The following is a 63,033-nucleotide window of genomic DNA, read 5'->3' as shown; positions in this document are numbered from 1 at the left end:
CCCACCATTGCATACTTGTGCTCACACCTACGAGTTACTACTCATCCTCTGATGCTAAGCAGGCTCTTAATTGCTTCAGCTGGGTCTCCCTTTCCTCACCACCAGCCAGGTCTCAGTGTGAGAGTCTCCCTTCACTCCCTCCTTTCCTGCACTGTGGTAGCTGGTGCTGGGTCTCCCTTCCCAGCAAGCTGAGGCAGCAGCCCTGTGTCTCTGTTCCTACAGGGTGCATTGACATGCTGAGTATAGAGGGACAGTTCACCTTCACTGCAGACCAACCGCAGCTGCACTGTGCGACCTTCTTCATTGGGGAGCCTGAGGATCTTATCACAATAGGCTATGACTTCGTAAACATTGACTGCCAAGGGGGTGACTTCCTAAAGGTAAGAAGCTGACAAGTTCTGGTGCGCTACCCCTTCCCTGGTCTCATCTTATATGTGAGACATTTGCTATGTGTGGAAGGGGCAGGCGAATGTGTGTGTGTTTGTGTGTGCAAAATAGGCTTCTGGGATGACTGTTCCTCCTCCCTGAGGCGATTTGGGTATGTCCCCCCCAGTACTATCTCCCTAAAGCAAAGCTGGATGCAGGCTGATGTTCACTGTCCAGACTGCAGTACTGGCTCTACTGAACTTTTCCAAGAGCACATCTACTGAGTGTCCATACCTCAGGGACTGACTGAAAAATGTGGTCAGTACAAACTGAGACCCTCAGTCCCATTAGGAGGGTTTTCTCATTGCACCATGAATTGCATGAGCCCTGCAGATGATGATACAGCTCTCCGAACAGCTGTTACTGCTCCAGGACCTCTGCTTGCAGGTCACTTAGCATCAGTTTATTAATGAGTGGGTTGTTTGCAGGCTTTCTTTCAAATGGCCCGCTAGAGCTTTTCAGGACGTTGGCTCTGAACAGAAGGAGGTTCATGACTCATAGCCATTTATATTCCAGTACCAAAAAAACTTTACCAGCACATTTTGCTGGCAGGCAGAAGAGCTGACCAAGACCTGAACTCAGTTCAGAAGAGAAGGGGAGGTTCAATGGCCCCTGGCTGCTCCCCTCGCCTTGCACTCTGCCAGTTGTGCTGAGGTGGCCATGCACAGCACAGACCCCCTCCTGTCTGGTGGTGAGCTGGGTAGGAGGAAGAGGAAAGTTGCCCTTCAGACTTCTCCTTGTCTCCCTCTCCTGAAATGATGATGTCCCTCTACCACTTTACCTTGGGGAACCCTGTCCCTCCACCTCATATCCCTGGCTGGGATCTCTCCCCATATCTCTGCAGGGAGGCTGATTTCATCCTCTTGTGGGATTTTGTACTTAGACTTACAGCCCCTTATGGAGGCTAGAAAAATGGCAAGAGATCTCTGAGGCTTTACAGAGGTTTCCTTCCCTTGATCATGGGGTCCCCAGTTTCTGTATTTTATTTATACAAGTAGCTTTTCCCTGGCACAATTTGAGCACTCACATCTCATTACTTCAGAAAATCCACAGTTCTGGCAAATCCAGAGACTGATCCTGCAGCTTTTCTGTGAGGAGTTCCTACACATACATTAGGAAAACTCGCTGAAGCAGTAACAGGATTTGGCCTTGGATTTTTGAACTATTGACAAGCAGAGAAAGAATTGCTAGGTGAGAGCAGCTAGAAGGCAATTGAAAGAGCAAGGCAGGCAACTGCCCAGCTGTGCTAGAATTAATACAGATTTCTAGTTCTGACACATTTCCCTGAAGACAGTGAGGGCAAATTGTTGCTATTTTTGTTGTGAAGGAAAGATTGCTGCTCAAGGCCCAGCCAAGTAGGGAGCATTTGTTCTGCTTTCTAGTGGTTAGGATGAACTGAAAAAGCAGGCACAGGTTAGAGCAATGCCTCTGCCAATAATTCCTCCCCCAAGCTTTATTGTATTGCAGTACCTCTGGAAGGTCCTCAGGCTCATTCATGACAAGCTGCAAAACATGGGTGGCGGAAAATTGCAGGCCAGATCAATGGACTTAATGCCCAGAGTTTGAGAGGGTGACCTGTGTTTCATGTGGCTTCCAAATCAAGCTGGTCAAAAATCTCTCTCAGAAACAATGAAATTACAATAGTAAGAAATTTTGAAAATATATGCGTATGTGATGATGCTGAAGCAAAAAAAGCTGCTTCCCTCAAAAAAAAAAAAGTCACCAAAATTGTCACCTGAACAAAACACAGACATTAAAATATAGACTGAAGCCTGAATAATTAGCTAAATGCTAGGAAATCAATAAATACAAAGAATTGTTTTTAATTGGTGGCTTTAAATAGGCCATCTGGTGTCAAAATAAAACAAGCCTGTAATACTTCCTGTTTCTGTTCTCTTCTAATAGAGTGATAAGCAAAGGCCTTGTTTTCAATTGTTGAACCCTTGTAGGTATTTGATGGCTGGATACTCAAAGGAGAGAAATTTCCCAGTTCCTTGGACCATCCCCTCCCCACTTCCCAAAGATACGTAGACTTTTGTGACAGTGGCAATATTCAGAGGAGCATCAGGTCGTCACAGAATGTGGCAATGATCTTCTTTAGGATTCACCAGCCAGGCAATGGATTTACCGTCACAGTTAAGAAAAACACCAACCTCTTCCGTAAGTCTGTGTTTTATACCATCAAATGGGCTTGCATTTGTAGCAGGAAGCAAAATGAATATATTGGTTTGCTTTGAATCCTCTTGCTGGTGTTATCTGCACTGGCACAACTCCAGTAATGCCAGCAGAGCCACGCATACCTACATGCCTGAGGATCTGACTTGGGCTTAGTGTGTGTCTCAAGGAAAAAAGGTGAATTGTAAGAGATAATTTAGGTATGGCTTCAATGTTCAGGATCAGAAGGTTCTTTATTTCAAAGAACATCTCTTCCAACCTAAAACTGTCATGTTTCAACAAATTTGACTAGAACAAATAGTATTAATTTAGGGAGTTTAATCTCAGCAGTTTCTAGATCTGGATAAACAATGAGGAAAAAATATTTGAAAAAGTTCAACAGCAAAACCACTTTCTTGAATATTTATGTAGTAGTTATGAGTGATATATGCTCCTAAGGGCCTATTTGCAAATTATTTCCTTAAGCCTGAGAGCTGGCAAAACACAAATAATGGTCACTTGCATTGTTTTTCCAAGAGGGGAGAGGACATTTAACAATTATTGTTCAGGCCAGTCTGATTCATCTGCCTTGCCATGCAAAGGATGAAGATGACAGCATGTCTGACCTGCCCTTGCTCTGAGTTGTTCAGATGCAAGCCTGCAAGCTGGGTCTCCACTCTGGTGTGGCTTCATTATTGTGTGCAGCTGCTGGAGATGGCTTGTGCCCTTCTCAGCTGAAGCAGCTACAGGCCTCCAGGTCTGCATGGAGGATCCTTTGGGTTGCATGTAGAGATGATAATCTGCTCCCTTTTCTGAACTGTTAAGTTTGAACTTTTAAGATAAAATCAGCATGTATTTGCTCTAGTTCCAATGAGATACTTTGCAGGGTAAGGAACTCCAGATAAGAGGAGTAGAATAAGACTTAGTGGTTCGCTGGCAGTATCAGGCGATAACTAGTCAAAACTAAACAAAAGCCTCACATCCATATTCAACCTCCTTCAAACCTGCAGACAGTATGAGACCCTGATGTATGGATTTGGGGTATGAGCTCTCCTGTCGACAGTTTCACCCTCAAGTTCTGCCAGTCCTCATGCTACATGGTAAGCAACAGGCAGTGAATTTTTAGGGCACATATGCTCTGCAAGAACCCCAGAAAATACCGTATGTGTGCATTTCAGCATTTGGTTGTAACTCTCAGCAGTTAAATCATCTGTTCTTTGTTAGTACTGAAAGTATATAATTTTGCTACATGCAGTGATGACTGCATAAGTAACTCTTGTACCTTGTCTCATGCCCCAGCTTGCAACGTCATCTCTCAGACTCCCTCAGGTAGGTTCACCATGGTCAGTCCTCATCAGCACAGAAACTGCAGCTTCTCCATAATCTACCCAGTAGTGATAAAGATATCTGATCTTATCCTGGGACATTTAAATGGCCTCCTTTTAAAGGTGAGTTGTTTGTCTCCTAAGAAATTAGTATCATCTGCAGGTTTTTGGGGCATGGAAGAGGGTGAAATGGGGATAGTCTGTGGCACTGCCTGCTGTGCCACTGCCTGTGGCACGCTCCCAACCACACGTGTTCATGCTGAGGGCTCTGGTTTTCCTCCAGAGATGAGAGTTGGGTCTGTCTCTGTCACTATTGTTTCTGCAATGTTGCACAGGCAATCAAATTATGCAAAGTACCATTAATGCATGTAAATATTGCTTGCCATAACAAAGGGTAAGAATTTGATTAGAAAGAAAGGGGTGCTCTCTTGGAGAGCTGTCTGTCTGTATTTAAACTAATGAAAGCAGCAGCTGCTCTGAACAGAGAAAGGAGACACAGGTTAGACAGCGCGGTATCAGCATGGAGAAAATACAAATGAGCTCACAACTGATTCTGTGCTCAGCATGCTGAGCATCCTCTGCTCTATCTGCTCTGATGCACAGCACAATGGTCGGGCTTGGCCACAGCACTTGGTGCTTGGTGATGACGAGACAGGAGCAGACAAGAGCTCTTGATGGCACCCTGTGCCTGGGAGGTCTAAGAAGGTGCAAATTCAAAAATATCCAGAAAGACAGGAGCATGAAAGTTACTTTTTGTTTTGTTTTCTACTGCCGGTGAGACTGGTAGCCTAGGTCCTTCATGGGGACTGCCGGTGTCTGAGCAAACCAGGCTTTGAGAGACGGGCAAGTGAGTTGACTTATTCAGCAGCAGGCAGAAAAGAAACAAAAGGAGGAGGGCAATAAAGAAATTTGGCCCTGAAATAGATCATATGGGTGACAGCCCAAAGGTGCACAAGTTGTCCGTGCAAGATGTTTTTGGCAAACAGCATTAATTTTCAGGAAAAGAACACTTGTGGGTCTAAAATATAGTGAGCCATTGTCATCACACAAAACTACTCTTTTTGTTAATTCCTACTGTAATTAAACTTTGCCAGAATAGCGCATTTTAGCAGAACTCATTGCTTAGGAATAAGTGTGGTATAATGGAACTGAAGTTCCTGCCTGCCAGCTGAGTGTGGGCACGTGTGCAGCCCATGCCTGTGTTAATTTGATTATATGCCTAAGCATCCAGAATCAGATTGCTTATCTGCACTAAAAGCAGTTGAATCAACACCTTAACTACTTGTCAGTAATTTTCAGAGCCTACTTAGGTCTTTCTTTGGAATTCCTTAAGGAAATTAACTGACTAATATAAAATTGAAGTAGTGCTGCTTAGGATGAGAACAGCCTGATTTCACAGAGCTTTGAGCACAGAGGACTTCTAAAACTTACTATTGGCTGCAGTCATGTCTAGAAAACTGCTGCCTTTTGAAGACAAATGATAAACAACTGTTAATTTCTGCCTCTTTAGAAACCATCAGCTGGCTGTGCCGGAGTGGGAGATTTTGTAGAGCTTCTAGGAGGAAATGGCTTGGACCCATCCAAGATGTTTCCACTAGCTGATCTCTGTCACTCCTTTCATGGGTCTGGTAAGAATTCCTTCTTACACTTACCTCCACAAGATAAAATAACTAACCAGAGGGAGTCGTGTAGCCCCCCTCAAACCCTGGTTTCCTGCTAGACTAGCGAACTTCACATGTAGCAGAACATGACAGCTAGAGCTATGCAAGCCTACAGCTGGGCTGTGTGGTTCAGCACACCCACGACCACCTTCACTTGCCTCTGCAGTAATTATTATTACAAGGTTAAGTTATACATATGTTTAAATGCTTTTCCTATGAGACATATGATTATTACAGTCTCAGCAGATAAATAACCCTGGAACTTGATAACAAATGAAGGCAGAGTATTTACATTTTCAGTTAAGGAGTATTTTCTCACTTACTCAGTGTTTCCAAAGCCTCCTTTTTTTTTTTTGCTGCTGCAGGAGTGACACACACCCCAAAACCCCAAAGCTCCCATTTTCTGGTTTGAATGCCGGAGGAGCTCTGAACTTGTGTCACTATCATGGCGGGCTGGTCACCTCTTTCTCTCCATAGAAATAAGAATTCCCTGTTTCCCCAATGTTCAGTACAGCAGACTATGAAGTGCTGCAGCGATGTGACAGACTAGCCCCTGAGCCACATGTGTTGTACCTTGGGAGTATGAAAGGGTGCACCAGAGAACCAGCATTTCTGCAGGCCTTGAGAGCAGGAACATTCCTGGCACTGCACCTCTGTGGTCTCCCTTTGCTGTTCATCATACCACAAGTTAATCCAGGCACTGTTCAAAGCTTTAACTGGCAAGTACTGGTGCTGAGTGAATACTGAACACTGCAATGAGATTAAAATGTGCTTTCCTGGTGGTGTGAATGAAGGGAAATCCCATCTCAGCAGCCTCCGCTCTCCCAATGACCACCAGTAAGGAAAGTGCTTCAGGTTCCCCAAATGAAACAGGCTATGCCAAAGCCCCACTCAGATGGTTCATCTGAAGCAGATGTTAGTGAAATACTAGATTTCCCCCAGAGTGAGTCCATTTTCTGCGCACTGCCATTTGATTTTTGTCTTGGTGGGAGTCTCTCATGCCTTTGTTATTGTGAGAAATCTCTTTATGTACAATACCACTCATCCCCCTAACAGAACACATTTCACTATTGTTAGTTTTGGATATCTCCAGGATAGGGTGCCATTACCATCACCCATCACTCCTGGCATCTAACAGTAGCATGCCTTCCCAAGTGCAGACATGTACAGCCCTCTGCCATGTCTATCTATGTGTAGATGAGACTGCAGGTGGAAGGCAACTGAGTGGCATTTGCATGAGTTGAGCAAAGGTTACAATACCTGATTACATGCCCAAGCCATTGTAAGGTTACACTAACAAATACAAAAGAGGGTATTTAGTCAGCAACACCACTATCAGGCCAGTCATTACTACAGAGAAATTAGCGGCTTTTCCAAAATTGCATGTATCAGTGCTTTGTAATTCACAACACTACAAAACTCTTCTCCCTCTTTCTGATAAAAGTGTATCATAATATCTCCTCTATATCTCTTTCCCTAACTAGCCCAAATGAAGATTGGCTGTGACAATACTGTGCTGCGAATGGTCTCCAGCGGCAAACACATCAACCGCGTGACATTTGAGTATCATCAGCTCAATCTGCAGGAAACAGAAAACAGAAAGGAGAACAGCATTGAGGAATTCTGCTTTCCTAGTATCTGAGAAACCAGATCACACATTTTCACACAGATAATGAAAAAAAACCTTCTAGTGAATTAAAAATTGTATTTTTTCCATTAACTAGCTGATATTATCAAGCCTTTCTATGGTACAGGAGTATTTCTGTTGTCATACAAATCAGTCATTCCCATAAGCAAGCAGGAAAAAGCAACAAATGTATTAATCTTTGTTATTTTATTTTTTTTTTTTGCAGTATTTAAGCTCATTTACCATATCCAAAATCAATAGCAAGAACAGAAGGCTAAGTTTCCCATATAAATATTATTAGGAAGACACATGCCTTCTGTGTATCTAGCCTGGGGATATATCAAATCCAAAATAAGTATAAACTTCATGTAGCGACTTTATCCTTTTATATCAGATACAAACAAAAAAAAGTAGATGGTGGAATCCGCTTCCAATTTTGTAAGAGGGAACTCAACATTAGTGTGTGTAAAAACTACTGGTTTGTTTAAGACTGTAAATGTACCATTTATTTCTAATGACATGTTTTTAATAAAAATTTATAGCATGGAAACTTCCTTACACAAATCCAAACATAAATAAATACATTCAAAGAGTTGGCAAAATGTTATTATGTTCTATTTTTCTGAAGAGCTCTTTTAACATTCTGGTTAAACTTCCTAAGTCTTGTGCAGTTTTCTGGAGATGATAATTTTGAACATATGTTGCTGTAAAACTGTGGACTATTAAAGTAACATTATAGGCAGAAATTTGGTTTGCCAATGTTGCATGCACCTTCATATGGAGTATGATCCGGCTGTACACTTACTGACACCTCACCTGTTTGAGGCTTTCGGTCAGGTGTCCTCCTGATGAAGGGAGGCAGGAATACACAACTAAAGATTAAATTTTTCCAGACCTTTGGCAATGCAGAAGAGGAGTGTAAGCCTTGAGAGCTGTAGGAAGCACAGTGCATTAGAGGACCAGAGTTGTGTCCTAAATCAAAGGGAGCACGTGGACTGATTTGTACATTTTCTGGGTATGCTACCTGGTAATGACAAGAGCGAACTGTTCTTCCTTTGATGTTCAATTAACAGTAAACACTGATTATTCCAGCCACATGCCTGAGATTTTCAGCACTGATTTCTGGCTCTTAGTCACCAAAGGTCAAGTATCAAGTATTCAGCAGCTCTGAAGTTAAGTCCCCCCAATGCCTTAGACTCTTCCTCTGTAGGGTTTTGGGAGCTCAGTTTGGGTGATTGACTCACAACCAGAGGGATGTGTTTGGCAGCCTAGTCAGAGTGTGTCTACTCTTTGGGGTTGTATTTATGGAAAGGGGGGCATTGTGGGAATGTTTTGCTCTGTTCCCCCAAAAAATCAGGCAAAACTGCCATTGGCTGCCCTTGAAGCATGGAGCAGTCCTGGCTTAGGGCTCTGAGTGGGGGGTCCTTGGCGACCACATCCCTGCTCCAGCCCATCCAACCCACTGTGGGCTTTCTGGACCCTGGTGCAGTGCTGGCAGTGCTGGTATGGCTATCCAGCACCAGAAATTGAATCAGAGGAAAAAAAAAAAAAACAGGGCTCCATTAATTAGCTTTTTTCCTGAGGAAACTTGCAGTGACAGAGGACCTCTGTCCCCCAACATCACACTCAGCTCATTCTTTCTGGGTGCCTGTCACTACCAGTGTGGCCCTAATCATGTCCAGCGCCACCAGCCTTTCCTGGGCACCTTTTGGTGAACCAGGGCAGGTTTCTGGGCTGGGCAGTTTGGGAAAAAGCTCGGGGGCTCCCGTATCAGACGATACATATCCACATACCTACCTTCAAACTGAAGAGGTGTAGAGGTCTTTAAAATACTCCTCCTTGGTCACTGAGAAACACAAGAGGAGTTTAAATATCAACAACAGTTTTCAAGTCCTACAGCTCAAGACTAGATCACCAATAAACTCATAATATCTTGCTCAGTTCTGTTTCATAGTGGGATTTCACACATCTTGGCTTTATATGGTACTTTTTTTTTTTTATCCTAGCAATACTTAATTAGGCACCAAACACCAGACTTTAGAGAAAAGATACTTAATGTTCAGAGATATGGGATTTCTCCCTCCATATTATACAGAAATGGACTCTCTTCCTAAGAAAATTTACTGTTATAGTCAGAGAATAAAAAACACTCTGCGTAGGATAGCATCATCTATTGTTATTGCTTCATGCGTAATACTCAAGTACATGGTGATTTTCCCAGAACCAGTAGTCACTTCAGCTGCTCCTTTTAACCAACATAAATTTAGGCAGCACCACGAATGACATCACTCCACTCTGTTGGCTGTCTTGGAAAAACATGAACCCCAGCCAGCTAGCCATTCTCTCTGGTCTGTGCTTTAAACCCTACTTCATACATAAAATCAATAGTCACTTCAATCTTTGTACCTGAATTTATGAAAGCCTTAGTTATTCCAGGAGTTGCAGAACCTTAGTCACAAAAAGTCAGCTCATAGATGTCAAATGTCGCAACCCCAGGGTTTAGTTCTAGAGAAGCAAGGAAATGGATATCCTCATGAATTAAAAGAAAGGAAACCAAGGTAATAAAAGCACTGGGGGTGGGGTGCGCGAGGAAGGAAGGAAACTGAAAGCTTGTAAAAGAAGGGAAAAAAAAGCAGGATAAGAAATATGTGAATATTGTTTATCTGTTGAAAGAAGAAGAAAACTTATAAATTTACAAGGTTGTAGCCTGAATGTTTGTAAGAGTTGGAAAGCCTCCTAGGAATTAAAAAAGCTATACTCCTAATAATAGAAATGGAACAAATGTCTTTGAAGAGGCACTTTAAAGAAATGTTAGCTTTAAGAAGAAATTGTATGTCCAGGATTTAGACATCCTGACATCTGTCATTGTAGGCAAAATCACCAAAATTCATAATTAATGTCAAAACCCACAAAATTGTCAGAGTGACAGGCTTAGTGCAGGCTTCGATGCTTGAGAATGAACCACTTTTCTTCATCTTTTTTATTTGGCATCATCACTGACATTCCTCTGGAGAAGTAATGTAAAAAGGTGGTATGATACCACAGCAGCACTACACAGGACAGGATCATCATGCTAGATTTAGAAAGAAAACCACTGACTGAAAAACTCTTCAGCACCACAAAAACTAGAAAGGAACCTACGGTTAAGAACTGTTGTTTGCAAGCAAAGGTAAAAATCAGCAACTCTTACTGGAATCTCAAACTTGGAAGGCAGTGGGATACAGGACATGAATCAATTCCTGCATTTCTGTACTGACATGAAATCCGGGGTGGCTGCCCAGGAAAAATAATGTAGTGAGTTGCCCAGAGGGAGGCTGAATTTCCCACCTTAATTAAGATTTAACGATTAAAAGTCTTCTACTTAAAGACCATGCAATAAATCTTCAGCTTAAGTTATTTCCATCTTTACCAGATATACATGAAATAAATTAATAGCAATTTCAGAGATTTATTGCAGAGTGGTAAGTCTTTGTTGTTGAAATTACCCAGAAAGGAAGATGGAAATACTCTGGAAGTAGTGGGAAAAAGCTGGAGTAACTGTCCCTATAGAAGTACCTCCAGGAATTTGAAAAAATCCATCTGTTGAAATAATGTTTGTCAAGATTTTTATGGCAATGCAAAGGGGATGTAAAATACATGTTGATACAGAAATAAGCACAGAGTTATTCAAGCTCTTCGGGATTTTTAAGAGCAAAACAACTGTTCAGAAATTAAAGATTATTTTCAAAAAAATGAAGTTGCAGTAGAAAAGTTTTATTACAGTTCGAATTGGTGCATTTGGAGGTTGAAACTCAGCAGAAAAATTTTAACTTAGCAAGTCTGCTGATAGTGAGATACTACAACAATTTCTTGCTTTGTGAGGTGACTGTTTCAAAAATTTGATTCTTCATTCTTAAAGCAGTGACAATAAAACCACAGACTTCTTGGCAGTAATGTACATCTCCCTGTAATAATACATAATATTTTTTTAAAGCTGTTCTGCTAAAGTAATGTTGATTTTTATCTTTCATGACTGAAAATGGATACAAATGCTCAGACCAAGTCAAGTGTGGCCGTTCTGAATGGTGATCTTAACAGCTTTTAAAACATCTTCTAAATATGTGCTCTGATAACACTGATTCTGCGAAATCACACCATGCCTTTCTCTGGGGTGGAGTTTTGATTAACAGTTGGGAAGGAGTTGCCCAGATGCTGAATAATAAGGAAAGATTTGTGGAACACGGTAGGTGCTTGATCATATAACCTGCATCCCACTGAGTACCTACTCCTGCATATTTAAAATACATTTCCAGGGCCATCACACTGCACTGACTTTGCATGCCAAGTGTGTATTATGCTAACTAAAGGAACCACATTTTGTGCACACAGGGTACAAAAGGCTCTGAACTCTGTTATCCCACACTGGAATACATGCAGCACCAATTATGTAACAGGGACCAAATTAATTTTTAAGAGCTTGAAGAAATTTCACTTGCCTTCATAAAACACACACTTCTCAGGACCTCAGAGCTGTACTTACTCAGTTCTAAACACAAGCTAAATTATACTTCAAGGAAGTGATTCATTATAGTAATTTTTATTCAGAGCCTCATTACTTCTAGTATCTGAGTAACTTTCTTGTTGATAAATTGACACAGTTTTCACTTTTTTTCCCCCACTTCACTTATTTTCTTTAAAGATCAGCAACAACTAATCATAGCAACTATGGATTTTGTACGCACATCATTTCCTATTAAAGGAAATGCAGTGTATTACACGTGAGTCACTACAAAATGAAAAGTTTTCATTATCTGTTCTTTTGAATAAAATTGATATTCATGATACCGTGCTGCTGCAAATTACCATCAAACCATCAATTACAGTGTTGACTAATAGTTTTTTTATAACTTTGCCCCTCAACAGGAAAGCAAGCAGTTTTATAACCAAAATTTGCCTTTCAGCTCTACACTGGAACCCAGTGCCACTCATCAGGACACACACAGCATTTTGAAGGACCCAAGTATGTCTTTCAGTTCAAGCACATAATGCCTGTTTCATGCAGGACATGCTGCTCACGGATGTCCCACCACTCACAGTCACACCTTGGGGCTACTGGTTAGAAGGTTTCCCAATGCACCATGTTGCTCAGTGGCACCACCTCCTGCCAGGAGCTGAGACCACCAGAGGAAGAAACATCATCTGGCCTTCAAGTTCACAGGCACAGCCCTCTAGCTCTCCTTCCCTGCTGTCATATCCCTGGCTCTGCCTTGCCCAGGTTCCTGCAGCCCCATGGCAGAAGACCACACCGTCACAGCCTGACACTCCTCAGTGCTCCTGGTGAGTTTGACCAAACTATTGTCAAGCAAGGGCAATCTCAGCTCCTCTCCCAAGGAAGATGTCCAGGCTGAGCCTCTCCCTGCCCTGGAACACTTTGCACTGCTGGTGATGAGAGTTGCTTGGGAAAGGCTCATCTACATGTATGTGAGCAGCAGAAGCTGCCCTGTCATCCAGTCTGGCCATCAGGGTCTGCTAGCCTCTGCACATAGAGCTTGGACACATGCAGATACAGTCAGGCACTGAAATATACGTGAAGAAAATATTAATTAAAGCTCAGTTAATAAAACAATCTGAGGCAATAGTAAAGGGTATGACTGAGTATTTATTACACAACAAAAATTAAAATTATAGAATCATCACAATTAAAAAAGATCATAATAATTTGTGTGAAGAACAATTATTCTGTCTTTGGAAAACTCAGCTTCAATTAACTGACAGATATTGGCAAACGCCTCCAGCACAGTAGAGCTGGTTGAACTCAGACAAAAAATGTGGGTGATAATGACTTCTTCTAAAATCTTGTTCAGATGTCAGAGCTTCAATTAGGCTGATGGGGGAACCTGCTGAGACTATCAGCTGATTCTACCCTGTTGCCCGTGGTCCCAAACCACTCCTAGTGGTAAGAAATTGCACAAGGTGCCTGGTCCAACAGGAGCTGGAGACTCGCAGCTGCCACCAACTGCAAGACAAACCAGGGACCACCTGACATCACAAGTAGCTGTACATGAATTTTGCAGATCTCAAAAAGCCCTTCAGTATGGAGCTGGGCGTGTGGAGGAAACAATTAAACCTATCCTCTCTGGGAAGGTTTCACAAGCTTTTGAAATACGAAGTCTATATTTATGAGGAAAATATACTTTTCTGATGAGTTCTGTGGGCTTCAGGACTACATTCAGCAGACAACACAACAAGCAGGTTCAAAGCACTTTGTTGTAGCTTCTGTGAGGATACTATAAGACATAACAAAATATGTGACATCTCTAAATAGCTTTTTGCTTTATTTCCCCTCAAATTTAGGTGCTGAAGGAAACTGAGCTTTAAACTGGGCACCTCTTGGAAGAGGTCTGAACACAGACTCAGATTTCTGGTTTCGCTTAATATTATTTTGGTTTGGAAATCTGCCTCTTTTGCAAGGCCAAGGAGACCAATAGCACATCACAGAATCACAGAATGTTAGGGATTGGAAGGGACCTCAAAAGATCATCCAGTCCAATCCGCCCTGCTGGAGCAGGAACACTTAGATAAGGTTACACAGGAATGTGTCCAGGTGGGTTTTGAATGTCTCCAGAGAAGTAGACTCCACAACCTCCCTGGGCAGCCTGTTCCAGTGTCTGTTACCTTCACTGAGAGGAAGTTTATTCTCAAATTTAAGTGGAACCTCTTGTGTTCCAGTTTGTGCCCATTACCCCTTGTCCTATCATTGGTTGTCACCAAGAAAAGCCTGGCTCCATCCTCCTGACACTCATCCTTTATATATTTGTAAACATTAATAAGGTCACATGCTTCTAACTCTGCCACAATTTAATTGGAGTTACAGTAAATTCTCCTTCAGTCCCACTAGATACCACAATTAATTGGAAGCCAAAATTAAGTGTCCCAAATGAAGAGATAACCAAATGGCATCTCTGACTCAAGCTCTAGCCCCACTTTTGGGAATGTGTAGGCAGTTTCTTATCATAAAAAAGATCCTGTGTCTTCTGCTGCTGCAAGCTCCTGGGTTGAGCTAACACTTGGAGAAGAAGAAATGTTACTGGCCTTACTGGTGAAAAAAGACTCCTGTTAAAGTACACTGAGTTCCTTTAAGTAGGGAGAATTATGAAAACTAGAAAAGACCAGCTTAGAGGTAGGAAGAGTTGGATCCTCAAAATAAGAGGCAGAGAAGTAAATCTGGGAAGCTTTACAGAGCGATGCCTGAATAATAAAGTCCGTTGTTAATGCAGCTGGTGCACACATTTGTCATCTCATTCCATCAAGCATGTAGCTATCTTTGAAAGGAGATGGGTTTTGGCTGATCCAATTGTCACTACAGCAGTATCAGCCCTACCTGTCTGAATATAAGACTTTTTTGTGTTAGAAATAGATTCTTCACCAAACATAGCCATTGCTGTGTGTTGACTATCATAATTTGGTTGGTTTGAACACAGATAATGAGGATCATAAAAATAAGAAACCTGCTCATTCTCAGCCCATCTTAGCTGTCAATCCGCACAGTCAGTGGATGGTTCAATTTTCTGGGTAGCTGAGGATGCAGTGGAAATGCTGCTTAGACGATCCATTCTAAAATGAAGAACAGGCTAGACCGAATCCTGAGGGATTTGCCCAAGTGGTTTCTGCTTGTTCCTATTGCAAGCCACCTTAGATAAGGAACATGATCCATCAGAGTTTGTTCCCACCTCTTAGCTTTTTTGGACAGTTGTTCTTACTGTCTTGGCAGGGAAAAGTGGAGCAGGAGGAGAAAGTTCTGGCAAGTATGTATTTGCACACTTTACAAAGGACACATCAAAGTCAAGTAGACTTTGGAGTCTGCATTGCATTAAACACAAAGGGAAAATCAATTGGAAAAGGCCAGGCTAGTTCATCATAACCCAGGGGTATGATTATATTACTTCACAGGTGCAGGAGACCCCACCAGTGATAACCCAGCAGTTCTCCCACTGAGTTTAAAAGAAATGTCACAAAAACTGGAGCACCACTTAACTTTGGATATTAAGATCACACAGATAGATCACACGTATGGTCATCTTTCTTGTAGAACTGATTGTGATCCATAATTACTTATTCATTACTAGTGGACGAACTATTAATTCCTATACAGCTTACTATTAATTGCTGTTATTTTTCATATTGGGATATAGTTTCTTTGATGTTTTCTAATTCACAGAGGTGTAGTATAGTATACAGTAAGCTTGCAAAACTCAAAACTGGAGTAAAACTAAAATCAAAGTAACTAAAAAACAAACAAACAAAAACAACAACCAATAGAGCAAACCAAACCAAACAACAACAACAACAACAACAACAACAACCACCACAGACATGGAGCAGCGCATGTGCAGGTTGCATAGTGGTTTTCAAACTCCAGCCGAGGAAACTAGTGGGAAGGTTCATCATGGTGGTGCAGGGAAAGAAGGAATCACAGGCATGGAGAAATCCTGGTTCTTCATTTGAGAGAAAGGGAAGCCTTTACCTCCAGTGAGATGGGGTCAGGTGCAAATTCCAGCCCCTTGCTGGCAGCCTTGCAGGAGGGCCTGGGCACACAGACAACAGCTGTGTGCTCACTGCAGTTCCCAGTCTCACATAATTGTTCTGTTTGGAGAGGACCTCAGCAGATCATCTGGGTGCTTGCTTCATAGCTGCACCAAGTTGATCAGGGCCTTGGCCAGTGGCAGCTAGAGTAAAGCATAGACAGAAAGGCCACAACCTGGCTGCTCAGCATTTTCTGGGCCCTCCAGTTGTTTCCTGGGTCTAAAACACCATCTCCATTACAGAGGCACTGGCCGACCAGTAAATGAGGTAGGCACCCTGACAAACACCATGAATCACACCAGACAGCTGCCATCCTGTCATCAGCCTAGCATCCTAGTGTCAAAGTAGATGGGCAGCAATGGTTCCCTGAAGGGCAGCAACTTGTACAACTTCAACACTTAGGGAGAAGCCGTCTGCCAGAGGGATTGGAGAGGGTTCCGGTGCAAAACGTAACCATTTTGTTGGCATCACTACATTGGCATCCTGATGCAGGATGGGAACTGGATGCAGACAGTGATACCTTCAAATCATTTGCTGGGCAGAGGCTGTGGGAAGGGCTTTCTCCACTGTAGTGACCACTGCAGTGATGCTGAGGCCAGGAGATGTACTCTGAGCCAAGACCTTCTCAAAATCTGTCTCACTGAATGAACTGCTTGATTGGAGCCATTCATGGTGTCAGGGCCCTCCCACTGGTCAGCAGGCTGAAGTGGTGTTTGGGAACAGTGTTTCAGGTCTCCCTGAAGCAGGTATCCAAAATGGATCAGGTGAGTGGCACCAAAAAACTGTCTATTCGACTGTACTGACCTGAGGACCAGTATTGTCATCTGAATTGTAGGAATCCTAGTTTTTTCATGTGCTCTGGAGATATTACTTGATTAAGTCACAGAGATGTTTCAGCATTAATAAATAAGCTTCTGTACAGCCATAATAAATAAAAGGATTTATTTGTTATTTCTCCTACACAAACAGTCACTTCCTCAGGTTTAAGGAAAATTATTCCAGATTGAGTTTTTTGGAAAATATTGTCTTGGCAAACCCTACGAGTAAGTATTGAAATCTCCAAAAAAAACGGATTGGAAATGCTGTCCAACCTGCAACTGGTATATCACCTATAGGAATCGAGGGTTAATACAGTTTTCTGAGAAGAGAAACTTAAAGAAAGGGCATTGCGCATACATAGAACAAGAGAACTTACGTAAATTCAAAGCGCTGTTCTATTTTTGTTGCTGTTAATTAAATGTTATCTTGCATGCTTCAGGCTTACAAATCACTTCAGCTATTGTCAGATCTCAAGTAGCTTCCATTCATTTCTTCTTCTTCAATGAAACCAATTTGAAAATCTCTTTCAATTATTTGCTTTTAATTGGAAAGCACTCCCAAATGCAAGTCTGAACAATGTGGTCACTGATGTACATTGATACTGATAAAGCATTATTTGTCAAGTCTGTGTTTAAAAGGGAGCATCTGACTGGAATCTGTAGCATGGTTCATTTTTGCCATTTTGCTTTCCCCCCCAAAAGATGGGGAAAGTCTCAGGAGCAGTGTGAAGGCAGAAGAGCACTGGGACTCTATTGGGCAACATAAGAGACCCCAAACCACTTGAGGTGAGGTGCCATGAGCCCAGACAAACACACCAGTGGGTGAGTTTTGTTAATCTCATCACCATCCCTCCCTCATGATGGTGGAGACAGGGGGAAGGGAGGGTCTAAGGCTCTTTCCTTCTGCTCTGAAAATAAAAGAAGCAAGGAAATGAGTAGGTTTTGCCCACTCTGCTGAGCTGTCTAGTGCTAGTGACTGAGGCTGGAGTCACACCACTCCTCTCCTCCTCTGCCTCCTCTGCCTCCTCCTGCCTTTTCCAGAGTGTGCCAAACCCTTCCCTGTGCCAGTCACCTGGCTGACCTGTCACATCAGTCCTCTGATAAGCCAGGGAGATGCCTCAGTCCAGGGAAGGACTCGGTGACGCACTGCAAGCCAGAGGCAGATGCAGATGGCCAAGGCTGGGAGAGAGTGGAAACATCGTCTCCCCTTTCTGGCAGTGGCACGTCAGTGAAGCAGTCTGATGCCTTCCCAGTTTGTTGGGAAGAACAGGAAACAGCTAACTGGTGATCTGATAGTGCTTCAAGATCAAACAATAGGTAACCTTTGCTTTCCAGGGACAACTCAGGAGACAGAAGGCTATAAAATGAATAGTTTAAAGGAGATGGCTTCCCTTTGCAAGCCTCAGAGGACAGTCTGGTCATTAGCCATCCATCTGTTTTGTTTTCTGTGGTATTAATATCTAGGAAAAACACTCAGAATCAACGTCCTCCATTTATGTGGCCTTCCCAGGAAAGCTGGAGAAACAAGGAGCAATTGAATTTGAAAGCTGCAGATAACATAAGGCAAATAGCTCCACTGAGGGATGGTATATTAACTCTGTCCTGAGGTTGCACACCTTTAACAAGAGCTATCGAGTGGCATGATCTTAATTGAGCATTGGAAATAGGTCTCTTGTTCTAGCTAATGTTCTTTCTGGATTAACAGCATTCTTGAACAGGTTATCTGGACTTTTTACAAAAATACATAGTAATAATTATTCTTTTTTTTTTTTTTTTTTTTTTTTTTTTTGTTTACAGGACTGCCATGGAGTATTTTTAATCCAAATAATACATTGTTTAGTTACAATTCTAATTACACAGATAGCTAAAAAGCCACTTGGTCAGTTTTCCTTAGAAATTCAAGCAATCCCTTAATTGTCTTCTCCAGATTGCCTTTATTAGTCCTTATCGTACTCATAGGTTCCAGCACATGAAGGACTCACTGCTCACATAGGTCCTGCTTGCCTATAGTGACCACTCTCAAGGGAGCAGAAACACTAAGTTCCTCACAGACGTACTCAGCACGCAGTGAGACCTTGCTTTGACTCAGCTGCTATTACTCACTCGTCTCTGTTAAGTCATTAGTCCCACCTCTGGTTTACCACAGAGTTTTCCCACTGCTACTTACATAAAGCACTTTTATCCCACTGGTATTTGTGTTTTCAACATTGTCTGTTAAATAATGAAAAATAAATTGGTCTTTAATAGGCATCCTGGCAAGGGTCCAAAATCTCCCAGCCTTCTTCCCTCCACACTGACTTAAAGAGAATGAGCTCAGAGATACAAAGTGAGATCATCTTTTAGCTGTAATGGCATTAGGTTTTTTCAGTCTTTATTTTTGTTCATACTTGAATAAAGTGGAAGGAGCTAGTACTTTAAGATGTATGTAGGAACTGGAGTTTAGTGGTACAGGATTTTATTTTTAATAGCTAAGATGTTTCCCATATGTAACGTAGAATTAATACAAGCCAAAACCTGAGCTCACATCCATCAAATAAGGTGATGGCAAGATGGGAAAATCTATGGGCCAAAACTGAATGCTGAAATACAGCTATTGCTTGGTAGGCAAAACACAGAGAAGCCATTTTTCCCTTTTTAGGAAATTCAGCTAAGTACGTAAACCAGGAGGATATGTGAATGGAATATATCTATTATCCTGGGTATTGACTATTTGGGTTTACTGGAAATATTTATGCCATTTAATAAAAGAGTGCCAGGAATCAAATGGGGCTGGTGAACCACCTGCCGCACACACTGGGTAACTGTTGACCTGCTGCCATCCTCTGTTTAGGACCAGATCTCTTCAGTACAAAACCTGGGCATGTTTCAGAGGACAGTTTCTTCCAGGGACACATCCCCCCAGGCAGCAAGGACCAGCCTGAATGGGACTAGCTTACTCTGCTAAAAATCAGTATCCAGCAGGATCTGTACCCTCAAATGTCCATCAAACACCGCTTTTAGGAGCTGTAAAACCATATTACAATCACAGGCCAAACTAACATGCCCAGTAGTAAAATAGAAAGCAAATATGTCTTAAAGACCTCATCCAGCTGAGGTCAGTGAGACATGCTACCTCCATGCTGTCCCATCTCTGCTTTCCCCTTCATACCACCCCTTCTGAGAAGGCTGCAGCAGATGATGTCAAGTGCTGAGGCATGTATGTAAAAGGTGGTATGAGGGGGTACCTGGTACACTCTGGACAAGTCACTGGACCCCAAGATCTGGACACCCAGATTGCCTGCTCCAGCCTGGGAGCTCTCAGACCAGAGTGGCCTCAGTGACCAAACAAAACCACCCAGAACTGGCTACTATGATCAACAAGATGCTGACAGCTCTTGTGAACACAGTTGTGTCCTTCACAGGGTGGGACATCTGAGTCGCTGTCCTCCTCACAAACATTTTTTCTTTATCATGTTGCTTTTTTTTTTCTTCTGAGCATGCTCTAGTCTATGTCTTTTGCCAGTCAGCTGGGAGCATGTGACCCAGAAGCCCATGAGATGGGTGACCTTAAAAGCTCCATATGAGCTTGTTAGACCACAGAAAGTGTATACGGTTAAGTGTTTTACACTTATATTTTGCTTGCAATGAAGCTGAGAGTAAGACTCATCACCAGAAACAGAGCTTGGGTTTCTGTCTTTACTGTTCTTTCCTCTCACTGTCCCTTCATGTTTGTCTTGTCTTAGGCTTCACAGTCAAAAGCATGCATCAGCTACCTCTCTAATGTTTCTTCCAAAAACACCCAGTATCACCCATACTGCCACGCTGGGGAGCGTCCAGCAAAAGACTGCTCCTTACTAAATCTCACAACTGAGGAACAAGTGCCAATGCTGACTGAATCCAATCCTTGATGTTTCGGATGCCTTTTACTGCATTGGTAGAATAGGCAACGGGGATGAAAAGTGGTTTTTATCTTTCATAAGAAAGCTGTTCATTAATAGCAATCATCAAAATACAAAGCTGGTAGAAGTCTCTACTCAAACCCCTAAATCTTACTTAATTTTCAAAGCAGCTGATCATGTCAGGCTAATTTTTCTTATTGAGACACTTAATGGGTCTTGTCCAGCACCTGGCAAAGACAAAGCCTGGAATACAAGAGCAGAGACAGCTGACTGCTGCGCCAACAGTCTGAGTTCCTGAAAGCAGTTACTACTATTCCATTATGATTAGAGCTAGGTCAAAGTAGTTTTATTTAACCGGCTGTGAATATGTTTTTGTTTTAAAGAGCAATAAAACCTCAGGTTAGTACCTAAATATTCCATATTTGTTTGACTGCTTGCAAGACTTTGCAATAACTCTTGTTTTTTTACTGAACCAGAGTGAATGAGCTTCAGAATATTTAAAACCTGTGTTTCTTTCTAACCACTCCTCAGTGAGTTTCTTAGCAAACATGTTGTCAGGCAAATCCATGACATTTTTATCTTTAAAAGAAAGGAAAACTTCCTGTGCTCAGAAGAAGGAAGGGGGTTGATATTCAGTGCATCTGAACTGCTACTTCAAATAGCTGAAAGATATTTCGTGTTCAATTAGCTCTAATTTTTTTCAGTTCAAAATACTTTACTTCTAAATAGGCTAGGCATGATATTTCAGTGCCCATTTATTATATTAATTTTTATGGTCGGAGGTGGAGTTAAAAAGCCAACACAATTCAGCTGTGAATTAAAACATTTTCAATTAGATTATAGTATAGCATCACTTTTTAGTTAAAAGCCTCATTTTAAAGCCATTGAATCACTAATTGAGTACCAGAAATCACCATTATAATAGTTCTAGAGCAGACACAGGAAAGAAACAGGACATGGATAAGCCACAGCCCCGGAATGGAAGATGTTAACCATGGCCTTCCCATTAGTGATGGGAATTTGGCCATTTTATCCTCTTTCTGACCAATGTGTTATTTTCCTGGGCTGAAAGCCAACCTTGGCAGTTAGCAAGAAGCACTTGGTGGTGGATACAAGCCTTTTCTGTTCCAGAATCATGACTCCCCAAGTAAGGCAACTTCAGGGACCTGCTATTTTCTGCACTCAGGCACCTTATGCACAGGCAAGGCTTAAGAAATTAGGGATGATACTTGGATGCAGCTCCTGAGAGCTGAGAATCACTGCACTTCCAACTTCTTCCCAGCCTGCCTGGGTCCCTGGGAGGTCCCTGCCTGCCCTCAGCAAGCAAGGCAGGCTCCCAGCTCCAGTTCCCCCCCAGCTGGCACATTTCCCCATGATGAAAGTCACCTCACCTGCCCTTGCCTTACCTCACATGGCTACAGACATAAATCCAAATCCTCTCCTGGGGAACATAAGTATATTCTGGGTCTTCCTGAAACCATTGGCTTTGATAATTGGTCCAACCACATACCTGAGCTCCTACTTGGCTGCATCACAGCAGCAGCTGTTAGAGCAAACCATTCTGAAATATCTTTTTTCTTCTGAAGGAGGGCTTGACTGAGTTCATCACCCCTGACATAAACCTACAGCAGTACTGCAGATCTCATCTGGCTGCTTCCTACCACCCAACTGCGCTGACACAGGTTTTTGTGGGGTGGCACTGCATGGCAGAACAGGAAAATGGAACAGGATAGAAAAAAACCTCTTTTTTCTAGCAATTGCCACAAAAGACTGGATGAATGCAAGCAAGGGTGTGCACAATGGGATGGGAATGAGCGGCTGCATGTGGAAGGTGGAAATGCTTTACACTTGCAGTGCAGCAGAGGTGCCTTTGGAAGCTAAGAACGAGAAAGTCCACCCAAAATTCAAATTAATCACTTAGCTGTACATATAAAAAAGCCATCAGATACCAGCTGATGTCTCTGTATTCTCTGAAGCATCAAGGACTGATGAGAACTGAAACAAAACAACATCCTGCAAATATAATATGAGCCCACTTCTCCAATGTCCTTTCTTGAATGCACCCAAATATTCACAACAAACTGAGTTCATAGCTCATAGTATCTGGGGGTTTTTGTCCGCTTCTTTCCTCAGGTGTTAAGACAAAGAAAAAAAAAAAAAAACCAAACCACAAAAACCAAAAAAACAACCACAACATAAATCAGACCAGTATTTGTTGACATTCAGGCATTATTAGTCATCAAGGTACCTTTGAAATTGCTCTGTTCAGTTGTAGCTCCCTAAAGAGCCAAACACAAACAAACACATACAGGCAGAACACGAAGCAGTGAACCCTCCCCCAAGAGAAATCAAGGGAAGAGTTTTGGTAAGATATTTGTGAGTCTCCCTTGAAAAGATCATTCAAAAGGAAAACGCAAATTCCAAATAGTCATTATTCTCTTGGTGAACATTTTTTGAAGCCTTTTATTATTAGGTGGCTGAAGAAAAAAGAAACACGCATCTTCAGTTCCATGAAAAGGTCCCAAAGAAAAGCCTTAAAAAACTCTATTTCTGTCAACTAATTATCAAAGGCTATAACTTCACATAATTGAATGTATCACGTAAGTTCTAAAGTTGAAGGCATGTTTTAGTCATCTGTTGCCTTGTGAAGCCTTTGAGTTTAGCAACTTGTACCTTATGATGAAGGATCAGGTACAAAGTATGAAATTTGATCAGTCAGACTCCAAAGAAAAAATTCCAAAGCTCAGACCAGGAATGCAGAAATCTTCCTTTATTTCTCTTTCTTGGCCCTCAGATCAGCTTCTCCCAAGAGCTACTGAAGACATCTATAATTTTTGCTCTTTTATGCCAGAATCTTACAATTCTACAGAACAAACTGGAAAACTGCTACATACTCCTGTCAGCTAGTCTGAAAATCAAGCCTGTTTTCTTGAAGTTTAGATAGCATTTCACACAGTAACCTTCAATTTCCACATTAGAAAAGCATTTAGAAAGATGTACCGTGTTTTGGGATGTAGCTGTCACTTCAATATTAATGTCTCCAAAGAAATACGTATTTTTACATAACTTAATTACATTTTATCATAGTATGTGCATCCCAATTCCTTGCACATATTTACTGCAGTGCTACCTCCTCTGCTGGCTGGGTGATAGCTTTGTGATGGCATTGGTGAAGCAGATAAGAGGGGATAAAAGAGTCTCTGCAATTTAGTTCTGAAAATGATTAGTTATGTTTCTGTTATCATATGTCTTATGTACAGGCTTCTTCTGGAAACAATTATATTAGTCACCAGAATGAGATTTCAGCTTGAATCCTGTGTGATTTATATTTCTTTTTTACACACTGTATGGAATAATGCAGATTTTGTTCACTTTGAATAGTTATTTAAACAGTAGTAGAAGCTGGATTTTATGTAAGAATTTCTATTATGACTAGTGAGTCTCTTACTTATCAATAAAAACATATTTTTTTATTTCTCACCAACAAAGAAAGACAAAAAACCTCTTCCTCACTCCAATTAAAAAAAAACATTATCCCTCAAACACCTTGGTGTTGAATGCAATTCCTGTAAGTTAACTGTTTCAGCAACTGTGCTTTCTTTCCTGGTTGCTGTTTTGGCATCTCCTGCCTTTAGGGAATAGTGGCAAAGACAATCTTTATTTGTTTACCAGCAAATTTACCACACTTCTCCATACCAGCCTGTAGCAGGACACAGCAAAGTTATGTGCAAGCCATCAGCGCAGTTCAGCCTTAGTTGTCCAAAATGGCCTTGTGTGGTCTGTAGATAGATGTTCAAGCTAATTTCATAATTTAAAGACATTCTTCATAAGCACAGATACAAAGAGTTGGCTTACTAAACCTACTGTGCAAAAGGTGTGCAACATCAGCTCTAAACATTTGTGGTCTGCAGAGTGATAAATGTTTCACAAAAGTTGTCTTGCTATCAATTTTTCTTCCTGTGCTTCTTCTTGGTATATTTTGGTCTTGTCCAGATCACATTTTAATTAGCCCTGAGTGAATGGATAGGAACTGGAGTTTTGCCTCTGAAAAACTTTGAAAGCTCCCTGACATCTGGTGGAGGATAATGATTAAGACTCATGAGGATCTTGAAATATTTCCTCACATAGGTCTGAGTCATACTTTCAGCCCAAAAGGAGAGTTTGCTTGGTATACAGAAGCTAAAGAACAGGCAAAAGTTGTCTAATTGCTTTCTCCTAACTCCCAGCATTGGTCACTTCCAGCATTAACCCCACCATTTGCAGATAGCCAGGAGCTGAGCTCTTTGAGGGGAGGGTGTCTAGGCTACTTCAGTGTGTAGACCCTTCCCAGTTTGTTCAAAGATTGATTTTTGCACAGACAGGAAGGACTGGTGTTGATCTGGAAATGCTTCTGCTGGTATTACATTCAAGATGTACCATCCGTAGCTTAACAAATGGAGTTATCTCTCTGAAGTGCCTAAAAGTATAAAATCATCTGTTTAATACCTTTCCAAGGAAAATTAATGATGTGGCAGGCTCTGGTGGAAATATGGTAGCAAATTCATACAACTCTGTAATGAACTGCCAAGCTGGACCGTGGTATAGACAACAGACACCTCTGATCACATAGAAAATAAACTGGAAGTCTGCATTTGAGGACATAAAAAAAATTGTGAAAGAGCTGTCAAGCCAATTGCTCCAGACCTGCTGCTAGTGTGCAGCTCAGAAAATAGTTATGCTGTATAAAAAATAATCCTCCAAGACATTCATATTGAAGTGACAGTTATATGCCAAGGAATATAATACATCTACCTAAACACTTTTTAATATAGAAATTGAAAGTTACTGTATGACATCCTATCTAAGACTGATGAAAGATGGTGAGGCAAGAATCAAAAATAAGGATGAACTGAACTTACTTAATTAGGTATGAATGAGCACAGAGGCATTATGAGTTGTGTTTTCCAATATTTTGCTAACATGTATATTAAACAATATAGTGCACACTTAGGAGACTGTCTTGTTAAGTGTAACATCTGTATGTGATTCCCCAGGATGAGCAGGAGGAAAGGAGGTGAGGGCAAGGATCAAAACTAATGATGAGTGCACAAAACTCTTGCAGAGACTGATGCACACGGAAGCAACTTGACAAATCCTGCATAACCTGCTTTGACCTTGTAGCTGACCTTGCTCTGAGCAAGAGGTTGCACTAAGGACCTCTGGAGGTTCTTTCCAACTTGAATTATCCTATGATCCTATAATCAAACACAGACTATACGGATAATGTTGCTGTAAATGAAGACCACCACATTTTTCTGAAAACAGTCGCCACAATCAGTAACCTCTTCACTTTATCTATAATTGTGATCTCTATTTAATCTAGTGTACAACCACACTTCTGAGTAACAGTGACAACTCCAGCGACAGCTACCTCAATGGACAGCATCTTGCTAATGTCAAAGCTGGTGTCAGATTTGCACTCAAGTACTGCATAGCCCATCAGTACTTGTGACGTCTTGATAGAAAAGTTTTACAACAACACAGGGTTTCAGGCATGTGACTGCTGTTTAAGGATTATTTTAAGAAAGGAAGACACCTACATTTGGAACTGTCTTTGTATAATATTTTAATTTAACTTGCTCACCTCAGGAATGCAGAACTTTTCCCTAGACTAGAGTCATTACAAGTTAGAGTCCTGGCCCGTCACCCACATCCTCCAATTCCCTTGTGACTGGAAGGAAATCTCCCCTGCTGTTCTTTGGTTCAGATAGACACAGCAAAAATCAACACTTCCTTTGGTCTTCCTAAGGGAAGGCAGCTCCAAGCCTGAGCAGCTGGTGTTGGCTTTAAGCCATAAAAAGGCTGAATGGGTGGATTTAGGGACAGAATCATAAAATGACTAACCAAAATAGCAGCGCCTAACTCTCTCAATAGTGGCATGCTGTGCTGACATTTTCGGGAAGGTCAACCCAGTTACTCTGTGGCATTCAAATCAAATCTTACAATGTGGGCCTATTAGGGCAAATCATTAATACCCATTTTTGCCAGTGCTAAAACACTTAGACGAGACGCCAGGTGACTCTGCAAGCTCCCAAGATGAGAACCAGTAATGAATGTGTGACCTGCTGAGTAATGAGGCCATTTCTAGGTAAAGATGGATGTTTACTTGGGAGCAATTTTATAGTTCACTTCACCTGAAAAACTTCTCAGAAAAATGCAGATGCTGTCTTACTGGATTCCAAGAGGAAACATCATCTAAAGAACCCTCCAGTGCTCTCAATTTTCAAGATTTTTATTTCAAAGGATTTCACAGTGATATCACTAGGGCAAAGGGCTTTGTAGACATCTGCTTGAGTAGGATTTTCCAGGATGTATATGGAGCATGTTATTCACAAAGTTACTGAAGTCATCTTCTCAGCCATAGGAAAGAATACACAACTTGTGGGATATTACCATGATGGCTGAAGACATGAGTCATAGGCACTGCATGCAACACTGAACATTAACATTTGCAGCTTCTTATATGAAAGCTGGAGTTCAAGCTGCCCTGCATTTTAATTTCATAAAAAAAAAAAAACATTATGGTGCAGGAATCTTACACAATGAAGACGAATGTTTTCGGTGAAACTTAGAACATCCAGAACTGTTTGCATTGCCTTATGTGGGCTTGTACAGGGTGTGCAATGACTCGCAACATCTTATGCACATACAGCATGTCTTCTTTCAGCTACTGACACCTTTGCTCAGCACTATTGTGTTCTTCTACATATTGCCATGTTGGGTTTTTGCAAATCTCCTGCATTTGTGGGGCATTTCAGTTAAGCTGGTCCTTCTGATTTCTTGTAACCTGATCTTTGCACATCAGAGGCCACTGGTCATATGAATAGCCATCTCCTTTCCCCTCCAACATCTGCCCCAGCCTTCTTTTTTCCTCTTTCAATCAGTGGCTGTTTTTCTGGCTAGGAGAGAAAATAAAAGCCTGAGTACCAAGTGACTCTCTCTGTTGTGGCCCTATTAGAGACGCTGCAGTCCCACTTGGGCTTATAGGTGAGGGGCTGAGGTTCACTCAGAAAGACAAAGCAAGCTCACAACACCTTGGAAAACCATGCTTTCAGCAGCACATGTTTGGACTGCAGTTTACGAGTACCTAACAGGATCAAAGGGTCTTTCTGAACAGCCTGGAATGATCACATTTTCAACCACTGTAGTCAGGTATCTCAGAGTTATCTTAAGAAATATTGTGTGCTTACACACTAAAGTTTCTATTTTATTTACAGGGCAACTCTGAATGTCAGTCATTTTTGAATATTACCATTTTTGCACATCAATTCTGTGTAGGGATAACTTAAAGAATTAAGATCCATATATGTAACTTTATACTTAATCTGCTGTTCTGAAGAGATGTATGCAGAACTTTTGATGAAGTACTTAAATTAGTAGGCAAAGCAGGCAGACATGCAGTCTGTCACATGTCTTCAATACTTTAGCATAGGTTTTGTAATCTGATTAGGGAAGCAACTAAAAGGGGATGGCCACTTGCTTATGTGTAACGGATGCTCTGCAATATCAGCCTCTGAAGCTTTATCTGTGCTGTGCAATGTGTCTTGCATTAGCAATTTATATAGCTGTTGCTAGCAAGCAGGTTTATTTACAAAGCACAGTGCTAGCCCTGGCGGTGTCTGTTACCAGTCTTAGGAATGGCTCAGCTGTTTTAGAGTGATACCCCCTCAAGTTAAGTTACATTTCTGTGCATGCTCCAGGTTCAGCTATATTACAAGTAGCAGCAAGAGCTAGCGCTACCTTACATCTGTCACTAAAGAATGTGGATTTCAGCTAAAGTGTTGTTTGTTTGTTTGTTTATTTTTAACCTGGGTGAAGATCTGGAGTACATGTGTACAAGACTATGCTAATTATTTAAAGCTAGTTAGCCACTGGTTACGTCTGTAACGATTTGAAGTTAAAATTTAGGGAGAACTACAGTTCTTCATTTAAAAGCCACAGGTGAAGCTGGGAGACCAGATACTTCCTGCATCCAGACACACAGCCTTCCGGTACTCAGTTCTTTGCTGCTGTCCTTCATAGCTTCTAGATTCTGCACATCACTCCAACTGCAGCTTTAAGGAGAAAGGTACTTTCCTCTGAGAGACAGAGTATCTCAGAAGCCTATGTGAGTCCTCAAATACTCCTCCCTAATAAGTTGTATTTGTTAGAAATCCCAGAAAAATTCTCATTAGTCTCAATTTTACCACAATGTCTCAAGACAGCAGGTCTCAGTCACAAGAGGTTTGAAGAGTCCCCTCACATACGTTCAATATTTGCATATGGCTGTGCAGGTGCAGGGAAGAAGGCTTGCTTGTGTAATTCCAAAAGCTGAGAAGAAGCTGTGGTAGCCTGAAGAGTGATAAAGCACAATTGCATCAACACTAATAAATTCAAGCATACCCAGGGACAGTCCCAAGCACAACTTCACAGGACAGTACCCTTGCACATCACATCCCCTGCGCCTGTGGCTCTGCTGCTCCTGCACAGGAGAGCAAAATCTTGCTGGCCACTCTTGTCCTGGGGGGTAAGCAGCTGGCAGAGGACCTAGTGCCTCTTGGCTCTGGCCACAGCAGCGGTGACAGCCCAAGGGGCATGGAACCACCATGGAGCTGCTCTTCCCTTCCCTATTTAATTTCAGCATGTGCAAGAGGCAGTTACAGGATTGTGCTGCGGCTGAGGGGTGCGGCCATGCAGGATGTGGCCATTGCTGCAGCTGAGGCCTCTGTCTACTCTCTCAGCTGTCCTGTTGCTGCTGCAAGAGGGACTACCTATCTGTGCAGACATCTTCCTGGGCACCACTGCTGAAGCAGTCAAGGAGGATGTCAGTCTTGGTGAGCAAATTTGTGCAATTTGTTGCATTTGCTGTGACCAACCACAGAGCGACAGGGAAGGCGGCAAGTTGTCCCAGGCTCCCCTCAGTTGCTATGCTAAAATGCATTCCTGCTACTTCTGCTTTACTTGCTACAGTAGCCCTGGGACACAGTCACTGGAAAGTGTAACAGGCCTCCTTCCTCTCCCCCAAAGAACATTTCTTGCCTCTGTACAGCATGAACTTCACCGAGGACCCAACTTCAGAATCTTCCATGTCCCTTCTGGCCCTCTCTTCTTCCCCATCAAGCAATCTCAGACGCAGTTTTCCTTCACCAAATCCAGGCCTGAGGGGCAGATTCCCAGGTGCTGACAATGACTTTTGAAAGAGCTAGCCCTGGGTCCAGGTACTAACCCTGAGCAGTTCAGAGAAGGTATTTTCCGTTAGTTGTCACCACCTGTGGTCAGGTGTGGCAGACCATCTCCAACTCCTTCACACAACCCTATAGAGAGTCTGAAAGACCGAAGAGAGATAAAGGATCAAACTGGTCAGGAGAAAACTTCACCACCTCATAGCACAGAGTGGTCTGAGGGGCTTGATTATGAGGAAGAACTTTTGTGTCATGAATTTTCCGAATTTCTCTGTAGAGTCATTAAACAAGGGTGCATGTATCAAAGTCACAAACTGGCAAAGTCACAAGCTGCCACTGGCAGCTGTTTGGCCCCTCTGAGAGTTTTAACGGCCTGAGAATATATTTATTTCTTAATAAACTACAGCAGTTGAAATAAGTTCCTAATTCTTACCTAGTTTCATATTCAAAATTGCCCAAGAAATAAAGCAACATTTTATAACTCTGTCCCTAATGGCTACTCTGGTAAAAGATAAATTATTTGTTATTAAAATATCTTGAAAAATCAAGCTAGCACAGAGTAGATTTTTTTCCTCTTATCAAAAAAAGCTATTAATATGTTTCTTAGGGAAAAGGTGATTCGTTCATATTGGCAATGCAGTAACAGAATTTTCCCCTAAGCCCTCTCCTTAGGCAGAGGGAAATATAGATGTTTGCCCCAGAATTATGACCCAGGGACTACTTAATGACCAAGAAGTCATTTGAATAGAGACATGACAACATTGGCATTACAATTTCATGCTATGGCATTCCTGATGTGAGTAGCTGGGTTATAAGCATCATTAAGGGCATGAATAGCAACTTCTAGAAGTGCTCATGCTCCATCTGCAGTGAAAAAGAGGGCTGCGGAAAGACTCAGATAGTCAACACTGGCAGCAAGGAACAGGAGATTAAAGAAAGCGAGCAAAAAGATAGCATCATGCATAATTTAGGCCTTCATTCAGTTTTGGTACTCTTTCAAAGCTGTTTTGTCATCACTAATTCAGTAGCTGGATCAGATATCAAACACACCAGTAATAGTGAGAAGTTTGGTTCTTTGTCTCATTGTAGCCAGTCTCACACTCCTTCAAAAACGTGGGAATGCATATTGACACTCTGAAATTTGGACAAGAAGTCCAAAAAGTGACTTTTGCTGTGTTTAATAAAAAGAGGCAGCTATGATGTTCTTCAGCTGATGGGGACCTTAACAGAAATTTTGTGGTGACCTGCATGTGTATATGCGTACATGAATTGCAGTGGAGATTTAAGAGAACAATAGAAAAAAAGCAGTATAGGCTATTCATTATCAAGATAATTCTAATAAAAGAAGGTGTCTGTGCTGGAAAAGAGAAAAAAGTGGCCATTACCACCTGGGGAACAGCTTTCTACTACATGTTTCTTTTCATGCTCACCTTGAGTTGCCATGCCTCCTTCTCTGGGAGCTTGGAGTCTAGTGAGATCTCCATTGAGTTGTACAAGGTTTGCATTCATCTCCTTTTTTACATTGGAAGTAAACCTCCATTGTACTATGCTTCCGCTGTATGTCAGCAGAAGGACACAATGATGAGGGAAGATTCAACAAGATTACAAAGTTCTGGTGTGAGTGACCCCACTATAACCAGGGTAAAAACCACTTAGTAGGTACAGATTGAGAACAATAAATTGCTGGAACAATGTCCCCACAGGTGTGGTAGAGCACCTGTTGCTGGAGGTTTTCAAGATATGATTGGACAGGTTGCTAGATAAGCTTACCTAGGCTCTCTTTCCCACAAAAGGTTGGACTAGATGATCTGTTGATGTCCCAGCCTCGGCTATTCTGTGATTCTACACGAAATCCAGGAAAAGTGCCTGAGAAAAAGACAGTCAAGGATTTAAAGTGAAGGTCCTGGTTAAGCTAAAGGTTTGGAAGAAACTGGCTTGCAAGAAGGATCTCCATGCAGAAAGAAACCATTGTAATAGCCTCTGAGGAAGGGAAAAAATGTTTTGAGCTGAGAATTGCTTTGAAACCATGGTCTTGGGGGAATTTTCACTGGCAACCTTCCTGCTTTCAAAACACAGGTGCATTCCTGCTTAGGTGCTGAACTTTTCTAACAGACAGCAAGAAGAGAACATTTGCAAGACTCTTCTCATATTAAAGAAATGTTTATTTTCATGGTTTATTGATGTTTGGGAAGCCAACTGAGCAGGGTAGTGAGAAATTACAGACACCACAAGTTTGTCCACAATGCAAAGTGATCCCTCCAAACAGCTGCTAGGCCTCCTTTCTTTAACACTTCTGTAGTGGTTTTGGAGGTGAGCTGAACCTCAGCTATTGACTCAAAATATGATGTGTCCCTTAAAAGCACAGCCTTCCTAGTGATGCTTTTGTGTCCTCCTTGCTATAAATGTTCTTCCTGATCTGTTTTAGAACTCGATGGAATATTTTGGGAAGATGATATACGTATTTCTAATGGGGATTTGGGGGGTAGGGAGAAGGGAGAGAAGGCAGGGGAACAAGGTATGTCCCTCTAAGCAGAATAACTATATGATAAAAGCACTAAAACCTCTTAGATTCAAATGTGTGTGTGACTTGCTTTACAGTTAGATGCAGAGACAAGTTCCTACAGTACATACGCAAATACCTTTTTAAAGTTTGTACTGGAAGACCCTGTTTCAGAGGGAAAACTCTGAAAAAAACTATAGCCTGAACATTCTCCTCCAGGGTACACCAGCCCCCAGAGGAGAAACCGCAGGAGAATCAGAGGGGCATAATTGGGAACAGGATATCATGTTGAACATTGCTTATTTGACACAACTTTTGTTCTGTTCCAAAGAGATGGAGGCTGTTCTGGATATGAGGAATGAATCAGACTCAAGAGGCTGTTGAGAATGAAAAAGAGCTAAAACCCGCTATCCTAAATGTTACTTTACCCCAGAATAGAAAATACAGTAATTTGGGCAGAAAAAAAGTACATCCTACATAACAGTTGGATGTATTACCTATGTCTGAGCCCAAATATAAGAATTAAAAATATGGCTTCATATCAAAAGCGCTGATAGCCTGGACATAGAGTTTCATTTGGATCTCATTTAATTCTCTAATAATTAATATTTAAAAATGAAAAATAATTGGGTTTTGTTTTAACTAGATTAAATTAAATTTGGCTCTTTTTCAGGTAATAAAGCTACTGATATAATTTTAATTCATAAGGCTTCCAGAGGAAGATCAGGTAATTCATATGGCATACTTATTAAAACAGGTCACACCTGATTTGCTCTTAATTAGAGTCTCAACATAATGCATTGCAATATGAATAGTTACACTCATCTCTCCAAGGCTATAAATGACTATAGCAGTTTTGTGATCACTACTCCAGTTATTTTTTAACTAACTGACAATACACCTATAGAATTTCTGATGAAATATGAGTCAGCTGAATAAAGCTGCCAGTTTAATTAACCTGGTGATGAGGTTGCTTCCTACTTTCCTCCACAAAACCATCTCTATTTTTTGCCAAAATTACCCATATAAAATGGACATCATTTGCAAGAAAAATTCCTTTGAAGACAACCTTTTAATTGTCACAAATTTGTTCACATTATGTTAGAAATCCACACCTGCACACTATCCAATCATTGTGTTCATTTTGATTCTTCATTAAAACCAGAACTTAAAAAATATGCAACCTGTAGCATGACCATGATGGGGGGAAGTGGGAAGATTGCAACTTGCGCAGCTAATATTTAAGTATCACGGATCAAAAAAGTGTAACGCCCTCATATTCTCACAATGTGATCGGTCATGGAGAGGCAGGCACACTTTTCAACCCTTCTATCACATGTTGACTAAGTCACAGGCAGTTTTCTTGCTTCTGAGCCATCTGCTTCTATATTGGCCCATGTGACTGCTCCTCTTCCTGTAACAACCGGAGTCATCTTGATTTCTGGGGCATGCTACAGGCAGTGAAAGGCCCTGTACACAACTCACAGGCAAACCACATTGGTCTATGTAGTTGCCCGGCACTTACTAGTTTCAGGTTTGACAGAGGCCAGGATGAGGAGTAGGATGAGCATCAGCCAGCCTGGTGCAGAAGTGCAGGTGGGGCAGATGGAAGTAAGACTGCACATGGGTACCTGGGAAGAGCAGAGTGGGGAGGCATGTTCCTTGGGTGCAAGCACACTACAGGCATTGGACACCATAACAGCATACCCCAAGAAAGGGAAGAACAATGTCTCCCACTGCTGAACTGACAAGGGCGCATGCATGACACAATCTAACAAATCCACCATGATGATCATGCAAGAGGCATCCTCTTGAAAGGAGGCTGTAGCATCCCAGAGAGGGTTAGCTGCAATCACTTTGGCATTGTTAGTGGCAGATGTTCTTCTTTCTGGGACCTCCAGTCTGAACTCCTGGTATTGAGCTCTGCTGCCTTTAGAGAACAGCCTACATTCACTGCTCTGACTCTTGCCTGAGTTCATCTATTTTTGCCTTTGCAAGTGAGCAAAGCTATCAGAGTACATTTTTAATCACTAAGGGAAGATGCCAGATGTTTGGCAGCTTTATGCCACTGGAAAAAGAGAATAAATAAAAAATTTTTAAAAGGCTGAATAGCCCTTACAAAGCATGGGACCTGGGTTAGCACCTAAGCCAAGGAGTTTAGGTTGGTGCTGCCTCTGCGACCTGCCCCTGCTGGCATGTGGATGGTGACTCACATGAACAACTCTGTATGTACATGTGCTGTTTGAGATGAGGTGCTCAGGGGGTAATGAGAAAATGCAGGCAACTCTATTGCTTGTACAGCAGAAAGAGGCATCCATATTTATTCCTCTGCAGCTAACATCAGTAACAAGTTCAGAGAAGTGAATTTCAACTTTGGAGCGACTAAGGCACCTGTGTTAAGGCATCTCTCCACTTTACAGCACTAGAGATACAGATATTTCCCAGTAGGAGTGATTCCTAAGGAGAAGGGTACAAAGAAGCTGACTGTCTCTTAGACACAGGTGAGTCACTCTCTCTAGGGCAGCAATTACTACAGAGAAAACAGGCAAGCCTTACTCTATTACTGTTCTGGTTGCCCTTAGATCAGATCTTCTCAAGAGACAGCAACAAGATATTTTTGGTGGCTCTCTCCAGCACCAGTTGATTCAAAAAAGCTAAGATTTGCTGTTTTTTTGCATGTATTGCTTTTGCCCAGCTCTTTAAGAAAACTTTGGTGAGACTGAGGAGACTGAGATTAAGGCAAACTCCCACAGATCATTCAAGTCAACTTTGTAGGCCTGCTTGTGTGCTTCTATATGGGTAACTTGCTTGCATGCCTAAACCCAAATTGCATAGAGAGAGGAAGAATATTAGGTTAGAAATCCATTGTTTAACTAGTTAGGCAGTTTTCAGGACTGTTTCAGGGTGTTTAAAAAAAAAAAAGAAAAGAAAAAGAAAAAGAAAAAACCCACCACAATCCTTAAATGCCATCTAGTGGCAAAAGTTACTTCGTTTTTACCTTTCTACTTTACAGAGAAATGCAACTGGAAAAGGAGCACTGTGTATGACTTATGACTCAAATGTCATAAGGTCAGAAGCACTAGCAATATTGGAAATATGTTCACAGGACTTAAGCTCTGCAGTGCTGTGTACTGTGGTGTCTCACTTTTGCATGACTCAACAGGGGAGCAGAATCTTTAGTTGTGAATGAGGAGTCTGTCCTTGCAGTAGGGCAACAGGTATGACTCCTACATGCACTAGGTCTCTGTGTGAACCCAGAAGCCTCAGGATACTGGGAGAGGAGACACATCATGCAAGGACAAAAGGAATCTCACAGGCAGAAACTTTACAGCCAAGATATATGCTTTATTGTATGTCAGAAATGGTTCAAAAGCTGCAGCAAGATTGCAGCAAGCAGTGTCAAGCAGAGCACCAAGATGTAGTTAATGAATTCTATTTAAAATCCCTCTGCTGGCTCAAAACAGTGTGCCAACACTGGCTTAAACGGTCCGCATAGCACAGAACACCAAATAAAATTATTGACCTCTTGGCAGTACCTTGCAGCCTTATGCAGACACTTCCTGGTCCTGCTTGACAAAAAGCCTGTGTCCCAAAGTCCTTAGGACCTATCAGAAGAGGTGTTACTGACTGGCTGCCTCCTGTTTGAATATACAGCATCTTGGGGCTGCATTTCTCCTTGTGCATCTGAGAGAATGTTGCTGGGATGCCTGGCCAGCCCAAGACCAAGTCAAGGCTGAGGCAGTCATCTGCCTAAACTTTAAGAAACTGTATGGACTCCTCTAGGACGACACAGACATACTGCTGTCCTGTACTTTCAACCCCCCATTATATCAGAGGGGCCTTTAATCCATGCCCAGGCAATTTGCCTCCCCTAAACCAGCACCATGCCAAGAGGTAGACAATGTGATCCCAGTAAATATGCTAAGGTCAAGCACTTGTTCTCTGAGCAGTGCCACTCTAGCCAATGTCACCACTCTTAAGAAAGCTTGGGACAACACCAGAGAGCCTAGATCAGCTTTGGAGATGTCTGTTGTTGTAGCAATGTACATCCATACAAAAAGGAGGGTGATGGGAAGGGAGAACAAGCCGGTGTCTGAATTCCCTGCTGAAAATCTTGAGCTACTGCACCTGGTTTTCTCTTTCATTTCTGTGTAGCTGAGTTTTCTTTAACGTGTGCATAGGTGGCGCTGTCTGCAGTAGTGTCACTATTATTAAAATAGGTTATTGAAGCACTGAACTTGGCACATTTCATTGCCTGATCAAGTGTGATAAGCTGATGGAAGAATCATTAAGTTCCAGGAAGACTTCTAAAGATGCACAGATCACAGCATGTTATCACCACTTGAGCAACTTTCTGGATAATCTCTATGTTGCTGCAAAGCTAGAAACAAGTATTAGTCAGGTTCATCATCACCACTTCCTAAGAAAGCAAAAACCAGAAAAGAGTAGCCAGAGATCTACCCCCAAACCTGCAATGCAGTGGGACACGCTCCAGCAACCCACATGGAGAAAGAGATGTGCAAGAATACAAGGTAATGAGCATCAAGCCTACAAATCACATGAAACTGGGAATTGCTATGCTTAAGTTCATTTTTACAATAGATAAGATTTGCATTGCCACACACGTGAAATCACACTCACAGAAGCCTTTAACATCTCAGAGGTGGGACAAAGCAATTGCCTCAGTCAAAAAAACCCACTTTTGATCAGGCATATGAACCTTTACTGAAACACCAAAGAAAATCATAAAGACCCATTTATCTTCAGAGATTCTCTCATTTTCTTCATCTCAAAGCAGCATAGGGCACAGTCAGGGCAGCTAATTTGGTGTTACACATAAAGTGACAGCTACTGCAGACAAGCAGGCTATATCTGCGTGAGTGAACAGGACATTGAGGGACAGAAGCTGGAGCACAGCAGCCAAGCCATGAGGAGCAGAGGGAGATCCATGGGTCACTGGGAAAGGCAGATCTTAAGAGATGTACAGTGGCAGACAGCAAGAAAGGGCCAAGCAGGTCCATTTTCAGAACTCAGTGCAGAAGAAGATGGAAAAGCCTTAATGATTTCCTGCTGTAGAAGGACTGTGGTTTGAACAGGCCATGAAGACTGTGATGGCAAAGATGGCTTCGAGCACTTCTCCACCTCCTTCATCTCTTTGCACTGCCCCTCAGGCAAAGAAGGAACCTGGCAACAGCCACAGATGAAGATCATATTGTCAACAGAGGCAGGGGGATGGAGCAGGGACACCAACCCTGTGGCCATGCATGCTGGGCTGGTACATTTTCCTCCAAGTCTTGGTTGGTCCTGTATGGCATCAGCCAGGGGAAAGAACAAGCAATGATAGAGCTCTGTGTCCTCACTCTTCCTACCCCTCCAGGCTCACCCTGCAGTCTTTGGGCTCTGGTATTTCCCCTATGAAGTATGCACAGTGGCATTTTCTTTCATGCAGGGGTAGTCTCACGATAGCTATGTGGGGAGGAGAGCTATCCTAGAGATCTTGCCCTTAGCCAGACAGTCTGTGTTTCAGCAGCCTTACTGTATTCATCTCCTACAAGCCATTTCATCACCCTTCCACTATCTCCTGAGCTTTAGTTGCAAATGTGCCTGTGACTGAAATCCTCCCCTGGTGCAGGAACTAATTGTCTGTTTTCTGTTTAGTTGGGCTGGTATGCCACTTATACTTGCAGATGTAACTACCCCATCCCAGAGGAGCAAGCAGAACAGACAGGGGTGGCTGCAACAGCAGCTTATCAGTCCCTGTCAAGGGCCCACAAAGAACATGGGCAGCAAAAGGGTACACTCAGAGGCACCAACTGATTGGCTTTATCATGACATCAAAGAACAGCAAAACTGAGACCTCAGACATGTGGCTGAACCATTCATCAACCAAGAGGTCCGTCTGGAAGTTGGCTGGTTATGGTGACAGCTGCCATTTCCTTCTTCAAACTTAATGCCCGTGCACATGGGTGCAAATCACACTCAACATACTGCATTCCCTGTTCCTCCAAGTGGCCTGCTGCTATTCCTGCCCACTGCTTCCTGACAGCAAGGTATGGTGGAACAACAGCCTATGATGACAGCAAGGGCATCCCAACATGTTTTCCCCACTTGGCAGGGAAGTACATCTCCTCCACCCTCTAAATTTTCATCTGCTGCAAACCTCTAGGAACATGCACTTTTTGAAGTGCTGGCATCATTATTCATCCTTTTTTCACTGATTAAACTTTATAATCCATTATATTTACATTTAAATATATGACTTGCAGATCAAAGGCTTGAGATTGGGCTAATCTTTAAATAAGAAGATAGTGCAACTCCCTGAACTTAACACAATTTCATTAAAGACTGTGGATGAAATCTCTGCTCTTTCAGAAAGTATCTTCCTCCAGCTCAGGTCCTTGTTTACTTGTACACACTAAGTGTAACCATCTTGATACATACAAAAGCATTACGTGAAATTAAATACGTTTTCATACAGACAACACACTAATTCTTGGCCAATACGACATGCCTTTCCAATGAGAAACTATGGAGTTCAGAGCAAAACTGAGGTCTGAAACCATATTTTTCTTTTAACATCTCTTATGACCTACAGTCCACACTACACCTTTACTCCCTGTAACACAATGCCATAGAGAACACAAGCTACGTATCTTTTTTGTCCTTTTCCTTTCTGTTAGGTTATGAATAGTTGCAGGTTTGCCTCTTGCCTGCTCACGTAAGCCAAGCTCTGGAGTTCTGGTATTTGGTTCTGTAAGTTTCTGATCAGTAGAGTACTTAATGACCTGCACATGAGTGCATTACCTGATTGCCTTTGCCATAAAAAATCAGTGTTCATGTTAAAATAATGCTGCAACATACTGTGATTTTTGAGCTCACCTGCCTTGGGGTTTATTTATTGGAAGTGGGTTACCAATTCAGAGGCTGCAAGAAGCAAGCAAATACAGGTAGCACTAACTTCTAACACATAGACTGACAGTGTTGTATTATCTGCTCTCCACAAGAGCTACATAATGTTCAAGCTTGTTTGTGTTGAGGTGTAACCTGAAGCCTGTTGTAGTCCCATGTTGCTACCAAGCTTTAGTAAGCAATGGCATGAGGCCAAAGTAAAAACATTTCAGAAATGCCTAGATTACAGTGGCAAAAATAATCACTAATTTGATGCTGAGACTCTTTGAGCACAGCAGGAACCAGCAGTCACAGAAAGGCCTAAAAAAAGGTTATATGAAATATATATATGAAATAGATGTACAAAAACACATGAAACAGAGGCCTGTGAGATGAAAGTTTGAAAATTATCATAATGAGGTGGGGCTATGGGGGAAAACCCAAGAATCCTCTGCAGCTGCCTCTAGAAATTCCAGCAACAGAAATTTATACAGGACTATAACTCCGCAACTCTCTGCGCAGGTTTAACATAGCACTGAATGCTGCTTAGATGGCTACAGTGGCAACACCCTCCAGACACTGCAATTTCTAGCCAGGATACCAAGTGGTTTGCCACAACATGGACTGACAAATCTCAAGGGAAAAAAAAAAATCCCAAGCAAAACCACATTGCACTTTTGTAGAACAGTGTACACGTCAGAATTACTTTTCACTCTGGGATGTGAAACCTGGGAGCATGCCAATAGCAACAAACTCTCCCTGGCATGACCGGGTAAAATTGATGATTGAGGCCATTGACAGATTTCAGGCCATTAGCAGACTTCTAGCACCTCCAGTTGTGAGACCACCCCACACAGGCCCCGAAATTAACACTCTGGTTCTCTTTGGGCTTTTCTGGTCATTCCTCAGAATATCTCCAACGCTCTCCCTGCCACAAGCTGTGCTAGCCCCAGGGGCGACCTCATTAATGTTTACAAATATATAAAGGGTGAGTGTAATGAGAATGGAGCCAGGCTCTGCTCTTCTCAGTGACAACCAATGGTAATAAAAGGGTTCAAACTGGAACACAAGAGGTTCCACTTAAATTTGAGACGAAACTTCTTCAAAGTGAGGGTGACAGACACTGGAACAGGCTGCCCAGGGGGGGTGTGGAGTCTCCTTCTCTGGAGACATTCAAAACCCGCCTGGACACATTCCTGTGTAACGTCATCTAGGTGTTCCTGCTCCGGCAGGGCGACTGGACTAGGTAATCTTTCGAGGTCCCTTCCAATCCCTGACATTCTGTGAGTCTGTGAACGATTTCCGGTTCTCCTCACTGACCTCCCGCTCGCGGCCGGTCCGCCGGACCAGGCCCTTACCGCCCCGTCCGTCGCCTGGCAACCACAAGCTGGTGTTAGGCGCATGCGCACAACCCGCAGCCCCGGCACTTCCGGATTCTCCGGGTCTCTTCCAGGTCACGCCGTTTTCCCGCTGAGAGCAGTTTCTCGCGCGCTGCGGGGGGACGGGCGCGCGACCCCGGCATCGCTGCCCTCGCGCCCGGGCGGGCGCCATGGCCGGCGGGCGGGGCCGCGGCCGCCGCTTTGTCCCGGGCGCTGGGCCGCGGCCGGCGGGCGGGCGCTGAGGAGCGGGCGGGCATGGCCTCCCCGCCCGGCGGCGAGCAGCGGGCTCTCCGGGAGCGGGTGGCAGCGCTGGAGGCGGACCTGGGCGCCTACCGCGAGCAGCTGGAGCGGGCGCAGCGCCGGGTGCGCCGCACCGAGCGGCTCTACCGCGAGGCGCGGGAGGACAACGAGTCGCTGAGGAGACAGGTAGGGCCCCTCCCGGGAACCGGCTCCACCGGCACCGTCTGCCCCCCTCCCCGGCCCTGCCAGCTATCCCTGCCGCTGTCACCCGCCGACCGGGCATCCCTCAGCCCCCCCATATCCTGCCGAGCGCTCTAGCCGCGCATCCGCCGGGATGGGCAGGCGGGGCCCGGGCCCCCGGAGCCCGCCCGGCTCTCCCGAGCTGAGAGACGCCGGCGAGTGGAGAAAGCGCTGCGTTCCTTTCCCGAGTCAGCGTTCAGCGTTTGGCTCGACAGGTGGTGGTGGTGGAGGGGAGAGGCGTAACGGCTTCACTGCCAGAAAGTTGATTTTGCAGTCAGAAGGAAAAACTACATTTAGCAGAAGGAAAAAAGCTTAAACGAGGTGAGGTGAAGAAAGTGTGGAAGAACTGCCCAGTGGATGCTGATGGCAAACTAGAGGAGTTTTTTAAATGCCGCAGTTTGTCACCACAGGACAGTGCTTGCTGCTTCAAATCCAACTCTTCAGGGCTGGCACCTTAAAAATAACCTTGTTTCAGCATTTTTTTTCCCTCCAATATGCTCGCCTTTATTCTTATACCTTTCATGACCAGAAATCACGTTTTGCATTATACCAACAATTTGAGTAGGGAAGTTGTCTCCTGTCAAAGATCAATTGAAGCACTTATGATGCATTCAAGTTTTGTTTGAATTATAGAGTGTAAAATAGGCTGATATTCTTTTCTGGCATAGACTCCTACAAGGCAGCATTGTATTCTGTAACGCGCTGTTTTTCTTTCAGGTGGAAGAACTCACTAAGAAACTCCGTAAGAGGAAGGAGAAAGATACGTCTAGCGTAGAAGTACAGACAGAGGACTATGCTGTGTGGTCACAAGCAGGTAGAGAGGCTGGTGATTGTTTAAACGGGCATCTAGAACAGTATCTTCTTTTGGATTTTTTTAAATATAAAACACATTTCAAGTGTATATCCTTAGCTGCATTAAACCCAGTAACCTAACGTTGTCTCTCAGACTGTTTCATATTTATTCAAGACATGCCTTTTAGAACAGGATAAAATGTAGCCTAGTCTGTAGCAGAATTCATGCCATTGTAACCTGTTACATAGTTCCATAGTAATAGCACACTTCACACACATGCATGTTTTACCAGCTTTTAAAGTACAGTAAAGACATAATTTGTTCAGTAAGAGTAGAATAAATTCAAAGGGTCTACCTAATAATTGATTTTCATTAGCTTACATATAAATAAATTTTGAGTTTAACATTTAAGATCCTGAAACTGCATTGTGTAAACTATTGCTTTGCTAATTTATGCAACTTCAACTTTTATTTTTTCCCCTGCAGATTATTACTACTATGAAAATTATTACAATCACACTGATAGTCAGGATTGTGGATCTGAACTGCCAGTGCAGCACAATCATGAAACTGAAGGCACTGAGCATAATTGCACAGAGGACTCAGAGACAGATGCTAATATTCCTTTAAAGATCGACACCACTGACATTCCTGAAGGTGGAGAAAAGGAAAATTTCATCCAGAATTCACAGGTTGTAGAACTGTTTGGGGTTTTACTAATTCTGGAGTCAGCACTCTTATAATATTTTATCTCATTTAAAAGATGTGCTTTTGGTCTTGATGTTGTCGTATGAAATCATTTTTTATGATGGTGTGGTGCTGCTGATAACAGACAAACATCCTTGTCCTTTGAAACTAGTGAATGTGTAGTATGTTCTAAGCATAGCATACTCCTAGATTTGTTTTAAAAAAAGAAGAAAAAACAAACACCGCATTCTAAAACATATGTCCTACATTACCTGGAAGTGTGGTATTCTGTAATCAGCAGAGTATTTTCAATATAGCCATGCCAACTTTCTTGAAGTGTACTTTTTTTCTTCTTCTTCTGTTGATATAAGGAGGCAACATGTAAGGAGAAGAAAGTTATTGGGGAGTTTTATTGGTTTATTTTGGTGTGGGTACTATTTCCCTGCTGTCCAGCCTACTCTTAGATCGCTCCATCTCACTTAACTGATTTTGTGCCTTAGTGTATAGCAACTGAAATGGAATGGAGAGCAGAAATCTGTATTAGGAATGTGCTGAAGGATATTCACTGTGTGTGTTCTTGATGCAAACCACTTGAATGAAGGTGAGGTGAAAATGAAAGGCACAGGTTAAAGTCCTGGTCCCACTGAAATAAGTAGGACTTTATCAGTAAATTACAAATAAATTTTTGCCTTCTTGTTTCGTAGTTCTTGAAACAATCAAAGTCTGTAGAGCGCTAGTTTGTTTTATTTAAAATAGGACTTTGTAAAATGCTAAAGATTCGAGGAGGTTCTTTTTAGAAGAAAACTTAATTTCTTACTTTGTGGTATCAGGAAGTAGAAGATACTTCAGTACCAGAGGGTTCTTTGGCAGAGAGCTTGAGAGCTGCTGCAGAAGCTGCTGTTTCACAAACCGGATTTATTTACGATGAAAATACAGGCTTGTATTATGACCATAGCACTGGATTCTACTATAATTCGGTAAGGATCATTTTCAGAACCCTTGGCATTTTTTCTCTATTGCAAAAGTTTTAGCAGTAGAAGTTGATGTTAGCAAAGAAGCAAGATCCAAGCTGGCTTTGATTTGAAAAACATATTACTGAAGACTAATAGTAATGGAAACTTGTTAATTAGTTGTTGAATTATTACTGTCAAATATATCATGCAAGATATTAATTTAGATTTTCATCCAGTTCTTTTTGATGTCTCCGAGATCTTTAACTTCCTTGGCATTGTACGAATTTTATACTATAAATTTGCTCTGTAATTCTTAAAAAAGCTTGAGGTAAAAGAGGACTTGTTTAGAAGAAGACAGATTGCTGAACTAAATCTATGAGGAGTGTGTTGAGAGAAAATACACAAGGTACTTGTGCTTTTACTTGAGTACTGTTACCAACTAGTCTGTTATGGGAAAGAAAATATTTCTTTAAGAAAATATGTCAGATAGTGGATCAAAATTTCATAATGGTTAATTTCTGCCATATGTTTTTCATTAAGAGAGCTCTTTAAGGAGCTGTGGCCTGTGGAGCTCTTTAAGGAGCTGTGGCCTGTGGGGAGCCCATGCCAGAGCAGGTTGCCTTGGCAGAAGGCAGGTGAAATGTGTGAAAGGGAAGGAACAGCAAAGACAAACTGTTATGAACTCACTGCAACTCTCCACTTCTCATCTCTCTGCACTGCTTAAGCCATGGGAAGGGAGGTAGAGGAACTGGGAATGAAGGAGTGAAGTAGAACTTGGGGAAAAAAGGGTTGGGGAGAGGTGTTTTGTCTTAGTTCCTCGTCTTCCAGCACTCTTTTAGCTGGCAATAAATTACGTTTTATTTTCACCAAAATGAATCGGGAACATGATGGTGATCTACCTGTTTTTCTCTTGACCTATGAGCTTTTCATTTTATTCCCATTCCTGTTGAGTACAGGGTTTGAGAGACCAGCTGGATGGTCGCCTGGTAGCCAGCCAGGGTCAAAGCCACAATGGTTCTTTAATACATTTAAGTTTTTTGTTTTTTTAACTTAGCATGAGGTTCTTTATTAACTGTTTCTTTAAACAATGTATTTATTTAAGTAATTATAACATTGTTCTTTGTTTCTTATAAAGGAAAATCAACTGTATTATGATCCAGCAACTGGAATTTATTACTATTGTGATGTGGAAAGTGGCCGATATCAGTTTCATTCACGAGTGGATCTGCAGTCTTATCAGGCCTCTGGTACTCAGCACACCAAGGATAAAAAAGGGAAAAAGAAGAGAAAAGAACCGGAGCGAATTGCTGCAAATGAGTATAAGGTAACTTTAGAACTGATGGATAGAAATGCAAAACCTTTTTTTGGTGTTGCAATTTATGGAATGGATGCTTATTTTCTGAAGGATTCAAACATCTTTAAACCATATACAGCAGGTTGGTAACATGTAGCAAGTGTTCAAATAGTTTTCCCAGTGAGTGATTAAGGATGAAACTTTAAACTTGGATTCCATCACTTTTTCAATGTTTATTTTATTAATAATAAAACTGCATAGATATCTAAAAGGGAGTGTCAGTGAAGCGCTCTGATTAGCAAGGACATTAGAGTGAATTTGGAGTACACTCTGGACTGGATTTATGTCAGAAATTGAGTGCTACTTCAGTGTCTTGGTTTTAAGGTTTTGGTTGTTTTTTTGTTTTCAGTTGTTCGAGTGTTTTTGTTTTGCTGGGGTTTTTTGTTTTGGTTTTGTTTGAGGTTTTTTATTTACCTGATGAATCAAAAAATGGCTGAAGGTTTTGAAAATACACACACACACAACCCCTTCTCTTTGGCTCTGTATTCCAAAGTTTTTTCTGTTGACATTTTACTCTGCCATCATTTAGGATGGACGAAATGTCTCTGAAGTTCTAATTCTTTGCATATTATGCTCTCCTATTGATATTTTATTTGGTCAATACATTTTTGTTGCCCATAGTGTGTGGATAAGCTGTACATTGTAATAAATGCCCATTGTAATTAAGCTGTATCTTAAGTTACAGAAAACGTTATTTCTTTTCTGTTGTTTTTCTTATTGCCAGTAAAGCATACCAGGTAGTACATAGTGGCCACCTTGAAAAAATATTTCTCACTCCTAAACACCAGAAGTTTTATTGTAACAGCTATTAAACCTCAAGAAGCATTTTCTCAATGAATACTGTTACTGATGTTGAATCTAATTTGTATAGTCCTATCTGTGAATTTAGTTTATGACTTAAGATTTAAGTGAATCTTTTGTTTTATTCAGTTTGCAGTGCTCCTTAGCTTGCATTATTTAAAGCTATTGCTTTAACCATTGTGTAATTTCATTATATAGGCCCCAGTCAAGCTGATTGGTTGAAATCTGAAATTGTTACGTTAGTATACAAATACTCTGACATAATACTTATGTAGTATCAGTGGAGAGTTTAAACATATTTTGTATCAGGAGTAAAGTCTTCTGAAAGACTTGAAAGTGGACACTGTTTACATTAAGAACCAGTGAAGCCAGGTTAAATACATAGTGGTACTTCATGGATTACAGATTTTATAAATAGATTGTGAGTAGTGTGGGAGTTTCTACTTTTTGAGTAAACCTAATGTTCATCATTTCATTTTGAAAGCTTGAAGAGGATACTTAGCAACACTAAGTGTAATGATCCCTTTAGGCTTAAGAGAGGGGAGCTAATGCAGCTGAAAAGTTTTACTCTTGTCCAAGTTCTGGGCATGCTGTGTGTAACTGCTGAATTAACATTCTGCTAATCTCAAAAGGAATTGTTGATATGGAACTTTATTCATCGTGTGTCGGGCAGGCATCATGGCAAGTTTGTAGGAATGAACCCTTATCATATAGTGCAATTAATAAATCTCAAACTTAGTTCTGTGATGAATTGTTACATATTGACCTAAATCAAGTGACGTTCAGTGGCATAAATAGCTCTGACCCAACAAAGAATTTTGGCTACTTTTTTGGAATCCCATACAATCCACTTGTGTCATCTGATTATACTACAGATAGCTACTTGCCTTTAGCTTGTTTTATATTGGTAATTTTTTTTATATAGATGGTCTTGTTAACAAAGCTTTTTTTGTGAAGCTTGTACAGTAACAAGGTAGGAGGTAAACATCCACTTTTTATCATGTGTTTTATTAGTGAACTGAGTGCTTAATTTGTGAATTAACTTGTTTGACCAACAGGATAATAAGAAAAACATTTGAAACAGATTTTGTAGTGCACAGATCTTTGCATCTGTGAACAGTAAGTGAAAGTTAGTGCCATAGTAAGAGTCAAGGCCTTTTCTATTTTTTAAAACCAGAAAAAACAGAATACAAAGTAAAGCAAGTACTCTACACTTTAAACTTCAAAAATAAAGGAGTGCCTTTTTGTCAGTGCACTTTTATGTAAATGCATTTTTAGGTTTAGAAAAAACAAAAGCACCTTACTGTCATATTTTATGTAGCTGTGTTAAAATACTTTGTTCTTGTTGTGAGGTTCTTGCTCATATAAGGGATTCATTCATTAGTGTAAATAAAAGGTTACATTAAAATTAAAAAAAAAATTATAATAAAATATTATATTTTTTGTTATAAAACTGAAAAAATAGTTTGTAAGCTGCACCATCCAGTTCATAGATGCTTCATATTTCTTAGCAATATTGCTGTTATCCAGTTTGGTCTGGTGTTGATAAAGGCACTAATTAGTTATGCTAGTTATTGTACTTACATCCTAAAGCAAACCCAAACATGTCTGGGTTTAAGCAGAGCTTTGTACTTTAGGTGTTGTCTGTTGATACGCTTTCCTACATTCTTAGGCCCAACCTTCCCTATTCCTTCTTCCACTCTCGACAAAAAAAATCTGAAGCTAAAGTAACACCTTCCCTGAATACTGATTAAATTATTAAAGTTGCAACAATTATTTTGAAGATCAGTACTTCATTATTGCTTTTCCATGTTGGTTATTAAATTGCGCTACTAGCCTGAAAAAGGCCTCCAAACATTACCTAATTTCTTGACCCAAGTAGGTTTTATCCAACTTTCTTTTTCTACAGCCAGTACAAGTAGGATAATGGTTTTATTGCCTGGTCTGCAGACCACTAATAGTGGAAAATAAACCAATAAAGCAGGATTTAACTCTGGGAATATGTCATACACCCCCTGAACATTATTATTCTTGGTTCATAAGAATATGCATGTGAAGAGGGGGTAGACAGCAGTAGTTACAGAACCTCAAGTACACAAAACACTTGTTAAACTTGTTTTCTTTCTAAATTAAAGGAGTAAATGCAAACAAATATTGACAGTAAGAATTACTTAAAAGTTGTCAAATGCAAGAAATAAGGGAATTTAGCAGCTGCATGTGTAGATTATCACAGCAGATACTTCTACATAGGTGATACTGGTAGTTGTATAGTTTTTACAAAAATTGTACATGAGTCTTGAATGGCTTAATCTATTTAAACCAAAGTATGTCTCTTTAATCTCAAAAAGACCGTAACTAGGCCAATCTGTTAACTCTCTGTTTCTGGTCACAGGACAGTTTTTTTAGTTGCAGTTTGGTTTGTAGCTATTGTGAAGAAATTGATGTGCTCACCTATCTTACATATAGTTTCTCTTTCTAAGTAGTAAGTTGGGATGCTTAACACTACAATGTATTCTCTACAAATATTGCAGCATTTTCAAAATGGGAATATAAATCTGAGAATCTGAAAAATAAAATTTATCTGTTAAAATGTTATTGTATTTTTAATTACGTTAATGAGCAAACAACAACAAAAAAAAGAAACTAAAATGAATTTACTTCTAACTACGGGGCGGGGGGAAGGGATAGAGGAGGGCGCAAAGAATTCAGGGGAACTCATGCTTAGTATTTCCTGAGGAATATTCCTAATTTATGCAAGAACTTTCTTTAAAGAGATTCTTCTCAGTCACCAAACTTCTGTATTACAAATAGTTTTCTTTTGACTTGTGAGACTAAGTATGCTGCCCACATGCTAGATTTTTGATAGGCAATCAGGAATTTTATTTGCCATAATGAGCCTCTGTGCTGCTCACATAAAGAGAGTGGGTGGAATACTTTGAAACTTTCAGGCATGTAGTTCAGTTCCAATGGTAGTGGTAGGCAAAAAAAAAACAAACAGTGGGGCAAGAAATACCGTAATTATGTCCTGTACAAGAAAAACCTTTAAGTATATAAATTTAGAACAGTTTAAAAAAAATCACAAGGTAACATCAATGATAATGTGATCTGTGTTCCAATATCTAGATCTAGTGCTTCCATACAGGTTGGAGAATAGACTGTATGCAGGAGTGATCATGTAGTTCTGCTTGCTGGATTTGGGCTGTTAGAAATACATAGCAACACTTAGATGCAGGGTCTGATGTAGGCTTTTTTTTTTCTCAGAAATTACTTTTATTAGATGGTAGTTTAAGAATAACTGTAAATTTTATATGTGTGGTGCTCAAAATTAACTTCTGCCATATTCTTTTCCACCAGGAAGCACTCTAGCTATTTTGGTAGGAGATACGAGGCCTTTGTAGTAGTATTTCCCACAGAACGCTTCAAGAAGTGATTTTTTTTTAATTTTTTTTTTTTAATCACATGTAGTTTACTTTTTGCTGATATTCATCCCATCTTTAGGTACGTCAGTTGACAGACACCATGGCTAATCTGAAGATTTCTTCTTTTGGATTGGCAGCTTCTGGTGAAGGTAGAGTTCAGACACCAAACACACCAGTCTGTGGATGTTTACCTTTAACCTTGGTATTTTTATTAGAGGAAAAATAATATCTACTAGTTGATATTTAGGTACCTATTTTCCTAAGGGATCTTTTTAAAGTTATTTGATCAAAATCAGTTCATCTACAAAGTAACTTTGAAATGTATTTGAAACAATGTATAAGTAAAACATCTGAAGAAAACTTTGATGGCATTCTAAAATATTTAGGAAGAGACATATTTAGCATCGCTGCATTAACACAGGGTATGTTGGCTAAAGAATCTATGCCTTCTTTAGGTAAGGCTAATTTATATTTATGTTTCCTGTATTTCAGAGCTGTCCGGCAGTGTATAAAATGGGGTCTTTATGAAATAAGAAGAGCTTTATTCTTTCTCTGCCTTTTAGTTAGATTTTTTTTTGCATTGGGAATTCAAGTGTTGTGTATGGTAGAAGACAGTAACTGATGTACTTGTGAAACGGTGCTAGCAAGTGAAAGCTTAGTCATCTGAGTGAAAAAGCTATTTTAAAATCTTTAGCAAAATACTGAATTTCAGTTTAATACTTCAAATTGAGAGTCAGTGCTAAAGGTCTAATATTAAGCCCGTTAGATGAGGGCATTGAGTACCCAGGGTTCTGTTGAGTCACCTACTGAACTTCTAGCAAACTAAGAAGCAAGAAGACTGCATTTCTGAAAATTTGTATTTTTTATATTTACATGTTTTGTATAAAATACATTAATTTAGAAAACAATACAGTTTGAACAGTGCATTTCTTAGAATTAAGCTAATTATGCTCGCAACAATTTTTCAAGTTCGAATTTGTAGGCATGCTGAAGAATTGTTGAACATGCATGTTGATCAGGCATAATGCAGAAAAATGTGAAGTCTTGAAAGACAAAATGTCTTGCTCGGTCACAGTAAAGCAAAAAGTATAGTTAAATGCTTAAAATATTTTGTGTTTTTCATTAAAACCTCTTCAGTGACTATTCATGTATATTTTGTAAGTAAGCCAATCTGCACTTCAGAAGGTTGTTACCAGCTGTTTGTGGTCTATTCTTCATAAAGAAAAGCTATCAATTCACATGAGCATGACTTGTATCCCATGAGCAGTGATCTTTTAAGAATTACATATTATAAAAATCCTGATTTCACTTGCACCTGTGGCTGTCTTTGTCAGGGATGCAGAAATAGGAACCAACTCAGCCCTGTAGTTAAGCAATAGTTTATTATGGATCAGATTTATCCCACTTCTCAACTTTACTCATGCTTAGTGAGAGAAAAGTCAGTGATCATGTTATCATACCCAGTAGATACAAGGTTTTTCATGGCTGAATCAGATAGAGGCAATCCATATCCAACATATGACTGATGAGGTAGGTATACTCACTATTTAGATGTATCAGGCAAAGCGACATACAAAGGAATATATGAGCCTTGTACCATTGTATAACAAATATGGTTGTAATCATGAGATTGGGATGAAGAGTTAAATATCTTGACCTTAAGAAACGAAGTGCATTGCTAGTACTTGTTAGGTCAATCAGGATGGTATTTATTGTATGGAGGCAAGGTATTGGGTGCTTTTTGAGTAGTTACATTTTGATGCATGCTACATATGTTTTGTGTAAGTACTAGTAGCCATATATAATGGAGAGGATTTCTTCAGCACAGGTAAAGACCCCCTCAAATGCTTTAAGAATACATTCAGCATCCATAGGGTTAATTTTTAGATATTAAGATGAGCATTTTAATACAAATCTGAAATCATAAATGGCTCAAAATACATATTCTTTAGGAATACCATTTTTAAATCCTCAATTTTGTACAAGAATTTCTAAATGCACAGATTACCTTCTTATCAGTACTTAACAGAACTATCTCATTTATTTGTTTTCTTAGTAGTTGGTTGTAGTGATAGTGGGAAAATACAGAAACTGCTGAAAACAGGCTTAATGGTCATATTGGCAGAATTGTACAGAATTCTTGGTCTGTCTGTAAGAGTGGGTTTTTTTTTTAAATTCCTGTTTCCAACCCAGAACAGTGTCTGCTCTTTAGTTGCTATGCTTTGAAACTGCATATTTTTATTTTCTAATTTAGAATATCTGAAGTGATGCCAAAAATAAGTGTCACTGGATTCATTGTGGAGAAAGAGCTGAGTGGTTGGAGCATTATACTTGGGCATCAGTGCATCACAGTCATCTGCTGCTTTGCCTGAGTTGTGATTTTAGCAGACTGTTTAGTTTCTCTGTTTTCAGGTTAGATTACTGAAGTTTTGGTAGCTCACAATATTATGGTAAGAAACACATATAGGATTGCAGAGTACCTTGGTATGTTGTGTATCAATCTAATATCCATACTAAACATAAATATGGACAAAGATAAATACACTGAAAAATAATCTTTAATGTGATAATCAGATTTTCCAAAAAGATTTCTAATGGAATTAGTTTGTCTAACATGTATGGACTGTGTAGTCTTACTTTTGGCAGGATTACTGTGTCTCTCTTTAGGCAGTGACTTTATGATCCTGTTCTTTCTTAGTTCCAATACTTAGAGGTTTCAGGGAGGGGGGCTAGTGCACTATAGAGAAACCCTAAACAAACTGCTAGTCCTTCAGTTTTAGCTGCTATAGCATGAGGTATTTTAAAATTTGCTGATTGTTTCTAAGAATTTGCTGTCTTATTGAAAGTGTTTCAGAAGTAAACTGTGAAGTCCCATCCAACAGCTTCCCTGCTGGGCTGAGAAGAATTCTTATGTTTGTCTTATAGCTGTGCCACTGATGAGTTTTTACGATTCTGAAAAGTGAAAGAGTGTTAATTTCCATGATGTTAACACTCATGTTAATTAATGTATCTTGAAATGTAGACTGCTTTATACAAAACCTTACTGAGAAAAGCCAAGGATGTTTTTTATTTTAGCTGCTGTGTTGATATGTTTGGTACAATTCAGGGCAATTGAATGCATTCATTCTGAATCCAAGAAGGCAAGTAACTTCTAATCTGAGATTTTATTTATTTATTTATTTATTTTAATGTCTTAAAGCTGTTTCCCTCTCCCACTCTTGGTGGTCATATTAGATTGGGTATTACATTTTCAAGGTACTCTGGCAAAATTATTCTGAAACTTTAGATTTCTCAGTTTAAAAAAATGTTGATGGTGGTTTTTGTGTTAATGAAATCAAGTGGCAATGAAATAACCTGCAATGATTTAATCTTTCTGGTATTCAATGGAGAAATTTGTTGCAGTAGAAAATGGATTACTAGTAGAAAGGCTGCACATAGTATAAATGAAGTTCTCTACAGTATTTTGATGAAAGGCTTTGTTAAACTGGCAGTCTTGAAAGGAGGAAGAGCAGGTCATTAGGCGAGCATGGGTGGAAAAAATGAGAAGACAAAATCAAGAGGAAGATATGATGAAGAACAATTAAAGAACTTTTGAAAAAGTTGCAAGAATTGAGTAAGAGGGGGCAAAAGTGTCACAAAAGCAAAACTGAAAAATATTCAAGAAACTGTTGCACAAGTTTTAAAGTGTGGACAAGGATCTTAATTTTGTACGCGGAAAGAGGAAGGAATGTGAAGTTTAGAAGAGGAATGCAGTCACTTTCTCAAATAGAAGATTATTTCAGTCATGTCTAGTAGAATGTGAAAATATTTCTACCGCAATATTCTGTTGATTGCATGCACTAAACTTTCTGGAAATATAACCATTTCTTAATAGTTGCAAAAATAATTCTTCCTAGTACATAATGTACTTACAGGCTGATGGCAGACTTTAGAATAACTCAATCTGTAAAGAATGTAACATTTTATAACTCCCCTCCAGGATTTGGACACAGAAGAGCAGAAATCATCTAACAGTCTGAATTGCTTTTCCACTACTGAGCAAGTAAGTTCTGCTGAAGAAGAAGAGTCTCCAAATGTAAGAAAGAAGACTAAAATGGACACAAAAGCCCGAAACAGTTTAACAGCTAAAGAATCAGTTTCTACAGACAGTATAAATTCACATTCACGCAAAAGTACACCAGATACTGCAGCATATACAGATGACAGTAGAACAGCAGACACGGAGAGTGAGCCAGAAGAAGGTGAAATTACAGATTCTGAGTGTGAAGCCTACAGCAGTGAGGATGAAGTAACAAGTGAAGAAACTGCTGATTCAGAAGACTCAGAAGATGAAGGTGAATTATTGTGGCTTTTTTGTATGATATTAGTGTATTTTTCCAGGATCCCATTAAGACCAAACCACAAGAAAGCAGTTTGGATAATTAAAAAAAAAAAAGCGCCTGTGACTTGAAATACTTTGAATTAAAAAGTGTAATACGTTACCAGTGTTTGTTTCTTTCTCAATACTTGCACAGTAGCCAGGAATAAGTAGTGGTGTTTTCCTAAAAGCTGTTTAGGGGTATAATATCCTGTGCTTGTGTAGAAACCTCAGTGGTAGGTTTGTGACGTGGTGAACCAAAAGGTGCTGCCTTTTCTCAAAGTAAAATTGTGTTCTAACCTGTTACGAATAATGGTCCATGAAGTCATAATATGCTAGTAAATTCTGTGAGTGTATTTATAGCTCATTGCTGTAACTAAAGAGTTGTGCACATGTAAATACCAAGAATTAGGAAAATATTTTTAATACTTTAGTGTGCAGCCTGCGTTTGAAACAGCAGTCTCATCAAAGTTTTCTCTCGGATGTGCTTATACTTTTTCTGAAAGTTGCATAGGAGTCAGCCAGATAATGGCTGACCATGTATCATTTGTTTGAAAGTTGTGGACTATATGGGTAAAACTGTAATTTGTTGGTACTAATGGGTTTGTTTTGTTTTTTAATAATTATAGATGAAGAAAAGATCTGGCCTCCTTGTATCAGAGTAATTGTAATAAGATCACCAGTTCTAGAGACTGGATCACTTTATATTATTACAGCCGTGAGACCTGCTACAATTGGAAGGTAAAACGGAGTGGAATTGATTATTTCTGAAACTGTACCTCACTTAAAAAAGGTGTGGGTTGCTCGTCCCTACTCTTCATGCTTGTCCTCCTAGCATGCAGGAGGTGTGAGGTACTCTTGAGTTAGGTTAGCCCACAATAAGAAATTTAGGTCATGTCACATAACGACATGCTTGCTGTGATAATAGCATATGCAGTTAATGTAGATCAGCACTCATGCAAATTTGTTGGTGATAGCTGGATCTTGTGTCTGAGTCCTAGTGGCAGCATAGTGGCTAGTCACTCTGTGAAAACTGGAGGTTTTTTTTCTAGAAAGTAAGTAAACTTTTTCCTGGATCACTACGTTAACTTATTTTAGAAATGGAAGAACGCATTTCAGAAATTCAGGATCACAAGGAAATATATGCTGGACTTCCTCACACATTCAAATTCCAGTAGAGTTGGTTCATTGTTTTTAAATAATAGGTTGAGGTTTGTGCTAGTCTGTATGCATTTTTCCATTTCTAATATTAAAAAAGAAAAAAAGCTGGTTTGTTCATTGTGGAAGCATTAATGCTTTCTCGCTTAGTTACTGAAAACCTCACCGCTTTTCAGCTGCTTTTATCTAATGCTGATAGATGTGGTTTGACTTGCTCTTGTAGCTGGAGTTTTCTAGATGCATTTGTGTGAAGATTAACAGATGACAATTCTGCTTGCAATTTGCGTATAGGTCCTTTGCTAGCTGCATTGCTTCTTCATCCCCTAGTATAAGAAACTAATGCACAAATCCATTCCTCTTACTGCAGTGGTTTTGACAAAAAAAAATAATCTATACAGATTCTTTCATTGCTTGTATTACCTGCCTAGCACTACCAAGAATTCAACTTAAGCATTGAAGACTGATGCCAAAATGCACTGAAGAGCCTGAAGGATGCAGAGTGCAGACTATCATGTAAAGGCCTTGTACAAGTATAAAAGTTCAGATAGAAATGTCAGGTTTATAGATGAAAATGTAATGGTACAGCTTTGTCATATATTCATTACCTACTGTGTATAGTTAATAGATGGAAGAAGGGACCTTGAAGCAAGTCTTTACACTGTATATATTGCAGCACAGTGTGTTACATCTGTAAAACTCCCTGATAGCTCAGAAAATATACATGATAAGGTGCAACTGAACCACACCTTTTGTAAGCCACTTATTAGACCTATTTCTACAAGTCATGATTTCTATATCAACTTCCCTTCCAGAGAAAAGGATGCTGGACACACACTTCAGATTCCTGAAGTTGGAGTCAGTAAGGTAACTCTTATTTCTGTCTGCTGGAAGGTAGATCAGCGTATGAATGAAGCTTTAGATTTTATGGCTTTAAATTCTGCAAAATGATATGTTAATTTTTAAAAATAACTTTTAGAATGAAATTTGAGTTTAGCCACCTTTGAAATTAAGAAAATGTACAATATTTTACTGAATGGGAATTTAACACAACCAACAGTGTGATTTCAAAGTCTAGAAAAGCTAAATTTTTTTTTAATTGGAATTTTACTAATCCACAGTGTCATGCACAGTAAAAAAAACCCAAAAAAACCCCAAAAAACAAAAAACAAACAACCCCCCCCCCAAAACAAACAAACAAACAAACAAAACCAAAAAACCACACACACACAAAAAAAAACCACAAACAACCCACACCATAATATGAATCTTGAATTTCTTAGTTACTGAACTTGAGGAAAACTTATTAGTCTAAGTATTAATGGTATATAAAATATTGATGCAGCTAGTTAGAACTTTGTCATAAAGTAATCCTTGCGGTTGCGCTCAGAACAACATTACTGAATGTAGCAACTGCTATTGCTCAAAGATGAGAAGAGACTTGTTTTAAATGAACACGTTCTTCTCAGATTGACTCTATTTTTTTTTTCTCTACTATAGCAAAAGGGATCTTTGCTTGTCAAATTTGAAAATGTCACTTTTTTAGACTTCTGTATTCACTGGGAGTCTTGGTAAGCCAGAGAAGTTGATGTCTTGGTTTGCTCAGTGGCCATTTTTTGATGGTAGTATATATCTTTGAGTTTGGCCAGGAGCTGTGTTTTCTCTGTGGCATTGGGAGGAATACGTATATATAATTGCAACAACAAACCAAAAAAATTAGATTGCTAGTCTCAATATCAGAAAGGATAAAAAAAGGACAGCAAATGACTGCTAGTTGTGTCCTGGGCATTAACATGCAAGTGAAAGTCAATTATGTGAAATTTACAGAAGCATGGCATTTAGGGAGCTATTTTAGATAGGAAAGACCAAGTAAGCTGAGGCTGTAGAATGAGAATCTTTTTTTTAATTGAAAGAGAAAAAAATTGGGATGCTGTAACATAACTTGCAAGGAAAACAAAACACTTCTATTTATGAGAAGAGTTAAAAATGCTGTATTATTGAATCTTGCAGTCATTTAAGTAAAGCATCCTTGCCATATTGAAAGTATATACTTTTTTGGTACTGAATTAGTTAATGGTCAAAGTAGTTATATTATTAATAGTATACTTTAGCTCATGCTGTTGTGGCCCACTAATTCTCATTTTACATGGATGGAATCAGAAGGTGTGGAACCCTATTAACTTAGAGTACCAGAGCCACTCATTTAAAAAGGCCTCAAAATATATTCTGAAGTCTTATGTTTAAATAGCATGTAAATTGTGAACTATTTGCTTAATAAGAACATTTCACTTCTGCTTTTATTTATCAGTTCCATGCAGAAGTGTATTTTGACCACGATTTGCAAAGTTATGTTCTTGTGGATCAAGGCAGTCAGAATGGAACAGTTGTTAATGGAAATCAGATTCTCCAGGTGAGTACCTGTTGTTAATAATGCTGTCTACATTGCAGAAAACTGTAGCCATATGTCAATTTTACATATGTTATGGCAAATCACCAGTAATGTCATTGGAAGGGTTTTTTCATACATAAATGTCTTCCTTGGTTCCCTTCTATATTTAGGGCCACTTAAAATGCTTCATGTTTGGTTTATATTAGGAAAAAATCCACTATGGTTGCAGTTGCTGGAGTGAAATACTCATTGTAGTTAAATAGTCTGCATTTTGAGACCAAACTGAATTACTAAATTATGAGCAGTAGTCATGAAACAGACTTTGTACCCTTCATTAGTAATTAATTAACGTAGCTGCCAAAACTTTCTTTTGCTGTAGCCTAAAACAAAATGTGATCCCTACATCTTGGAGCATGGAGATGAAGTGAAGATTGGTGAAACTGTACTTTCTTTTCATATACATCCTGGCAGTGATACTTGTGATGGATGTGAACCAGGACAAGTCAGAGCACATCTTCGCCTGGACAGAAAAAAGGAATCTTCTGGTTAGTCATGTTATCACAGGACATGTTTTTTTATTACAGCTTTACTTTATGAACATAATAATTAATTCAGTTTTCTTGCAGTTTTCTTGTCAACTGAGATTAGTTCTACAATACGTGATAATGTATTTTCTTCTTGGTGATTGCGTCTATGGATAATGTTAGAACAAAATTTCTCATGTTTCTCTTATGTTTTGAAACAATGTTACATTATTAATTAGAAATTCAATCCTATATTCTTCCTTTTAGTTTGCCCAGCGCTTAGCAAAGAAGAGAGGGAGTTAGTCAGAAGAAAAGCATTAAAACAGATACGGGTAAAATATGGTTTACAGGTGAGTTTATGGTAAAAGTTGATGGTTTCAAGTCTACATCTGCTTAGTGATTCTTGTTTTAAGCCATAGACTACAGTGGATAAGAAAAGTTCTCATGTGCACTCAAACTTGAGCCTGGTAGTTTAATTCAAGCTTGTATTTTGTACGCTAAATAATAATTATTTAGAAATCTGTCTACAGAGAGAGATGCTGGTAACAGGGCATGGAAGTTGTGTAAAAATTTTAGGAAAATAAGATCCATTCCAAGGTGTACAAGACTCCTCGTCCTTTTGAGGTTAAGATTTTTTAAGACATTTATATTTTTATTTCTGCAAATTAAGTTTGCAGTAAATTGCAGTGCTATCTTTTATTTTGAAAGAAAAAACAATGAAAATTGAAAAAATTATGGAAGGAGGAGGGAAATTTAAGTTTTTATTTTAATTCCTCTTTACAATAGATGAATACCAGCATGAATGTACAGGCAATATAGTATGTAAATATTTAAGTCACTTCTGGTTTAGAATTTATTTGAACTATGGGGTTACATCTAGCACTTCTAATAAGTATTTGTGTGGACAGCAAAATGCCATAATTTCTCTAAAATTCTTCAGCTACCAAAATAATATTGATATGGGATGTATACACAGGCTTAGTTCTGTAATCTATTCTGAAGAAATAGTTGCTGAAGAGGCTAAATGTTTAAACAAAAAGTCAGTGGCATGTCCATATGGTTTCTGCTTAATATGGTGAGATTGATTCTTCATACCAAGAGAAAGATGCAAGAGAATCTGTTAATTTACTTACAGCCTCTGTGAAATTCATGAATTAGGCAATATTACATTATTATGTGATGATGGCAATAATAATATCTTACAAGGTATGACTGTAAGGTAGGAAACTGCTAAATGAGAACTGTAACAAAAAACTATAAAATTTAGAATTAATGAAATAACCAGAAGCAGTGAAGTTATCAAAAATAAAGAATTTAAAGCCCACTTTCTCTGTCTTGGTGGAATGAAATCTGCTTATAAAGAACATAGAGTATGAAGACAACAAAGCATTGAAGAATCCCAAGTATAAAGACAGAGCAGGAAAACGCAGAGAGACCGTTGGAAGTGCAGGAATCTTCCAGAGAGATGATAGTCCAGCTTCTGTTCATATGTAAGTTTGTTTTGGGGGTGGGGGAAAATTATCTGTGTCCTTCCCTAGTGAATCTTAAAGGATGATAAATTGAGAATTAATTACTAGCATACAGTTTGTTAGGTTATGAATTACCTGTGTATAATGTGTTAGGAGAGGTAGAAAATGGTTATCTATTCTCACTTGCCAGTTCATATGCTCTATTAACCTTTCACCTTCCATACAGAATCCAACTTGGCAGTAAGGATGCTTAGATCACATTCTTACCAACTCAAAAAATCAAGGAACTTCCCACCTGCACTACTGACTCCTTCAATAGTGTCTGTTTTTCAAGTGTTGCAATTTCTATTTTTCCTGTCCACTCACAGTAATGTACACATGCAAATCGTTCACCTGCAGTTTCTTTCATGGTCAGTATCCAGCATATCACAGAATATCCATTTACATACTCTTAAATGACACTTACTTTAATATTTTTCTTTAATTCTTTGCTTCTGTAGTTGCTTTTTGGTTGTTTTGTTGTTTGTTTAAGAAACATGAACTTGTAGGTGCTTCTAAGTTAGTAAAGGGAAGTGTGAAACAATGCAATATTAGTGTTAGGGTGATGTAGTGATACTGTCTTTTACGTAATGCAGTCAATTCCCACCCATGCTGTATCTTTTAACTCCAAAAGTAAGCAAGTAGTTTAAAAGGAGTTTTAAGAAAGCTGGTATTGACCAGAGGCTTGGCAAGGCTTCGGTAACTGAAAATACTAATGGAAGAACGGGCAAAAGGTTGTACTGGGGTCTTCTGGGCAGCTCTTGATGGAGTAGGAACAGAATAGTAGTCCTGGTTTCTAGAGCAGCATATGCATGCACCTTTGTGTCTTTTGCTGTTTGAGTAGAGAGTGTACACTTGTTATTAACTCTTACTTATCAGTTATATTAAATTTTCTTCAAAGTGAAATCAGCAACAGCAACAAAGGACATAAAATGTTGGAGAAGATGGGATGGAAGAAAGGAGAAGGCCTAGGCAAGGATGGTAGCGGTATGAAGGATCCGGTAGGTCTCTCTCATTTTTACTTGAAAAAAAAAAAAAAAAAGGAATAGAAATGTATTTGCAGTAAAAAATGTCAAATTCTAAGCTGCTATTCACTTGAAACATTTCAAAAATCAGGTTAGGAAGGATAATCTTAGTAGAACTAATAAAAAATATTTTTTTTACTTGATTAATGAAGTATTTTGAATTTTTTCAGTTATTTTGTCCTTTGAATGGAAAATCCCCATAATGTCTGTGTTTGTTAGGAAATTAAGCAAGGGAGGACAGGCAGCTTCAGGGCATGGAATTAATAATCTCACATTTTAATACAAAGCCTGGAGGAAGACTGAAGTAATTTTCAATTATGTGCATTCAAGATGGGCTTATGGTGGAATCCTTCACTTTCTCTGAGGCCGAAGTAAGCACAAAAATCAAGCTAGATGATGGGCCATGAGAGAGGAAAATCTGCCTGAAGTCACTAGCCAACGAGTTCTGGGCCTCTGGCAGCCATGTTAGCCCAATTTTTGTCACCAGAGATGTGTTGTCTTTTGGCAGTAGTGTTGCTCAGAGCCACTCTGCCTTTTGTTGTCAGACTGCCCAGCACAGGGCTCATGAGCTATTCACTCGGTGAGAAGTATTTCTCAGTAATGTTAGTGGCGGGTGACGTTATTCAGCACTCTAGATCATAGTTCCAGAGCTGGTGATTTGATGCATCATTTTAAGAATACTTTAGATGTCCATGTGGGATCTACATACCTTAAAGAGCCTTAAAGAGAAGCACTTGCGAAGGGGGGTGGAATTACTATGATAAAGTATGATTTAAAGTATTTAGAATAACTAACTTGCAGTTACAACAATATTAATGTGTTTGACAGATCCACCTTCAGTTACATAAGATGCATGCAGGTTTGGGTACCAGTAGACCATCCTCAATTGAAGATGTTCAGATCATTCAGAGCAAGAATAAAAAGAACTGGGATAAAGCAAGAGAAAGGTTTGCTGAAAACTTCCAAGAACCTAAATCACAAAAGGAGGTGCCTAAGATTACGTCTTGGGTTAAAGGGACTGTAGAATAAAGTATTTTGTCCCACAGCAGGGTAATTCCTGTGTGTAAATAGTCAAAAGAGAATTTATTTTTATTCTTTTTTTCTTTTGCTAAAGCAAAAGTTTGGTGATATGTAAAATACAGTTGTGGAAAAAATTATACAAGATTAACTCTGTGTTAACTGGTTTTCTGTAGTCCTGATGCTTTTATAAAAACACATTTTTAATAAGTGAATGGAATTTATGGGGATATTCAAATTTAACTACTTGAAAGTGATTCTCATCATGAGCAGGAAGTTTCTTCAGCCGTGTTTTTAACACAGTTCTTCATGGAAATCAAACAAAACATCTGTTTAAAATGATACCTTATGACCTGAACAGTGGTTTAAAAGCAAGGTAAAACAAACAAGAAAACTCAAATCCTCCAGACCGCTATGAACAGCATATCTCATATTGCCTGTTCCTTTCCTGTATGTTTACCCATGATTGCCATGAAATGCTTCACAAGAGGTACACCACTCTAAAATTCATACAGTTCAGTATTAGTCACATGCCTCAGCTTACCTTAAGAGGGGAAAAAAATCTTTTTAAATGATTCATCAGTACTGTTCAAAAATAAATACTGTATTCCATGAAATAAATCACCAGCATTGGTGAAGAAAACAATGTTCAGACTGCTTATACCAAAATTTTCTTCTGTGAAGAACTTGCCTGAGATTTGTTTAGTAAATCTGTATCATGCCTTTAAAAGAGGAGGTATGTTTAGAAAACTGCTGTTTGTGTGCATTATTTGTTAACTTGTTCAGCTACATCCATTGCTGGCAATGGAGTTCATGCAAGAAAAAAAACTCAACCAACCAACCTATTTTAGTGGGGAACGACTGCCAAACTGAAGCTAAAAGCATGGTATTTATTGAAATGTTCCTGAACCAAATAAATCATTGTCAATTTAAGCAGTGTTCTTCTTGATACTATCTTGTGTGTATACGGGATAGGAGTGCTCTTCTAAAATAAGAAAAGCTTAATCCTGTTTTATTCAAGTTAAAATTCTCATACTTGCATAAGCAAGGAAAAGTTTGTAGTCTCACCATCCTATTGGATCATACCTGACAGCGCTGGACAGCTGCCTGTGAAACTAGGACAAGTTGCTAGCTATTTACTTAATATAGCTTCAGACACACAATACAAAGCAAAATACTCAATCTGTGTTGAAACATTAAAGCACTGAAGTTTACCATCCTGAAGTACACTATACTTCAGTAGTATAAAGTTGAAGATACATTTACGAGCAATCTGCCTGCAGCAATATTACTTAATTAAAATCAGTTTAGTTTGCCTCCTAAACAGTTTGTTTAGTCATAGTTATGAATTATTGGCTTACTTTGCTGTTGCATTCCTTTATATTGACAATTTCACATTACCAGAGGCTACCTATTTGTGGCTGTGAAAAAAAAATGTTCTTTATGAAACAGCTACATGTTAAGTTTTAATTCACCACATATCTGCTATTAGGAGGGGGAGGGCGGGGGAAAGAGTCTGTATGCTCAAAGTTTTTGCCTTTTATTTTTTTTTTTAAGTTGATCTCTGTGGTTTTAATAGTATGTCAAACTACAAATCTCAGTCTGAAGGGAGAGCAATAGATCTTGTACACACCTTAGTCAGAACATTAGCTTTCCTTTTCCCAAATTATGCAAGTAACAGCTCTAAGAAAAGTGAAACACTGGTTTACTGTTGCCTTGTGAAGAACCTTGAAAGGATTTAGCTGAGTTTGTATTTCTTAAAGTTTCTGAAGACATTCTTTGCTTTCTGTGAGAGGTCATGGTCTCATGCATTCAAGCACCGACTGCTTTCAGTACTGCAGTGTCCTCTTCCACCAAACAGTCCCATATAAAGCACTGAAGCTTAGCTGCAGTTCAGTGTTGATGTGACAAATTCCATTCTCTCTGGATGCTGCCTAGGAACATGGAAAAGGGGTGCCATTAAAACATAGCATTGTAACGAAACAACTGAAAATAATGTCTGACTAATCCGTATCAAGCAGGTTGTGAGCCTTTATTGAGTAGGAAGACTTGTATTGAGTTAAACAAGGCTTTTTCACATCCTGCCTTAATGACCTCTGACAGAGTTTTAAGTATGACTTAGGTGAAAGCCACCAACAGTGTGCAAGCCTTAT

At 40.1% G+C, this 63,033-nt stretch overlaps 2 protein-coding genes across 3 annotated transcripts in view; both read left to right on the top strand.

The window, feature by feature from the left end:
- CRHBP (corticotropin releasing hormone binding protein) overlaps positions 1–7,208 on the top strand; it is a gene marked incomplete at both ends in the record, with an annotated part of 8,254 nt that extends 1,046 nt beyond the window's left edge. Inside the window, 5 exons of the mRNA XM_080362487.1 lie at positions 223–380; positions 2,376–2,586; positions 3,880–4,028; positions 5,416–5,533; positions 7,051–7,208. Of these exons, the coding sequence (XP_080218613.1) occupies positions 223–380; positions 2,376–2,586; positions 3,880–4,028; positions 5,416–5,533; positions 7,051–7,208 (794 nt within the window). The remainder of the gene's footprint in view (positions 1–222; positions 381–2,375; positions 2,587–3,879; positions 4,029–5,415; positions 5,534–7,050) is intronic.
- Positions 7,209–40,482: 33,274 nt separating this feature from the next.
- Positions 40,483–61,708, top strand: AGGF1 (angiogenic factor with G-patch and FHA domains 1). Of its 2 annotated transcripts, XM_080361963.1 has the most exons (14): positions 40,483–40,844; positions 41,616–41,712; positions 42,178–42,383; positions 43,209–43,355; positions 44,467–44,655; positions 52,885–53,239; positions 53,892–54,003; positions 55,233–55,284; positions 56,726–56,827; positions 57,186–57,351; positions 57,598–57,680; positions 58,693–58,820; positions 59,740–59,839; positions 60,692–61,708. In XM_080361963.1, the coding sequence occupies exons 1-14, from the start codon at positions 40,674–40,676 to the stop codon at positions 60,890–60,892; spliced, it is 2,109 nt and encodes a 702-aa protein (XP_080218089.1). In that variant the 5' UTR covers positions 40,483–40,673; the 3' UTR covers positions 60,893–61,708. The 2 variants fall into 2 exon arrangements, with proteins under 2 accessions (XP_080218089.1, XP_080218090.1); XM_080361964.1 differs by lacking the exon at positions 56,726–56,827.
- The last annotated feature ends 1,325 nt before the right edge of the window (positions 61,709–63,033 follow it).

This window comes from Nesoenas mayeri (genome assembly GCF_963082525.1).
Source record: "Nesoenas mayeri genome assembly, chromosome: Z".
Classification (NCBI taxonomy): Eukaryota; Metazoa; Chordata; class Aves; order Columbiformes; family Columbidae; genus Nesoenas; species Nesoenas mayeri.
The sequence above is the reverse complement of the archived record's forward strand: the minus strand, read 5'-3'. Positions and strand labels throughout refer to the sequence as shown.

Coding starts and splice junctions, on each gene's coding strand:
- AGGF1 (XM_080361963.1), top strand. CDS start 40,674: ATGGCCTCCCCGCCCGGCGGCGAGCAGCGGGCTCTCCGGGAGCGGGTG. Junction 41,713..42,177: donor TGCTGTGTGGTCACAAGCAG/GTAGAGAGGCTG, acceptor TTTCCCCTGCAG/ATTATTACTACTATGAAAAT. Junction 44,656..52,884: donor TTGCTGCAAATGAGTATAAG/GTAACTTTAGAA, acceptor ACTCCCCTCCAG/GATTTGGACACAGAAGAGCA.